This window comes from Pteropus alecto, unplaced genomic scaffold (genome assembly GCF_000325575.1).
Source record: "Pteropus alecto unplaced genomic scaffold, ASM32557v1 scaffold196, whole genome shotgun sequence".
Taxonomy (NCBI): Eukaryota; Metazoa; Chordata; class Mammalia; order Chiroptera; family Pteropodidae; genus Pteropus; species Pteropus alecto.
In genome coordinates, this window is record NW_006439717.1 from 1,987,474 (window position 1) to 2,056,486 (window position 69,013).

General features: G+C 50.4%; 2 protein-coding genes across 3 annotated transcripts; one reads left to right on the forward strand and one right to left on the reverse strand.

Moving 5' to 3' along the window:
• Positions 1–21,394: 21,394 nt before the first annotated feature.
• Positions 21,395–52,715, forward strand: COL2A1 (collagen type II alpha 1 chain). 2 transcript variants are annotated; one of them, XM_006916844.2, is made up of 54 exons: positions 21,395–21,678; positions 25,691–25,897; positions 27,370–27,386; positions 27,579–27,611; positions 27,712–27,744; positions 27,842–27,895; positions 28,052–28,153; positions 29,131–29,208; positions 29,838–29,882; positions 29,982–30,035; positions 30,446–30,499; positions 31,252–31,305; positions 31,690–31,743; positions 31,876–31,929; positions 32,233–32,277; positions 32,818–32,871; positions 35,529–35,573; positions 36,078–36,131; positions 37,629–37,727; positions 38,027–38,071; positions 38,165–38,263; positions 38,436–38,489; positions 38,882–38,989; positions 39,380–39,433; positions 39,523–39,621; positions 39,767–39,820; positions 40,261–40,359; positions 40,749–40,802; positions 41,191–41,244; positions 41,775–41,828; positions 42,047–42,100; positions 42,323–42,367; positions 42,557–42,655; positions 42,870–42,977; positions 43,308–43,361; positions 43,673–43,726; positions 44,068–44,121; positions 44,531–44,584; positions 44,887–44,994; positions 45,594–45,647; positions 46,102–46,155; positions 46,865–47,026; positions 47,267–47,374; positions 47,618–47,725; positions 48,053–48,106; positions 48,274–48,381; positions 48,491–48,544; positions 48,701–48,808; positions 49,081–49,134; positions 49,591–49,698; positions 50,053–50,341; positions 50,803–50,990; positions 51,331–51,573; positions 52,125–52,715. In XM_006916844.2, exons 1-54 carry the CDS (start codon positions 21,594–21,596, stop codon positions 52,269–52,271), a joined length of 4,464 nt encoding a protein of 1,487 aa, XP_006916906.1. In that variant the 5' UTR covers positions 21,395–21,593; the 3' UTR covers positions 52,272–52,715. The 2 variants fall into 2 exon arrangements, with proteins under 2 accessions (XP_006916906.1, XP_024906074.1); XM_025050306.1 differs by lacking the exon at positions 25,691–25,897.
• Positions 52,716–56,009: 3,294 nt separating this feature from the next.
• On the reverse strand, positions 56,010–61,515 carry TMEM106C (transmembrane protein 106C). The gene is made up of 8 exons (XM_006916846.3): positions 61,369–61,515; positions 60,667–60,881; positions 59,527–59,590; positions 58,874–59,033; positions 58,639–58,779; positions 58,141–58,190; positions 57,636–57,689; positions 56,010–56,745 (listed from the first exon to the last, which is right to left on the reverse strand). Exons 2-8 carry the CDS (start codon positions 60,851–60,853, stop codon positions 56,649–56,651), a joined length of 753 nt encoding a protein of 250 aa, XP_006916908.1. The 5' UTR covers positions 60,854–60,881; positions 61,369–61,515; the 3' UTR covers positions 56,010–56,648.
• Between the last annotated feature and the right edge of the window lie 7,498 nt (positions 61,516–69,013).

Below are 69,013 nucleotides of genomic sequence, written 5' to 3' on the forward strand. Positions count from 1 at the left end.
AGATTCCAGCCATTCACACTAATTACCCTGTAGGAGGAGTGAATTTCAACTGCTGCTTCAGCCCCAATCCTCATTCAGCCTTTTCATGACTAACTGTGGAAGGAAGGAATGTGTCCGTGGTTCAGAAGTTCCAAATATCAGTAGGTAGAGTTCTAGTGAGTTCTTGAAGAACCAGAGGAGCCCCAAACAATACATTCTGGTATCTATACTTTCTTATCTTTAAAATGGAGCTAATAATACTTGTGGCATGGCGTTACTGAGAGCTTATAGATAGGCAATGAGTGCTTAGGAAGTCTAAGCTATTGCTGGCTCTCTTCCCTGGGAATAGGCTAAATATTCCTTCATTCATCAAACGCTTGTTGAGCACCTGCCTGCATGTGCTGAGTACATGCTGGGGGCACTGCGGGCTCAGTCTCCTGAGGCCTATCCTCTATTTTCCAGGAATTCCATCATGGAGGCTGGTCAAAGCTCACCTCTGGGGCTCCCAGGTCAGGTCACAAGAGCTGGCAGCCCTTCCAGGTCCCAGGGCCTTCCCTTCCTGGCTTGAGCACGGGGCATCCCCTTTGAACTCCCCAGTTCACTTCCCACCCCTCTCCCAAGTCGCAATTTATTATTTTCAGTCTACCAGGGACTGACCTCAGTATGCTTTAATGGCCTTTTCCTCCTGCGGCCCCTCTCAACTGACACCTGGAATGCTGCTCTGAGCTGCCTCATGCCTTTCTGTCTCTGCTAATGAGGTTTTCTAACAAAGCCATGTGTCACTGGAGTCTGCTCACAGAGGGACTGCTGGACTGCAGCCTGGGGACCCGAGGTCTGGGAGGAAGGGGATGTGGCAGTGGGGAGGGCCAAGGGAACACAACATCTCTTTCAGAGAAGGCTGAGGGCTGAGCTGGGGAGGGAGGGCTAGCTCCAGGCTTGCTCCAAGGTGGCCACAGGCTGGTCACCGGGGAACCCATTCTAACTCCCAGGCACTGGAGCTGTCTCTATAGCCAAGGCCAAACGTGAAGAGAGAAGAGGTAACTCCGCAAAGGTCCCTGGAAACCAAAGATTACTCAGCCCAGAGAAGAGAAGGCCATGAGATGGCCCAGGAATAGATGCTCTTCAAGGCTGCAAAGGGGATGCTGCCCTTTAGACCGAGGAACGGGGATGCTACCCTTAGGCTTCGTGGAGCCTCCGATCAAGAGAAGCATGTAGAAAACACACCACGGGACAGCCACGAGCAATCAACAAATGTCTATTAAACTTCTCTTCCCTGGAAACTGAGTGCCAAAAGGCTGCTCCTGGCAAGAACCAAAGACATTCAAGGAAGGTGCAGCCATAGCACTTTACTTGTTCCTCTGTATCTGGTGCTGTGCCAAGAGCATCATCTCATTCAGGTCTCCCAACAAACCTGGGAGGAGGAAGATGTTGCTGTCATTGCCCCCTCCTTACAGATGAGGCAATTGGGTCACAGCGAAGGTAGATAATTGGTTCAAGAACACACAGCTGGCAAGCAGTAGAGCTGGAATCAGAACTCAGAGCCTGACCTTGAGTATCATGCTGTACTAACTGTCCAGCCTGCAGGGAGGAGGGGGCTTGGGGGCCTGGGAGGAGGTTGAGGAGGAGCAAGACAGGTTGGAGGTGGGTGGGTGGTTCACAGTGCAGAAGTGCGAGCAGAAGAGAGACCAGATGTCTGGGCAGTGAGCACACTGGGCTCTAGGGCAGATGGGAAAGATGGATTGAGAAGGGCCTTGAGCTGGCCTCTATCCTGAAGGCAATGCGGAGTTATAGAGGGCTTCTGAGCAGCTTGAGTGAGACATGATGAGAGTAGTGCTTGAGGACAGCAAGTTGGGCCAGGTGCAAACCGCAGGGGACAGACAGAACCACGACTGAGGGAGCTGCGACCTGGCACTGGAGCTCTTTGGACATAGAGCAACCCCTCTCTCTGGACCACCCTGTTTAGATCAAAATCATGTCCATCTGACTGCCATGTCCAGGAAGATGTAGGTGAGGGTTGAGATCGAGTGTGTAGTATTTCCAGATCTCTGTCAGATCTGAGGGCCACCTAGACCAGTATTGATTTAATAGTTGCCTTAAATCAACTCTCTCATTCTCTTTTGACTTATTCGAGTTTACTTGAACTGAAAACTCTTATTATGGGATTGATATTCTACCTTTTCTTCCAATGTGCATTACGATAAATACATTACAAAAATAAACATGTAACTATTAAAATAAAAAGCGTTTATCCATTTTCCACATAAAATCACCCCAAGGATGTCTGCACTTAAAAAATATTGGTGACCCTCCCCAGGCTCCCCCAGTCGAAGTGACTTCATTCAAAGATTTCACATTTGGAAAAAGCAAGTCAGAAATTACTCAGAGCCAGGGTTGGGGAGGAGGCCAGGCATTGGGGGATGGGGTGGGGGGTGGAGCTCTGTAAACCAAGCCCAGAGAGTGTAGCTAGTGGACGTGGGAATGGGGTCTGGGGGCAGCCGAGGGAGCTGCCTGAGGAAGTGAATGAGGCCTTGTTGAGAGCCAGGCAGCTAGGCAGTGTGCAGAGACCGTGCTGCAAATGTAGAGTTCCCAATAACTTTTATGGGTGGTTTCTTAACAAACATCTGAGCCGCCTTTCTGCACTGAGGTGTGTTGTCCCAGGCAATCGGGCATGGGGCTGGGTGAGGGGCTGCTGTCTGCTGTGTCAGGCCTCTGCACCCCTCCCATGGTGTCCCATGTCCCCAGCCTTGACTTGCCCCTTGTTCTTTCTTTTTTTGCCATAATTGGAATAGCTTCCATTTGTTGAGGACTGACGGTGAGTCAGGATCGTACTTAGTTCCTTCTACATTTTATCTCATTCCGTTCTCACAATCACTTTATAAGGCAGATGCTAGCATTGTGCCACTTTACATGTCAGGACACAAGTAAGTGAGTCAGGTTGCACCGCGGTTATGTGGCAGAACCTGGCTAGCCCTCAGGGCCAAGATCTCTGTGACCCCAAAGCCCATGTTCTGAGCCACCCGCACCCTGATAACTTCTACTCCTTCACTCTCCCTCACCCTCATCGGCACATCCCCATCCCTTTCCTCCTCCACGTCTCCTCTCAGAGCCAACCTCAGCCAGCGCCTCTCCTCTCAAACGTCAGTGGGGAAATGCCTCCTCCCCAGGTTCCCTGTCAGAACTGGCACCACTCGTGAATACAGCAGGCCAGTCTGCAGCTCAGCTGACCTTTCCATGAGGAGACTGATTAATGCTGAGAAACTTTTTAGCCATCGAAAGCCATTTGGATTATTGGCTCTGGCTTCAGATAACAGAATAAATAAACTTCAGCCAAAAAGGAAATGGTTTCTGGGGTCTTTCTCTGAATTTGATACATCAAAGCCAAGTTCCAGTTGGAAGCATGAACTTCTCACAAGCCCCTTCCAATGGTGTCCTTTGCTTTGTTTAGCTGACTTTCACTGGGGCTATATGAACTAATAATACTTTTTTTTTTTTTTTAAATTGTAGATGCTCCATGGCCTTGTTGGGTCTATCTAAAGATAGAATGTTATAGAAGAGGAGAACATCTTGAGAAGAAAGGTTCTCAGATGTCAAGAGACAGAATGGTGGCCTTGAAGCACTCTACCCATTATGGCCCTAGTAAACACTCAATGCATCACTCAAAACAAGTCAATCGGCATGTTGTATTAGCCCTGCTAGAACTGGCCAAATTGTCTTTACCCCTTTATTTCTTGGGTCTAATGCTTTTGTAGGGCCCATTTGATCTGTAAATATAAAATTTTCAAAAGCTCCCAACCAGCTGGCAGTCATAACCCATGAACAAGAGGTACTGTGATCCTCTGTGCAGAAGAAAGTCCATTAATTCAGATTATTCAGAACCCTGGATTGACCAACGCATATATGTGTGCACTCAAACACTGCCTCTGCCCGCTCTCATTCTGTGTTTGTGCATAGATTATAAGGCCCCTGAGGACAGAGATCATAGGTCAGAGGAGGGCAGAGAGGCCGGCAGGTTGTAGGCCTCAGGATCCACAGGATGCCATGTTTGCACCTTGTCCTCTGATTCAGTGTCTGGCTCCCAGTGCTGTGGCCCTCTGGGGTGGGAGCATCCAAGTTTGTTCTATTCTAACACAATCAAGAAAGATAAAATATAGATACAACATTAGCTAAGGAATCTCGAAAGCTGATGATCTGAATCACTGGCCGTCATAGGATGAGAGCAAAGTCCTGGCTGGGAGTTGGGCTTGAGAACCGGTCCAGTTCCTCCCTTCACCTCATCTGCAAAGGCTGCTCAGGGGGAAAGAATGTGGACCCAGGCTCTAGTGGCTTCACCGAAGGACAGAGAGCGCTTGTTATAAGCAGTTCCTTTGGGGTTGAAATTCCACTTCAGGTTTCGGCACCTAAAGTCATTTTTCTCCCTTATTTATGTTTCCTGAGGAAAGTCTGAAGAAAAACTTCTGGAGCATCTTTCGAGTTTGCGTTTGGAAGGGAGAAAATATGCTCCTTCTCTTCTGGGCAAACATTGCAAACATTGGTGCGTTCACAACCCAAACAAACTGATTTCAAAGCCTCCCGCTTGGCCCCATGCAGCTTGTCTGAGGGGAGGAGAGGCATGTAGCCACCTGGGCTGAGGAGGTTTGCTTTGGGACCAGACCTTGGAATTTGTGAATTTTCTACTCCAAGCACATCCAAACGGTATAGCCATAGTCCCTTTCTGCACACGGTCGCTCAGGCCACTAGGGCTCCATCTGCCTGGGGTGGGGATGGAGAGCCAAGGTCCTCAGATGACCAGCTCCTTGCCCCCATGAAACCCATGGTGGGGGTGTAGGAGACTTAGCAGAAGGATAAAGATGCACAAAGATGGCCTCAAGGACTCTGGTCCCTCTCTCTGGATGATGCTGAGGATAGAGGTTGGAAGTGAGAGTGTAAGGGAGATGCTTCTGCACCCATAAAACTGTTCAGGCTTCCAAACACGAATCAGGGAAACCACTGGGCAAAGCTGCTTCTGTAGAGTTAGGACTGTGAGATGGCAGCCGCCTACTGTGGGCTGTCTGGATCTCTCACTGTAGTCTGTAGCAAAGGTTCCCTTCCCTTCCCTTCCCTTCCCTTCCCTTCCCTTCCCTTCCCTCCCCTTCCCTTCCCTTCCTGTTGAAATCAGGGTCTAAATAAGATCCACGGTGCAATTGATTATGAATTGTAAATCTCTTTTATTCATTTTCTTGCAATTTATTGATAAAAGGAGCTGGATCATTTATCCTATAGTGTTTCTAACTTCCCTTCCCTTCCCTTCCCTTTCTTTCCCCCTCCTCTCTTCCTCCCTCCCTCCCTCTCTCCCTTCGCATCATGACCAAATAATTTAATAAACCCTAAGCACCCTCTAAATTTAACAGTTATCAACTCAAGTCCCCCCACTCCCTGCCCTCCTCCTGGAGTGTTTGGAAGCAAATTCCAGACATCAAATTATTTCATCCATAGATTTTTTTTTTCCTTTAGTATGGACTTTGATGAACACTAAGGACCCTCCTCCTCACCCCTTAGAAGAAAATGCTCCCCCCAAGCTTACATGTAAATTTTGCAAATCACTGTAAGAGTTTCAGGAAACCTCTGAAAGGCATCTAAAAACCTCCGGAATATAGGACAGTCTCTACCTCCAAAAGAAAACATCCCTTTTGATAGCTGGGAGCTATTAGCTGTTCCATCTAAGGAGATTTATTTTCTTGTTTTATTTGCAATAGTTATTTATTGAGTGTGTGGGGACTGTGGGCAGGGCGGCTGCCCTCCAGGCGGTTCCAGTCCAGCGGGCATGGGGGAAGAGGGGTGGGGGCGAGCGGTGGGAAAAAGCCCGCTGCAGAGGAAACAGGAACTCAGAGGCCACCCTGAGGGAAGAAGGACTCTTCTGCATAATCTCTCCTGCAGGTTTATTTATTGGGCGACTTTAGTTAGGTCTCTTAGTGGCTGTTAATGTGTTTGTTTAGGGTCTGTTGTACTGTCTTTAAGATAAGGACCAGCTCAGTTTACACTGGACCATCACGTCCTGGGCTTAGAGGGTAGGAAGCCTATGGGGGAAGCAACTCAGTGATCAAAGCCACTGCTCCAAGGCCTTCTGGGCTCCTGAAATTGGAAGGGAAGGCATGAGAGAGAGAGAGAGAAAGGGAGAGAGAGAACCTGCAGAGCACAGAGCAAAGGGGGTTCTTTCAGGGCTGGACAAACAAATAGTCAGATTTTTAAATGAGGAAATGAACTTCTTTGTTCTTTCTCTCTTTCTCTTTTTTTTGAAGGGAGTTATGAGAGCAAAGCCATTTTTAATGTGGGATTCTTCGAAGAGAGCTTAGAAGTTTTCTGATGTTAAGATCCAACCCTTTTGCTATTTCCCCACCCCTGTCTTGTCCCACCCCCAGTGTCTGTAAATCCAGTGACCTATATAGTCAAGTCCAAGTAGCACTTAAAGAAAAAGAGACAGTGAAGTGCTGGTGCATGGGTACGTTGGCCAGGGGGGCACCGGAGGAAGAGCTGAGATAGGCAGAAACTCTGGAATTTACATTACTAAAGGTGGCATTTCAACTAGTGCTGAAAGAGACTTCTCAATAAATGTTCTGGAACGACTGGGGAGACAGACATTCAGGGAGGAAAAGTAAAGTGAGTTTCATATCTCACACCTTAAAATGAAATAAATTGCACATGGATCAAAAGTTTAAATGTAAAAATTAAACCATAAAAGAGCTCAAAGAAAACATAGAATTTTTTGAAAGTCTGTGAATGAAATCAGAAACCATAAAATAAAATTATGATAAATTTAACTACAAAAATAAAAGTTTTTTACATGACAGACAGACAAACAAAATCCCTATAGGCAAAGTCAAAAGACAAAATATCAAACCATGAAGAAGTATTTGCAACTCTTATCAGAGCCAGGTCTGACGTTCTGTACAAAGAGCACATACAAATCAAATAAAGTACAAAACAAAACATACAATAGAAGAGCGAACCCAGCACACCACTTCTTAGAAAACAAAACAAAGACTTCTTAGAAAACAAAACAAAACTCAGCCTTACTTAAGAGAAATACAAATCAAAACAACACCGAGACACCATTTTTTTACTTTGCAGATTGACAAAGACCGGAAGGGTTAGTTGCTTACAGGGAGTGGATGTGGTGGTGAGATTTCACTAGTGGTTGGCAAAGGCTTGGTTATACTGGCATTCTCGTGCATTGACGAAGACTTCTTAGAAAACAAAACAAAACTCAGCCTTACTTAAGAGAAATACAAATCAAAACAACACCGAGACACCATTTTTTTACTTTGCAGATTGACAAAGACGGGAAGGGTTAGTTGCTTACAGGGAGCGGATGTGGTGGTGAGATTTCACTAGTGGTTGGCAAAGGCTTGGTTATACTGGCATTCTCGTGCATTGCTGGTGGGAATGGCATACTCAGCGTGGCGGGGAATTTAGCGATATCAGCCAAATGCTTAATGCATATTGATTTTGACCCAGCAAGTCTGCTTCCAATAAATTATCCTACAGATAAAAATACGCATGTGTAAAATGACATATATACAAATATTATTGCAGCATTATTTCAGAAAAAGACTAGGAATAGCCCAAATGTCCATCAAAAGAGAACTAGTTAAATAAATTTTGTTGTATCTATACAATGGAATACTAAACAGTCATTAAAATAACAAGAACATTTTTCTGTGTTAATGTGGAATCATCTCCAAGATACAAAACATGTGTGTGGAGTATGTTATCTTTTGTGCTAAGTGAGGGGAGGGACAATATTTACCATTTGTAATGGAAGGGGTAGATTTATATACAGTTCCTTGGTTATGCTTGGTATCTTTCTGGAAGGATACGTGAGAATTAGTTACATTGGTTCCCTCTTGGAGAGGAAAATAGGTGGCTGGGAGGGAGACTTCATTTTCTGTACCTTAGGAATTTTGAATCATGTGAATGTATTTCCCATGTAAAATAATATTATTAAAGTTATAATTTTTTTTCTTAAAAAAAAAAAAAGAGAGAGAGATGAGGTGGGAGAATGACAATAAAGGAAGAGGAGAAAGACCAAGTGAACTTTCCTTTCTTATTAGCCGATGTGAAGCTGACCCAGCTTGGCTCATGGAAAAGGCAGGACCTCACCACGCCCTCCGCCCTCCTTCTCCTTCTTCATGGGCTCCCCCAGCAGCCATATTCGCGGAGAGTTTTAGGGAATAAGTTGTCTGGAAAAGCTCACCACCAAACGATGATTTCCATAAATATGGGTTTTAAAGCCTCTCCTTTGAGTGAGGCATAGTTGATCCCATAGACACAGGACCTGAATTGCAAGCAACACTGATTCTGGGCTGGGAACACGAGCTCTCTCTGAAAACACCGTGCAATTACGTGACTCTGCAATGGAGAAGCCTAGAGAAAAAAAAACGGGGGAGCTTATCACTAGCCAAAAAGCTAGGAGGAAAGAGAAGAGGGACTGGGGTGGGATAAAGACAGAACAAAAAGAAGCAATTGAATGTCCATCAACAAGCAGCTGTTGCATCTGTACAGTGGAATGCCATGTCCTGAAGCCGTGACCTAGAAACAAGAGTGATCTTCACGCTCAGTTGTTGAATGTTGTTCACCTTCTCTGTACCTAAGACTGTGCTCTATGCCATGAGCTTGGGGTGAGTTAAAGAATCACAGTAAGGTAAAGTTTGACCAAAGAAACAAAACTCCTTGGAAGAACATCAGCTGGGGTTTGGGAGGGGCGTCCTCACTTCCAAAATAGTGCCAGTGAGAAAGGGCTGGGCTGAGGAACGGACTGGCCCACATTTTGGCATGTGTCCCTACCTCTCTTGTTATCTCACTGCAGTATCCTATTTTGATACTATCATCAACAGCAATCCCTGATTTATGGAATAATTTGATCATTTCTCCCGTTTCTTGGATTTTTGAATGTTGCTCGCTGGCTGGGCAATTATCATGTATGGGCGTTGTTATTCTAAAAGTTCATCACCCTGCCTGCTGGAGCTTTCCTTTTATTTGGAGAAATAGGACTTGAACTTGAAGCTGACAAAGAAATTTGACACAGTGGGAAGACCCAAGTGCTCCTTTTGTCTCTGGTAAAAACTAGTGCTGCCACGGGCAAGTCTCTACACGTACCTGCTAGGGCCGGACCTGGGGTGATGCAAGTAAGGTACTTGCTTTGGATGCAAACAGTAAGGGAGCCCCAAAAAACAAAACAGAACAAAACAAAACTCAGGAATCAAGATAAAGAGTATTTTAAGACAATATTTTAAAAATAAAAATTAATGCAAAAAGTCCATGATGAACAAAATATCAACATTTTAAATAAAGTTGAGATCAGTATTACTGATGCTTCCTTTACCTTTAGGCTCCGATATAGCTCACTGCTCTTCTTCCTGGGCCTCATTTCCTCATCCCTAAATCAGGAGGGTTGGACCATTGGGCCTCCAAGTAGCCTGCTGTGCCCTAATGCTTTAAGGTGTGCTAATCAAGAGCCATTGAAGAATTAGGGGGCATTTTGTAAAGTGCTAATTGTACAGCCCAGACAACAGTGCACGTGGGTGACAGAGAGTCTTCACTGACTCTCTGAATGGGACAACAGTTGAGTTGAGGCAGCTGGAGGAGATAACAACATTGACCAGCTTTCTCTGGTTCCACTGGGCACAACCTTGTTTATGCAACCATGGAGGAAAACAATCTTCTCTTTACTTCTTTCCTGATTCTTCCCTGGAAATGGGCTCATGTCTGGTTGGAGCACAGAGAGAGACTCATTCATATGTGGCTTGTGGCCCAGGGGCATGCTGGCTAATAAAGCTTTCTAAGGTCAACTGGACATCTGCAGGATGCTGGATAACCTGCAGGTAGATGTGAACATGGAGGGCACTTGTTCTGGCTGTCCTGGGACACTCCCAGTGCTGGCCTTTGCTTCTCCCAAGCCCCACGATGGGCAAAGCATAATAGCTTTCCCTCTTGTAAATTTCCTGATGGCAGCCTTGTCTTCATCCAGTCTTCTAAAGTTAGCTTGGATTGCATGAGAATAACTGTGGACAAAGAGCTTAAGAATTCTATGGACATGTCAAGATAAATGAGCTAATGATTATGTAGTTGGGATCCCATTTCCAAAGTGAATTGCTTGCATCTCCATCTCTCCCAAGTCAAGGATGACATTCCTGGTGTGACTCTGGAAAGCCGTGCTCCATGTAGATTGCAGCTCCACCCCTTGGGAAAGCCTTGCTGCTCATAGGACCTGATTTCCTCAGAGCTTGATTTCAGACATGCTTTTTTTGAACCTTCACCAACTGGGAGATGAGGACTCATCTCTGCAAATGTTATCTCCATCTCCATCTTTCCCAAGTCAAGGATGACATTCCTGGTGTGACTCTGGAAAGCCGTGCTCCATGTAGATTGCAGCTCCACCCCTTGGGAAAGCCTTGCTGCTCATAGGACCTGATTTCCTCAGAGCTTGATTTCAGACATGCTTTTTTTGAACCTTCACCAACTGGGAGATGAGGACTCATCTCTGCAAATGTCATGTATCACTAGAAAGTGGCTTAGGCCTCTCAAGTCCTGTTCAGATCAACAGGATTAGAGAGTCTGGCTCTTCAGGAAAACCCACCTTGTCTCTTTGGCCCCAGTGGCCCTTGGATACTTTCTGAGCTGCAGGGAGGGGCGGCCAAAAACAAGTGGCATTGGAAAAACCAGCCGCCTCCACTCTGGATAGGAAGAATACCTCCCTTCATGGGGCTGCTCTGGGATGGCAGGGTGATCCAGGTCCCAGAGCGAGGAAGTGAATCAGCCCTTCCCGGCCTTCAGTCATCCAGCCTGTTCAATATTCTCTGGTGGTATGGCATTTGGATGTGTTTTGTCAAAAACTAATGAACATCTCACTTAGGCATTGGAAACAAACATAAGCCCCAGCCAGTTCTCACACTTGCTGAGGATGAATAACTCCTTTTGGTTTCCCAGCCAGCCAGGCCCAACAAGTGAATGTAGAGGATGAGAAGTGATTCTCTGGTCCTCACATGGACTCATCCACCAGTGCGACCAAGGCTGGGCATATGGCCTGACAGCAGCCAGCCATTCTCAGACTTGGATGTACTTTGGGATCACCTGGGAGCTTAAAAAGCACTGGTGCCTGGGTTCCACCCTCCCAGAAATTCTGGTTTAATTTGTCTTAGGTATAGTTACAATATGGGGAGTTTTAAAATCTCCCCAATATGCAAGTGATTCTAACATGCAGTCAAGTTGGGAAGCACTGCCCTAAACTAGTGCTTCTCAACCTTAATGTACAAACAGATGACCACAGAATCTTGCTAAAATGAAGTTTCTGATTCAGTAGATTTGGGATGGGGCCTGAAATTCTGTATTTCGAACAGTCTCCCAGGTGATGTGATGTTGCTGGTCTGCTGAGCACACTTTAAGTAGCAAGAACATGCTGTATGGCCCAGTATGGTAGCTACCGGCCACAGTTGACCATTTAATGAAAACTAAAACCAATTAAAATTAAATAAACTTAAAAATTTAGTTTTTCAATTGCATTAGCCACCTTCCGAGGGCCCAATGGCCACATGAGATGAGTGGCTACCATAGAGAATACTTCCATCACCACAGGAAGTTCTATCAGGCAGCTCTGTCTTAGAGCATCTCTGAGTCTGAAGCCCTATTACAATGGCTGTGTCTTGAAATGTGATAGAAGCTTTCTTGGTGGCAGGAACTACAAAACATTTCTTTTGTATTCTTCACATAGTGTCTGTGTGCTGGACTTATAATAGGTGCCTGGTTAATGCTTGTTCCAGTTAGAGCACTCAAGCTTTTGTCCACAGACAACTGCCATATAAACACAGGCTGATTAACTGATGCCTACTTGGGCATCAATTAGCATTCTTGTAGAAGTTGTATCCAGGATAGCTCGATGAGTATGTCAGCTTGGCAGAGATTAACACCAGACTGCACTGGGAATGCCTCTTCCTACCCCTGGCTGGCCCATGATTGGGGCAAGAAAATGCAGGGCTCTGGGTGGTCTCTGTCACAGCATCTGTCATTATTAGTCATTACAGCCCAGAACAACAGATAGCATCTTCCAAGCCCAAGTCAGAGGAGACAAATCTGAACATGTTCTCTCTCTCAAGGCATTTTTCCTGGGCCTTGGTGAAAGAGAAGTGCCTGGAGAGGGCCTGCTTTCTGTTCGGGGGTAACTGCTCTGACTCTCAGGCAACTGACACAGACCCAGGAGACAGGTGGAGCCGGGAGAGGGGAGCTGAGTCCCAGAGGCAGAGGAAGTGCCGCACTGGGTGGGAACGTTAAACTTTCAGCCAGCTGATCTCTCGTTTTAGCTTAACGGTGGTTGATTTTCAGATTCAATAGATGGGTCATTGATAGTAAAACTAAATTTTGCTAGGATTCGGGTAAAGTAGTAGAGGAAAAGAAACTGGAGCTGGTGCCTCTCGTCACAAAACCACACGCAGCTACTTCACCTTACAGGTGAAGCATCTGAGGCTCACAGAACAAAGCAATTTGATCAGGATCACATGGCAACTTAGATACATAGGTAGGTGTAAAATTTAGGTTTCCTGACTCCAAGGCCAGAGTTTTTTTTACCCCCACTGCTTCATGCCCTGAGAGATTCACAGGAATGTATAAGCTGTTCAAGAAAAGAAATAGAATAGTAATAAATATGCATCTGTAGTATAATGCACAATATATGTGCTCTTTAAGTGTTTGTTTGAAAGGATGATGATGAAGTTGCTTTTTTCTTGTCTTCTTACTCCTACCCACCACTTCCTACTGCTAGATTCATCTTGCACACAATCTTTCTGGGATAACTAAACCTCCCCTCATCCTACACACATATCTCAGCAATAAAGCAACATCTTTAATGAGTAAGTCACCATGAGTAAAGACAAGTGAAGTGATGAGCACTGTAACCACAAGGAAATTTTCCGAGGTGATAAAGAAGAGAACGGTAGCTCTTTTTGTGCTTCCAGACACACCACCCTGCACATTTGCAAACTGTGCAGCCCAAGGCACCAAAGTGGTGATCAGTCTGCTCTGAGCAAATGCATTAACTTACGACAGCCAACATTTATCGAAATCTCCTTACCTCTTTCCCACCTCAGCCCTGATCATGGTACTCATCAGTTCTCAGGCTAGAAAACTATCTGATAGTTACCACCATTCAGTGTTCTCTCCATTGAGAATCGGTGCTAAACAAAAGTAATTGCTGCCCTTTGGTTTAAGGACCAGCAAACACACCAAAATGGACAGACACTCACAAGGCATTAATGTTGGGGAATCTAACATTTGCTAAGTGCTCTCATTTAATAAACGTCAGTGGGTGTAATCTTACCAAGAGTAACATATTAACTAAATTCACAGATAGGATGTTAGGTATCTATGACTCTCTAGGAGAGATGATATGACGTTTGCTGTTAGGTTGCATTTACACTCTTCAGGCCATTTGCTCTTGGGCGCTTTGCCAGCAATTGTAACCCTCTACCACCAGATGGAGGTTCTGAATAACTTGGTGCATGCAGTTTTCTATTCCATATAACTTCCCTGACAAACTAGAACCCTTTGTTAATACAGTTAAGAATAAAGATCACAGAGAGTCAGGGTAAGTAATTTGTAAACAAAGTTACACAAGTCCAAGGAAGAGATAAAAACACAGAAACACTTAGATACAATCAGGCATCATTTTCACTTATTTTGAACTGTACTCATTAACTGGGAAATACCACATTGGTGCTACCCTGACCTCCTTGTCATGTCTTTGAGTTAGATCCTCTGGAAAGCCTCATCAAACCAGATCGAAAAGCCTCGATTCTTGATCTTTTCCGTTATATCAAACTTATCTTTTTGTTGAAGCTGATAGTTGTTGAGAAGATCAGTCTCTATCCTAGTCTTCTTAGCTTTCGTGATAACCTTGGAAGAAAGTATTTATTCTCCTTTTTAGGGAAAAGTTGTGCCCAGGTATTGGGTCCATGTATCCCCAGTGCCAAGTTTCCCTTTTTAGGTAATATTGAAAGTTTGCAAATGCCGAGTTTGTGTTACTGATTTTAAAACATCTTCAACTCTACACCTCAAATTCCAGGATATTCACCAATCAACCTAGAGGCTATCAATTGTAATCCAAACTCATGAAAACATAACTGGTAAAACAAAAATGTTAACGGAACTCAACTAAGTTAAAAACCAAGAAATGAAGTTGTTTCTTTCTGGTAATGTAGGTGGGGGAGGGGGAGGGAGGGCAAGGGCAAATTCATGGGGTGGAGACCTTGAGCTCTGTAAAGCTCTCTGCAGAAGCTCCACTTCTGTTACTTCATTCATCCTCCCTATGAGCCCCTGAGCAAATTGCTATATTACCTATTGTATGCATGAGGTTCAGAGAAGCTTAGTAACTCGCTCAAGAGGACGGAGCTGGGAAGTGCAGTCGCCATGTCTAACTGGGCAAGGTGAAGGGCAGCCTGCGTTTCTTTTTGTATCTATCCAGGAAAACATTAAGCATATTGTGCATTTCTAGGCATTTTTAGGATTAAACTAGACAGGCTCTCGACAGGCTGGTATAAGAGGAACTGGGTCCAAGCAGGATTCTTTATTCTTGTTTCCATGAGAATGGAGTCCTTGTACAACCAGTGGAGGATTCCAGGTCAAGGTCCCCACATGACACGGAGCAAAACCATTGTGGGGCCTCGCTGGTATCTTAGTTGGGCTGCCAGAAGAAGAAACTCACAATTGGGGATGGAGAGGGTGGAAGAAGGCAGATTGCTGCAGATTCTAACGATTAGTAACACTATGAGACAGAAGTGACCAAGCTGCCTTCACTGCCCAACTCTGTGTCAAGAAGAGCTATTCTTAGCCAAAGGCCAGAACAGAGTGCTTCAACAAATGGCATTACACTGTGCTGTGTCACACCACATTATAGTATATTATATTATAACTCGTTTACCTTGTAGTTTGGCTCGTTATGTGGATATCTCTCCTGAGGTGGTAATCTCCTTGAGGACAGTATCCACGTCAAATAGACCTTTCTCAGTGTCTCCCACACCAACTAGCAAGTGCCTGAGGTGCAACCTACTGCAGCTGTGGGAATACTGGTTGAGGACTGGGAGGAGAAAGGGGACACAGGAAAGAAGACAGAGCGAGGACTCCCAGGGTTCGAGGCCAGGAATCTGGGAGAGAGGGGTATCAAGGGCAGTGGGTGGTGTCAGCCAGGGCGATGGCCTTCTGGCTGGAGTGGGCTGGAGGCCTGCAGAGCCAGGTGCCCTGGCTGGCCCTGGACAGGTGCCTTGAGCAGGGCAGACAAACTTGCTCTCACTGGGTTTGTGGCATGGGCAAGGACGGCTCGCACTGTCCTTCTGCTCCTTCCAAGGTTGTTCTTGGCACAAGAGCCCACTAGAAGCTGACCACACATTCCCTTGAGCTTTTCAAGGACTTCCTGGAGGGCAGAATAAACTTTGTTTCCAGGTGCCTGGGCTTTTCCGAGGGGCGTACATACCCTGCTAGGCCCAGAAGAGGCATCCCACTCTAGCTCCTTGCTCCTCATGATACTTCTCACCCAGGAAGGGTTCAGAAGGCAGGGCTAAGGGACTGTTGGGAAAGAGGTAAGCTGTCAACCTCCACTCTGTTCCCAGATCCCACTGTTTCCACGGAATTCAAGACTGAGCTGTGGAATGGATCAGTCTCTTTCTAATACTGATCCCATTTCCTGTTGGAGAAATGGTACATGGGAAAAGTGACCTCCCATTTACTTCAGAAGACAGCCTTTGAGAATTAACACACTCACACCCCAGCAGCAGGCTCTTCAAAATCGTGTGTCTGTCGCCTCCTGTTTAGCCCTCTGTCAATCATCTTCCCTCAGCTCACTTTTCCTTTCTGCCACCTCTCGACTTGGGCCCCCTCCTTGCTGTGCATGCAAATGCAGGGCAGGTAAGATCCTTGTGGTCTGGAATTACGGACCACACTGCTCTATTAGCCAGGGCCACACATCACTATCCGTCAACCAATATTTAGATCAGCACTTCTCTGACCTTAATGGGCACGTGAGTTTTCTGGAGATCTTGGTAAAACGCCAATCCTGATTTAGTAGATTCTGTTTTTCTAACAAGCTCCCAGGTAGGTTAAAGCTGCTGACTCATGAACTACACTCTAGTAGCACTTTAGAACACTTACTATGTGACAGCACAGTGACAGCAGGGTGCTAGATAGATTCTGTGGTGAATACTTTAAATGAACGAGTTATAGCCCCTGCTCTCAAGGAGGTATGTGAATAGACTTGCATAGAATTTCTCTTCAAGTTTGAGTGAGTGAATGAATGAATGAGGACAAAACTCCATGGTACTAGCCATATATAAGTTCAAGGAGTTCGAGGGTGGGAGAGAGATGAGAGATAGAAGCCACCCACTTTCGCATATCTGGCAGGTCGTTGGCCCCTCAAAGGGTGTCCCCTGGAGCCACTGCACTGTGCCGTTGCTTGATGAATGCCCAGAGCAAATGCTCTATGGCTGAACGACTACCTGATGTGGAATTGATAATGTCACATGTAACCTCTGTTGGGAGTGCTTTGGACATCCTGCATTGAGGCATTTATGTTTTTCCCTTCACAACAGCACCCTTGAGAGCTGATGAGATGGGCATATGTTCTTTAAAGCCAGAAAGCCATGCACTTCAAGAAAGTGCAAGATTTGACATGAAAAGGTTTTGTTTTTTAAAAAAAGTTTTAAAAAGGATCGTTTCTGTATAAAAGTACAGCCATTTCTTCCAAAAGTAGTCTTAAAAAAACTCAGACATCTTTCTCTCTTTTCCTAAAGTCCTTTCTTATAAGAGATAAGTAGAAGAGGGAAAAATGAGAAGTGAGAAAGGCAAGTCTGAGCCAGGCTCAGTGACAACTAGTGGCATTCATGCAGCCCTCTGAGTCTGGCCTCGATTTCATCGCTAGTGACATGTCTTATTCCCAGTGGCCCCCTTGGCTGACTATATACTGTTCTGGACCCCCTGCTTTGTCTTCTGGTTCATCCGCCTTTCTTTGCTTTCCTACCTGAGCCATTCCGCCTTCTCACTATAGCTCTGCATTTCAAAACCCCACCCATCCTTGGAGACTTACTTCCTCTGAGAACCTTCCCCAGTAGTTTCCAGAATGTTTTTCCTTCCTTCCTTCCTTCCTTCCTTCCTTCCTTCCTTCCTTCCTTCCTTCCTTCCTTCCTTCCTTCTTCCTTTCTTTTCCTTTTTCCTTCTTTCCTTTCTTCCTTTCCTTTGTATATATTTTAGGAGGAAGGAGGGTAACTTCTTTGCAGCATTTTTCACAGTCATTTTTTTCTGGTTTCCTCTGCAGATTCAAAGATAGTCTCTTAATCCTCTCTGTCTCCCCATTCATACAGGGGCGAGTGTTCGGTATGAGTGCTCAACTGAATTCTCATGGTGCTGGGCAGGACTGAGGAGACTGGGTGGGATTCTTAATGTTATTTGCATTTGAGAATACAGAGCAACACATTCATGCTCCTATGGAATGGACTGGACACCGTAAACCTGGAAGCCCTACCCTGGACAGTCCTGACCTTGTTACTCTGCCCCCAAAATGCCAAAGCAAAACATAAACACATCTTAAAAGGATGTCTGAACTGAGCTCAGCCAACAGAAGTGGAATGTGACTGAGTGAGCTGGACCCACTCTCCTCCACCCGACTGTCTGTGTGAAGTGTGGCGGGAGGCTGAGTGAAGGGTGTGCATTCACCACCTGCCATATTTGGGGTGGACTTACCTCTTTGGAATGTGAATCCTTCCTCACTTTTATCACTATTTTTAAATGGGATTTGTGTCAAGGGAGAGAAAGATCTTTTCTATACAGTTCTCCTACAAATATCTTTCCCAATAAGGCTGTGTTTACATAAGTCCAAATTTAAGGTCCCCATACAAGAGAGAAAAATAGTGAAACAGTTATTTTGCCTACACAAAACAAAATGACTACAAAGTTCAATTCATTTGTCTCATTGAGTGGTCTGATTTGGAGTAGACACTGTTTGTGTCTGTTATTTTTAACCGTCCTACCTTGTGTTAGGCATGCTGTACTAAATGGTGCATGTGAACGATGGAGGAGGGACCTTCATCCTCAGACACCAATGCCCTGCTTCCACTGAGTGGGGAAAACAGCAGCTCTGATTCCAGTTCTACAGTTCTAGAAATTACAGTGCTTCTGTGTGTATCTAACTCTGCTAAGACATAAGATTTTTCACATTAAGTGAATGAACATTTGTTTTCATTATGTCTAATGGAAACCTTTCTGAAATGGAATGCATATTTCTCTGTCTCTTTGAAGACACCATATTACAATTAAAATAACATTTTATTGGACATTTAAGTTCATCATTATAAACCACAGGGACTGCTATAAACCAGGATACTCCCTAGAGCCACTGAGGACCCTACCGTATTGGCCCTAGGCTACCATGTTTTTTATACATTGTGTCAACACATCTTGCTTTTCTGTCTCTTTTCTTATTGTCCCTCCTAGCTGTTCTTACTGTGTTTTTATCCAACAACTGCTTTCCTATCTTACTTCTCTTTTTCTGCAGCTAAATGGTGAGGTCAGACGACACTACCTGTCAATATCTAAACTATGGATAGACACAGAGTAAGAGGGACTCTACCATGCACAAAAAGCACAAGCTTTAGAACATAAATTCTGGCTGCTCAGAATTCTGAGTGGTGTTGCTCTCCTAGCTCTCAGATTTATCCACCCTTCTTTTCAGTTCTTGGCTATGTTCTGGATAGTGAGATTGCTGGATAAGTAATCCCCAAATCAGAGATTTTTTTTATTTTTTATTTTTTATTTTTATTTTTTTGCCACATAGAGGTTCAATTCCAGCCAGAGTCACAAATTAGAGGTTTTTAAATTTCAGTTGTTTAGATCCACGGGTGGGTAAAATATTAATATTTGTGGTTAGTTGACTTTAGAGTTTAAATAATTTTCATAGTTTATTTTGACGTTGCCAATTTGTTTTATTTTGCTTTTATCAATTCTCATCTGTGATTTAAAAAAAAACTCCCCCTAACCCCATAGGGAGTAGAGAACTAAACTTCGTATACACAGGTGAACCATGATTACTAGAAAAATCCAGAGATCTACATGTAGATACAGTTCACTGGCAAAGATGAATCACAGAGTTAGAGGATGAAATGGAGAGCAACTTAGCGATAGAAGTATGTATCACTTTGCTAACCACTAAACTAGATCACTTTAAAATGGCCTTCAATTTTTTCATGTATCTTAGTGTTTTCACCAAAATTCTCTTTTTACTTGAATTTTTATGACTGCTTGTATGAATGCCTAGCTTTATAGCTGCTTGCGTATTGCTTGTATCATAAGTCATAGTTTACATCTAAATGCATTAGTCCACAGGGGTTTAACTGAATCTTTCTATGTGTTAAAATTGTGCTGGGCACTGTTCTTGTCCCCAAGGAGCTTCCAGGCTCATTGATAAGATAAAGGGGAAAAATGAGAACTACACACAAAGGTATGTAGCTTAGAGTATAACGGTGTATGCAGGCTATAAATACCAGAGGGATGCAGAGAGGCAGAGAGACACTGTGTTTAGAGATATCAGGGAACATTTCTCTGATGGGTTTAAACCTAGAAAGTCTTGAGAAATGTGTGAGATTTGGTCTTCTGTCTTGTAGGTGGAAAAGATAGGACCTTTTCCACCTAGGAGGGCACGGGACACTGTAGCTATGAGAACAGCTTTCTCTTGGCAGAGGCTGGAACTGAGGAGTGTCAGGGCTCAACGCAAGGCTTAGAACAAGAGAATGGTAAAAAGCCAAGGAAGGGCCAGGCAGGAGAGGAGAAGCTGGAACCAGTGGTTTAATCCTTCACCCATCTCCATTTAGCCTGGACAAAAAACATGGCAGCTTCTCTTCAGACAAACTTCCTTCCTTTTCCAGCCAGCACACTTTCATAGAAGTTAAGTTCTGCACACTTGGAACTCAGAGACTTCAAATCAGAAGGAGGTGGGGAGGGGGAGGGGAGGGAAGCCCGGAACCCCCTGTGGAAGGTTGAGACCTGGGTGGTAGACGTAGCTTTTTCCAAGTGCCCTCAGCTTCAAGGCAAAAAGTGCTGCAGAAACCCCACTGCTGGGGTGGAAAGCTCTGGTTAAGTCAGACCCCAATTCCGAGTTTCCCGAAGGTTTGCATTTGCCTAAAGTTCTTTGGGGGGAATCTTATAATCCTCGAGGACAGAAATCTATCTGCTCAAGAGGAAGAAGGTCCGTTTGGAGGTGTTTCTTCCCTGGTATCAAAGGAGGCACCACAAGCAAAGTGATGATTGCGGCTGAGCCCTGGGGAGAAGGCAGAGCTTGGAACAAAGTGCCAGAGAGCCCTCACCGGGGAAGGTGAGGCGAGGTGGAAAGCGGAGGGCCAACTAAGGAATTCTGGCTTCTCCTCTGGCTCAGAGAGCTCTGTCCAGCTGGAGCTGTCTCCTCGCTCCCTGGACAGGGCTGCAGCAGTGACCAACCGTCTCTGGCCAAAGCTGCTCAACGCGGGGGGGCACCTCCCACTTCCCCCGGGACTCCCGGAGCCAGGCCAGGAAGAGCAGACACCACGTCTGAACCTGGAACTAGACGGTCCCCCACCTGGGCAGCGTGCACAATTTAGTCTCGGCTCCCTCCGTCCTCTCTGGCTCCTCGAGTCCCTTTCCCAGGACCTGCCCCCGCCCCCCACACCTTCACACAGGTCTCCCTCTGTGCTGTAACACGCCGGCCCCTTTCCTGGCGATCAGCTCCGACCAATGTCTGCCCAGGCTCCAGAGGAGGCTCTTTCATTGCATAGCTGGATGGGGGAAGGGTTGGGGGCTGTCGCTCTGAACTTCCAGGTGGGAGCCCGGGAGGCAGGTACCCCGGGGAAGGGCCCCCAAACTTGGCACTGTTTGCCAGTCTCCAAGGTTTAGGACCCCAGATACCTTCCAGGGCTCCACCGCCCGCTGCCGCCCAAGGTCCCAATGTGGGGACCCCCTCTTCCTCCCCCGCTGGTCCTTTCTACCGCTTTTCCCTCCTCTCTCCCAAGTCTTTTCCGTCCTGGTCTAGGGCTCTTGGCCTGAGGCTGTGCAAACACCCTCAGCTCCCGCCCCCCGCCCCTCCAATCCGGCCAGAACTCCGAGGGGAGGGGCCGGAGGTCCCCCTTCTCGCTGGTGGTCGGAGGGGGCAGTGCCACAGTCCCGGGTGGGGGAGGACAAGGGCCATCTCTGCGCCCCGCCCGATCAGGCCACTCGGAACACTAGGGGTGGGGGGCGGGAAGCCGGGCTAGCAGAGAGGGGAGTCCGGCCCAGGCAGGTGCGGGCTCTGGCTGGGCCTGGGCGGGCTCCGGGGGCGGGGTCTCAGGTTACAGCCCCGCGGGGGGCCCGGGGCGGCCCGCGGTTTGGGCCAGTTCACCAGCTTCAAGTGGGGCCGGGCGCATATAACCAGCGCCGCCGAGGGGACAAGACGCAGAGCGCTGCTGGGCTGCCGGGTCTCCTGCCTCCTCCTCCTGCTCCAAGGGCCTCCTGCATGAGGGCGCGGTAGAGACCCGGACCCACACCGTGCTCCTGCCGCCTCGCCGCGCTCCGCTCGGGCCCGGCTCCGCCAGGCCCCGCGGTGAGCCATGATCCGCTTGGGGGCTTCCCAGACGCTGGTGCTGCTGACGCTACTCGTCGCCGCTGTCCTTCGGTGTCACGGCCAGGATGTCCGTAAGTCGCCCATCGCCCCTGCTTGCCACCCTTCTATGCCGTCCCTCCGCATCCTCCTCCTCGGCCCTCTGCCGCTCTGGAGCCCGCGGCTCCGGATTAGAAAGGCTCTCGGGGTCATAGAACGCCGAGACTCGGTGCAGGATGAGCAGGAGCTTCGCGAGCGGAGTTTTGCAAGGCGGCGGCGACTCTGTCCAAACGTCCTCTGTGCGGGCCGCGGTCAGAGGCTTTTGCAGGTCCCTCCGCTTCTAGGAATATTAAACGTGCACAGCGTCGGGTCGGAGAGGTTTGCGCACAGATTTAAGCGCGCTCTTTTCTACTAGCTTTGATAATTAAGCGCGCAGGCACACGACTCGCCTCGCTGAAGCACTCGGAGTTCAGGAAAACAGGTCGTGACCCATCGATCTAGAAGTAGGAGAGAAAAAGCACGAGCAAAGGAGGAAGCACGCGCCAAGGGATAGACTTCGCAGTCGTGTCCAGCGGTTGGTGGCCGGGGGTTCAAAAGGGAGTCAGACAAAGGAGATGTTCTGGAAGTGGTGGGCTGAAATCCAAAGCCACAAAAAAAGACTTAGGAGGGGCACTCTGAGACTTCAGTGCCTCTGTGGGCTCCCTCCCGGTCCCGGCTGGCCCTGGAGCAAGGTGCAGCCCCCGTTCGCATCTCCGCTCCCTGCTCCCCCCCCAAACTTCCCTTAGGGAAGGCCATCTGAAGGGGGATAACATTCCAACCAGACCGTGCTTTTCAAACGCCCTGGAAAATAGCGCCCCCTCCCCATGGTCTCTCTCCCAAACCCCCGAGGAACTACAATGAATTACTTTTCTGAGTTTCTGAAACTCTCTGAGCTAGGCTGCGGGTGTGTGTGTGCGTGTGTGTGTGTGTGTGTGTGTGCGCGCGCGCGCCCGTGCGTACGTGTGTGTAGCAGGGGAGGGGGCACAGTTAGTCAATTGTTATAACTATTTCAAAGGAATATAGTTAGAGATGGCAGTTTTACAATCCGGTCCAAAGGCCATTAGGACCCCATCGTTCCATCGCCTCCTTTGGTTAAGTCCCACTGTCTGGGATTATATTTAGGACAAACGAAGCCTGGAAAGTGTATTAGGTACAGAGATTTTTTTCCACGTGTTTGGGCACGTTTCCGACGGCTGGGATTCCAGCCTTCTCTTTGCATGTTACAGATTGTAAATCAATCGGAGGGAAAACTTTTTTTGGGGGGGGGGCGGGGGAGGAGGGGAAAATCAAAGTCCCTCTGCCGATGAGGCTCTATGAGGTCTCCTCTGCCACCAGGCTGTCTCCAGAGACGGTTTGGAAGGCTGCGGGCCAGGAGGACTTTCGGCTCATTAGAGCGGCTGATGGGGGCGGGAGCAAGATTGGAGCCCGTGGCGCAGCCCCAAAGAGATCCTGGCCGGGTGGTCGCGTGGTGCGCTAAATTGGCGGAGCAGGCCCGGGCACCTGTTGAAATATGATGTGTCTATAAGTGGCCCTAGCTCAGACTGACTATATTTTTGTCTTAAAATTAAATGTACACACTAGCAAAGCCGTCTTCTCGACTGACCTCTGCTTTAGTGCGCAACGGAATTAGCTAAGTGACTCTAAAATAATTCCTAAATTCTCCATCTGGTATTTGGAGGCGCTCAGTTAAGTGGCAGAGCGCTTTCGCTGCCGCCGCTTTCCCGGGAGGGAGTGAATTCCTGCTTCTTAGGCCCAGCTCTTCCAGTCGCTTCTCCTCCTCCCCAGGGGGAGTGCATCGGAGCCGCTGATTTTGCGCCCTGGCTCATCCCAGCTCCGTAACCCCCTCCCCCGGGCCAGCAGACCCAAAAATGTGACGTGGGGAAAGGCTCAGTCTGCGTGGACTTCAGGAATGTCAGAAACCTGGAGCTCCGGCGCGCCCCTCCTCCCCGTCTTTCCATGAGTTTGAGAAACTTACTGGCGGCGGCGTCTTTGACCCACATCTGCATTTCACAGCCCTCGCCTCCGAAAGTACCCCTCAGCCGGGGGAGAGACCTCAATCCTCCTTTGTAAGGCTTGTTTGCGTTGGGAGATTGGCAGCGATGGCTTCCAGATGGGGCTGAAACGCTGCCCGTATTTATTTAAACTGGTTCCTTGCGGAGACCTGTGAATCGGCCTCTGTGTGCACTCGAGAAAAGCCCCATTCATGAGCAGCGAGGTCCGGTGGGTTCCCCTGGATTCCCCGACCCCCCTCTCCCACAATGCCCCCCTGTGCCCGCCTGCCGCCACCTCCCGGGCTCCAGCTCTGCGCAAAGCGGCGGCGGAGCGAAACAGTTCCCCGAAAGAGGTAACTTTTTAATTGGCCTGCTACAAAGAATCACTTATATGGGGCTGCGGTAATGAGCGGAACCCGATCGGGCGCGCGGGGATGCTATCGGCAGCCGTTTGGAACAGCAGTTATGGTGGTGCTGGGCTCCTCTGTCCACACCTAGGGGATCCGGTTACGGTGCTGGCTCCTTTCTGGGGCAGTCATTTAATCCCACTTTTCACCCTCCCAGTGTCTCTGGCTGAGCCACGTCCAGAGCCGCGGCCACAAAGAGTCACACAACGGCTCTCACGCCCAGCGCCTCCTGGCCCCGCCCCTGCGCCCGCGCATCCCCGTCGCCTTGCCTAGCGAAATCCGATCCACATTCAGGGTGCACACCCCTCTCTCAGCATTTCCCTCTTTCCGTCCTGGAACCTCTTAGGTGAAGGTGGGCTCTTCCTTAATCCGGATGGGTGACCATTAACCTTCTACATATCCCCTGGGATCCCCTACCCCCGCTCCCCGCGATTGTCTTGCCTAAAGGCTGAGTGGATTTCTTCTAGTGTAAAAGAGAAAAAGAAAGGTGTATCTAGGTTTTCAGGCTCTCCTTAAAGAGCAAGAGGCAGGCTCGTTTCTGTCTCCGCCCACCTGGTTTGTAGCTCTTTCCTATTATTCATCCCTGCAGTTAGTTGCCATTGCTTTGGAGATTTTGATGAGAAAAACAGCGCTGGGCGCTCCCTAGCACGTGGTGCGGGCTCTTTAGCCCTTGGCGCTCTCCGGAGCGCTCTTGTCAGCATATGTTTCATTTGCAGGGTGAATTCCAGACGGCAGGGCACTTGTGGAAGGGACGCGTCGCTGCCAGTCTTGGTCTGCACTCTTGGTGGAGGCCAGGCCCGGACGGGCTAATCTTAGCCCAGGCCCAGCATTCAAAGCCCCCTGCCCCACAAATTGGGGTGTTGTCTTCAGATGGAGGCAGGGTCTCTCCAGGGAGGTCAGCGATGAGGGCTCTTTGGCCCTGTTTGCCTCCCAAGGCATTTTATTAGCCTGCTTGGGTCCCAAATGTATTGTTTGAATGGGCCTATCCTCCTCCCCCAACTGGCCCTGATCCTAATGTGGTTTAAAGAACGAGACAAGATTCTAATTCTAATAGTTCCTGCTTTCAGCTCCCCACTTCCGTATTCACTGTTGGAACCTAACTGTTTATAGATTCTAATTTTTGTGGGTAGAATTTTCTTCATGTCTTCTGAATTTTAGCTGTCAGTTGTATTTAGCAAGTCCCATAATTCCTAGAGGAAGGCAGAATAAAGAAGGCTTCTGTTCTTGTGCTGGGGTGGGGGGAGGTCATAGCTCCGTTTTCCCCTCTCCTCTATCTTTACAGTCCCTGAGTTCTCATTCAGAGTCTCCTCTTCTTCTGCTCCTGCTCTAACTTGCTCCTGCTGTTCCCCACATGATGTCTCCCTCATGCTACACCTGTGAAGTGAGAACAGTATCGTACCTGCCCCCCCTCACTGCTGGGTCAGGAGTTTCACTGGTGAATAGACGGCATAGTGCAAGGCACACAATAAATATTTGCTGAATACATGGAAGAATGAATGATATCTTAGAAAAATAATCTTCAAGTTCTCTGTGTTTGGGTTGCCCGAGTCCACATTCTTCAGCATTTGAATGATGTCAAGTTGACTGCAACCTCTTTCTCTTTTTCTCTTCCGGCTCCCGCCCCCTCCTTCCCTTTGCTCTCTGCTTCCCTTGCTCCACCCTTGGTGCAGAGAAGGCTGGCAGCTGTGTGCAGGATGGGCAGAGGTATAATGATAAGGATGTGTGGAAGCCCGAGCCCTGCCGGATCTGTGTCTGTGACACTGGGACTGTCCTCTGCGACGACATAATCTGTGAAGACATGAAAGACTGCCTCAGCCCCGAGACCCCCTTCGGAGAGTGCTGCCCCATCTGCTCAACTGACCTCGCCACTGCCAGTGGTCGTAATTTATTTATTTCCTGTTCCACATAAATAAATTACTTGCAGGTGCAGCAAATGCCCTCTCATGGATGCTGGTCATCTCTGCAAAGCAGAGGGGCTGGTTATCCATGAGACCCCAGCAGCTGAGGCTGAAAGGAAAGGCCACTTCTAGCTTGCAGGTTGAAACTGAGAGAGCCCGAGACACTAGCGGGGTCCTTCCTCACCTAACACCACCAAAATATGTGCTTCTTAAAGTGTCCTCTCTGGAATCAGCCCTGCAAATTACTAGAGCCACAGTGGAGATTGAATGCTCCGTCCGGTCAAACCACAGATTCATTCCTCCTCTATGACCCAGATCTTGTCTTCTCCTTAGAAGACCCTCAAATATATGTTCTTCAGGGAGAAGAAACCCTCTGCTGGCTACTGGGAGACAGTGGGCAGGCTCCCTCTTTGAGATGGGGAACATTGGTGGCAGTTTCCTTTTGTTTTTACCTTTCTCGGAGTTGACTGCCAGTTAAGAAGCACATTAATAAGAGAAGGAGCTGGGCTCTGGGACTCCCAGAGCTGAAGGATGTAGATGGTGCTGGGACTGAGCTCCTTGTGCCTGCACTCTGGTGGGCAGTTACAAACTCCCAGCTAGAACCAGTGCTGGTGGATGATGTGTGCAGGTGACCTCCCCAGCACTCAAATACTTGCACTGTCTCCCTGGGGCGGCGGGGGGGTGGGGGGCGGTGTGAGGGTCTAGGCCTCATGGGTGGCCCTCACTGTTCCCTTTCCGCTTAAGCAGATAAAAAGTTGAAAGGGAAGGGAGAAGTTGCCTTTCCTTATCACTTCATCAACACTGGGAAGTTGCTTGGGGAAGCTGCTTTTATGGTCCAGATTCTCAGGTCATTTCTGAGGGGGTCTCTGTGAGTGAAGTGTTGGTTGCCTTTACTGTTGATGCTGCAAAGGGCAAGGGGTTACTGATTTGGGGTGGCACTGACTCCAATGCCCTATATAACTCTTGTGCCTGCTGTTTTTTTTTTTTTTCTTTTTCCTTCTTGTGCTTGCTTCAAGGAGACTCAGCTCGAATGTAAGGCATTTTTAACTACCTAACTTTCTCTGGGAGGGCTTGGGGGCTGCGGGAAGGCCTTCCTACCCTATGGGGGAAAGAAGAGACTGAACCTAACACCAGCTTCTGGTGCTTTCCTTTCTGGTGGCTGATTAGAATTTGAGCTCCTCTTATTGCCCCTGCTCCATTCTTTTGCATGCTGACTGCTCTTTGAATAACAAAGTCTGGGTCATCTCTGTTCTTCATGGGACCTCAGCAACCCCAGGACCCCAGTAACCCTAAGACCCCAACAGAAGGTTCAGTGGAGTAATTGAAAGCCGCCTCCTTCCTTGGTTGTGTCCTTTTTCTTTGATCCCTTAAAGAGCATTTGAGTGACAAGAACGTGTACTGCTCCATCTCATCAATCTTACATTTTTCTTCTCTATTTTTTCCACTTGCAGGGCAACCAGGACCAAAGGTGAGGATTTTTTCTTTTTTGCTTTTCTTTTGCTTTTCTAGTTCCTTCTTCACAAGCCATGCTATGCTCCTTCAGGCTGTCATTTTTTAGATGTCAGACGAGGTCTGTTTCAGAGGGCACCTCGATGCAGGATTTTGTGCGCAGGGCTGGTGGGCTTGCTTGACTCAATCTTATGAATGTGTCATGTTTCAGGGACAGAAAGGAGAACCTGGAGACATCAAGGATGTAAGTAAAAATTATTCTCCCACCATGTTGCTTACACTGCTCTGAGTCATTTCCTTGTGGTCCGCTCTAACTTGCCATCCTGTGGGCCTCTCTCTCACAGATTGTAGGACCCAAAGGACCCCCTGGGCCTCAGGTAAAAAAGGGAGAAAGCCTTTCCTCCACCCCTCCTTCGAGTTACGGATCTGTAGGCCCCTGGCCTTGCTGTCATATCAACATTTCTTCACCTTCAGGGACCTGCAGGTGAACAAGGACCCAGAGGTGATCGTGGTGACAAAGGTGAAAAAGTGAGTAGAGAAACAACACTGCCCGACCTTTGTGGACTTCTCTAGTCTTCTAAGGCCCCCCTACGTGCCTGGCCACCACCTGAAGGGCAGCCCGTGGACTGGTGGTCCTTGCATAAACACTGCTGCACATTGGTGCCTTTTTCTCTTTCTGCCAAGGGTGCCCCTGGACCTCGTGGCAGAGATGGAGAGCCTGGGACCCCTGGAAATCCTGGCCCCCCTGGCCCTCCTGGCCCCCCTGGGCCCCCTGGCCTTGGTGGAGTAAGTATCCTTATATCCCCTTTCTTCAGACTGTCCCTCCAGAAATGTGGCTTCTAAATTGCTACTCACACTTACCTGGCTGGCTCCCAGGGCTGCCAGCAGTGTGTACACAGCCTGTCCCTGGGCTTCTCCCCTAGACCTATAATTTAGTGGAATCACATATTAGGCATGAGACTATGGCACTAAGGGTTGACTTTTTTCTCTCATTGGGTTTCTGCAAAGAGAGTCTTCAGTTACCTGGCTCCCTGGCGTCTGTACTGTGTGGTTGATTCTTGGGAGAGGGCATGGGGGTTAGGGGAGAGGATGACTGGGTGCTTGTAATTCCCTGGAAGAAGAGTGACCACTGTCCTTGGAAGACATTTATTCTTGGCCCTTGCCAAGTACATTCCAAATAACTATTCATTCTCATGAAAGAGTCCCACTGAGTGAAGGTGTGTGGCTAAAGTCATTTTTGGAATCAAACCAATCAACAAATTATATTATTGCCCAGTTTTTGCAGGTTTGCCATTTTGATGTTTTCTATCTTTTAAAATTTTTAAATTTTAAACTCACAGATGCCTACTTGCTAAAATTTTTCAAGACTGTCAATTTTAATTTTTTGCTGGGCTTTAAAGTTTTGAAGGAAAAACCCGCTTTTAAAAGTGAAGTTTTAGTTGTAGTCCTCAATTCATGTTCAGGAATGTATTTACTATTTTAGAATTTTTAAAAAAGTCATTTTATAAAACGAATGCAAATAACTGGTACTCCTCCAAATAACACTTTATCTTCCAGGAAAATGATTATGCCACTGTCATCTGATAACACATTTCCAAAATGATTTTCTAGGAATCATTGGTAATTCTGGTCAATGCTAGTTAATCTCCAACAATTAGAGTTTGTCTAAATAGAGTTTTTTTCTATCCAGATATAGCTTACCCCGCCAAGTAGGAAAAACCTAGAGACTCTCAAGTTCCTAATGATGTCGGGTTTATTTGCAGAACTTTGCTGCCCAGATGGCTGGAGGATTTGATGAAAAGGCCGGTGGCGCCCAGATGGGAGTAATGCAAGGACCAATGGTAAGAAAAGACAACCAGCTCTTTCAGCCAAAATGGCAGGAGGTGGCGCTTAGCAGAGCCAGAGACTCTGACAACCTCACTTCACAGATAACTGCTTAGAGCAGCTCTTCTCTATCAGTTATGTGACCTCCTATTTAGTTATCCCAAAGCATTTGGTTTTTAATGGCGATGGATGCCAGTTTTAATGATGCGCTGGAGTGACTAAGAAGAATGAGGATGGAGAGATGCATATAGGCCGATCTGTTAGAAGGCCAGTTGCTATTGCTCTTGGAATGAGAACTGAAGAATGCAGACAGCAGCCACTGTTCTCCAGCATCCACAAGACTTCTAGCAGGAAATCTCAGCCCTGTAGCTCTGACTTGGCACATGCTAAATGAAACTCAGACTTTAGTAAACATGGCTGCCGTCCAGGAGAAAGCAAGGCCAGCTCCTCTGTCCAAGTGGTGCCTATAAATAAAAATAGATTGTTGCGTGGGGAGTGGGAAATGAGAGGGAGCAGCCACTGTAGGCCCCCTGCCCACAGAATGGCTCCTTGTCCTTTGTCTGGGCTGCTTGCTGAGAGGAGGTGGCACACTAGAGGCTGCTGCTGGAGCATTTCCAGTAAATTCGCATTCTCTGTTCTAACGCAGGGCCCCATGGGACCGCGAGGACCTCCAGGCCCTGCTGGTGCTCCCGTAAGTACTGAGTCTTTTCTTCTCAGTGACAGTACAGATGGTTTCAAACTGCACGTCAGTTTGTGGGGGTCAACTTTGTGTCCTCACTTTACCTTTCAGGGCCCTCAAGGATTTCAAGGCAACCCTGGTGAACCAGGGGAACCTGGCGTCTCCGTGAGTACCAGCGCGGGCCCTGCCCTCCTCCTGGGGAGCCTCCGAGACGTACCACTCAGATTCCAGTCCTGCCACTCCCCGCTCCCATCTGCCCTGTGCTTTTCCACAGTGGAGGGGCCCAATGGAGATCCAGATGGGGGAGCTCTGACAGAGAACCAAAGGCACCAAGGACCACCAAGAACTCTGTCATGACCGTCCCTTTTCTGGGCCGCCGCTGGCCTGTGTTGTCTGCTGCCTCCCGCTATGATCTGCTCAGGACCTTTGCTCTCTCTCAGCACAAAGTGGGGTTTTCCCATTTTTCTTCCTTAGAGAGGAACTAGCTTCTAAAAGCCACAATCCCAAAGCTTTGTCCACTGATTCAGTGCCTTCCCCCTCCAACCATCTCTTAAACTCTCTTACTTTGTTCGTAGGGTCCCATGGGTCCCCGTGGTCCTCCTGGGCCCCCTGGAAAACCTGGTGATGATGTGAGTATACCTGAGTAGTCACACAAGTGGCTGCCTCTATGAAAGGGCCTGGAGAGCGTGTGTGCTGGAGTGGAGATTGGCTTAGCCCCGGGGGAGGTATCGTAAAGGGCAAGACTGGTCAGTCAGACTCGAACTCTGTCTACTGTCTAATTCCCACTTGCAACTCAGCTTGCAAGTGCCCTGGGGACTGCCATGGACACATTGAGAAGGGAAATAATTAAAACATCATTACCTTCAGGAAGGGAAATTGAGACATGAGAGAAGGGAGAGGGAGAACACCATGGGAAAAGGTGTGGAGAAGAAAAAACAAAAGACAGGAACGTTCAACAACCCGGCATTATCTCAATTGTAAATGAGTTAGGAAAGCTCGGCCTGAGTCAAGATGTCTACAGAGGATGCGACAAAGAGACAAGAGTTGGCACTTGAGCCGTTCTTATGAATCACATTAGACAAAGTCTCCTGAGGTTAGGGAGCACGAGCGCAGTCAGCAGAGTCCAGGAGAGCAGAGAGAGAGAGAGCCCACCAGGGGAAGTGGAAGCTGGTGGGGACAAGGCACTTGCCTACCCAATGGGCAGCCGTCCCAAAGAATACATCGTGACCCAGGAAAGATATTCAGGGAAGTCTAGAATATGAAGGAGGTGAGTCAGCAGGAGATCAAAGGCATGGAGGGCTGAGAGAAGAGATGCTGTTTGGAGTATGCTAACTATGCTAACGTGTCTTCCGAGGAAACTGAGGTGCATGTCTTCCTACAGGGTGAAGCTGGAAAGCCTGGAAAATCTGGCGAAAGAGGCCCTCCTGGCCCTCAGGTAAAGCCCACCTTTCCCAGCCTCAAACATCCTTCCTTGCAGTCAAGGCAGTGGCCTCACACCCAGCTCATCCAGTTCAGTTTGCTCACTTCTAAAATGAAATTCCAGCAGTCCCCACATGTATCACGCCTTCATGCTGCTGGTCTTGTTTATGATCCTAATGCAGGCTCGCGGGGGAGGCTGGGCAGTTGTTGTTTCTACCCACTTTGCATAAGATGGGCGAAGCACAGTGAAGGAGAGTCTGGGATTTACTGAAAGAGCTGTCCTAGCCTTGCCCTGCTCCCTGACAGCCCTAGGGAGCTGGCTCTGAGGGCCGACTAGCAGCTCTGGGTAGCCTTTACCTGGTTCTGCTGTGTGTCCTGACGTCTCCTCTTGGGATTGCAGGGTGCTCGGGGCTTCCCAGGAACCCCAGGCCTTCCTGGTGTCAAAGGTCACAGAGTAAGTATCGTGGGCGAGGGTGTTAGAAGGAAGGGATTGCCTGGGAGGAAAGAAAAGCATTTGGGGGCATGTGTATTTCTTCCTATCCAGGTTCCCCAGAAGTGTGATTGAATGTTTTCTATTGTCCTCTAGGGTTACCCAGGCCTGGATGGTGCTAAGGGCGAAGCTGGTGCTCCAGGTGTGAAGGTAAGAACCAGGAAGCACAAGGGAGGGACGGGAGATGGAGGGAGATGATGGGGAGCCTTTCTTCTTAGTCAAGGAGATGCCATTGAGCTCAGTAGAGCCAGGACATCAGAACAGCTTCGGTTGGGAACACCCAGTCCTATCTCCTGATGGACAAAGAGAGCTTGAGAGGTCATTCCACACAGAACTGATATTTGGGGGTGTCAGTGACAGCTGAGATGACCAGAGCTTTCATTCTCTTCCTTGGGACTTTTCTGGGGCTGGCAGAAGGGTCCCAGTCACTGACGCTGTGCATCTTTTTTCCAGGGCGAGAGTGGTTCCCCTGGTGAGAATGGTTCTCCGGGCCCAATGGTGAGTATGAGCATCACCCCTGGAGGGCTTCCAGATACCCTTCTGGCACCTCCTGCAGCCCAGCGGATGGCTCCTCCCTAAACGCCAGTGCTTCCTTTATGCAAAGTAGTTATTCAGTTTTATATACTGATCCGATTATGAGCAAAAAGCAAAGTGTATTAAACAGATGATTTGTTCAAGGTTTCACCAACATTTCCTTGAAATACAGCCTTAATACAATTTAAGTGTGCTTGAATTTTTAAAAATTCTGTTTATTCTCAACACGTCGGGGAGCTCATCTATTACGAGAGGCAAGTGAGCCTGTAACCAGGCCCCCACTCAGTCACAATGGGAGGATCTGTGTGTTCGGCCTGGGCAGAAAGGCCTCTGCTGTGCCACGAGGAGTCCTGCATGAGTCAGGAGGGCACCTGCACCTTTGCCTCCTGGGTGCATGCACATTTCCTCCCCGTCGGGTGTCTGGGAAGGGCCTGCAGGTAGAAGTGATAGCATAGCGTGTTGTTAAGTCAACTCATGCTCTTGCTGTCCCGGTGTGTATTCCAGGGTCCCCGTGGTCTGCCTGGTGAGAGAGGACGGACTGGCCCTGCTGGTGCCGCAGTGAGTAACTGACAAGGCCGAAGGCCACCATTTGCCCAGCACTTTAGAGTTTCCAAGGCAGTTTCACATGGAACTCTCAGAACAATGCTGTGAGGTGTAGAGAGTATCGTTACCCCACAGGGTTCACTCTGAGTGTGCCCTCACAAATTCCCAGACGGGGCCTGTTCAGTCAAAGGAGGGCGTAGGTTGTGGGGAGCTTGGTGGGGAGGGCAGGACTCTCTCTTGACTAGTCTGGATTATTCAGGTAACCCCCTCAACAGTGCACGCTCGTTCCTCAGTCAACCTAGTGTGAATTTATAGACAGACTTACAGTGGCTATAGTACGGTGCTACTTTCTATTCTTTTAGTTGCTCAGATGAAGCCCTATAAAATATAACAATCTAGCATCATCTGCCAGGGCCTTTATACATGACGCTGCTGCTGCCCGTGGTGTTATGATATGATACCAGCAGCCACCGTTACATGGGCACTTCCTGTGTGTAATGCCTTACGTGCTTCGTCTTATCTAATCTTCCCTCAGATCCTATGAGATAGATTCTACTATGCTCCCCATTTCAGAGAAGAAGAAATGGAGGCAGAGAAAGGTTAAATAGCTTACGATGAATAAAGCTTGGCAGGCTCAGACTTTGGTGCCCTCTTGTTAATGTGGGAAATTAAGAGCCAGGGGATTTACAGCCGATGGAGGGTGCAGGTGCTTAGCTCTGATCCCTTAGCAGTAGAGAGAGCCCTTGTAGGCGCTTTGTCAGGCGAGTGATGCGAGGAAAACCGTGTATGAGAAAGATTATTCTGTTGATTTTATACCCCAACCACCCAAGCCCCGAGGCCCCTCCTCATGGTCCTCGCAGGGCTGGCCAGAGTAAATCAGTTTCATTCACTCGTGCTGCTTTGCAGATATTGTATCTGTTTGGCAGAAATGTTCCTCAAAAGCAGATCAGTGAAGTAATAAGCAGCCTCTACCCGCATTTGTCAGCCAGAGCTGCTGAAGTATCTTGTCTCGGGGTCACTTTGTATGAAGGGATTAGAGAGCACTGGGCCTGCCAAGAAACACTACTCTTTCTTCAGATTAACAGGACCTGGGTTGTGGCTTTTTGGCCTGGCCTAGAGCCACGGTGGCTGCCCCCATGAGGGACGAAGATGAGCTACATCCCCTGACCTGTTCGCCCTCCTTCCTAGGCACAATGGGCCCTGCTTTGTGATCTGCCTTGCTGGTTCCTGTCCCCATGGTAGTCAAGCTGGCAGGGCATGCCTAGGATTTGGCGTAGAAGGTTGACAATGTAACATAGTTCCAAGTATGGGCCTGATGTCCAAGCTAGGCCAGGGACTGGGCTGGGTTGGCTTCTGCCTACTGTAGTCACGTGCCCCCCTCCCCCTGCCCCCGCTTTGGGCCCGACTCTGTCCTCCCTCCGGCTTGTTGCAGGGAGAGCCTCTGATGCCACCCCAGCTCTGGCCTCTCGGAGCAGCAACACAGCTCCCTTTTGCTCACGTCTGGCCTAGGCCTCTCCTCTGGCCAAGCCCTGGAGGGAGGGTGCGCCAAAGCAGCCAGGCCAGCCCAGAGGGCTCTGGCCAATTCGAAGGCTTTATGTTCCCTGACATTTTTTTTGTTAAGTCTTCTCTTGCTTTTTTTTCCTGTTTAATGCCAACCTGGAGAGTGTCAGTTGGGAGAAATGGACCATAGCCAGGAAGAAGATTTGAGTCTTATTTAAAACATGAGCTCCCCCTAAAGCATCCTTCTTCAGCTTCTGAGGAGAGGCAAAGGCAGGCAGGTGGGGCTCAGCTAGGGAAAGGTCACCTTCTGGCCTGCTCCGGTCTTCTGCCATGGATCAGGTGCCGGCCCCAGCCTAGCCTAGCCTAATGGTTCCCGGAGTTTGGATAAAAGTTCCCTGGGCCCCGAGAGTGAAACTGAGGGGTTCTAACCACAAACCTGGGGAAAAAACTCTCAGAGTGCAAGTTCTATAGAGAAAGAGCCAGCAGCCTTGCTTTTCAGTGTGAAGGAGTCTCAGGGGCATGAGCTCAGATGTGGTCCATGGGCTGTGCTGGGTGCCCTGTCCCCATCACAGGGCATCTTCTTGGCCTGGCGGCAGACGTCCTGTGAGCATCTTTGTTTTCCTTAGGAGCAGGTTGTCAGGGAGGGGCCAGAGTACAGAGGCAGTCTGGAGTTTACCAAGAGGAGGCCTTAACCAAGCCTTCACCAAGGAGGCTAACCAAGCCTTGGAGGCCTTAACCAAGCCCCGAAGTGCTTCCTGCCATGAGCAGGCGGGAGGCAGCACCGCAGGGTGCTGGTTGGCTATTTCATTTTCCTTCCGCCCAGTTCTCTGAGTCTTTAAATGATTACTTGGTCTTGGAGTTGGGGATATTTGAGGTCTACAGAAAACTAAGATATGATGGAATAGCTGGGTAATTACTCAAGCTTTATTTAAGCTGAGACCAAACCCTCTGCTGGCCCCTGAGCACCCATTTAAGCAGCCACCATGGAGTTGCTGTGGGCCGCTCCTTCCCACATGGTGTCCCATCACTCACACCTCACCAGCCTCATGCTCAGCCCTGGAAGACCGGGAGCACAGCGTCATCGTGTTTCCTGTGTAGGTGGGCTGTGGGTAAGGAGGAACTGGACATGTGGGCACTTTTCACAATGGCTGCTTCCTTCTGCTTGCTCACAGGGTGCCCGGGGCAACGATGGTCAGCCTGGCCCTGCAGGACCTCCAGTAAGTCTATTTCCTTCCCGGCAGGTTTATTCCCGAGGCCCAGTGGAGTCTGCTGTGTTTGCTCAGTGTAAGCGTAGCAGTGCTTGGACCTCTATTGGAAAGGAGGAAGAATGATTTTTTCAATATACTTGAGCTTGTTGATAAGCTTTGAAACAGTGGTTCAATTTTCAGAGGTTCGATGTTTCAACTTTACCTTCCGGCAGTTTTTTTGTTTTTTGGGGGTTTTTTGTTTGTTTGTTTGAGGAGGGATAGGTAGAGAGGTGGAAAAATCGTCTGCTTCTCACCACGTATATAGTCAGAATGTTGCTTTACCTTCTGAAGCCAGGCCTGGGGACACTGGCATAGGGAACAATTTTCATCCAGGGACTTAAGCCACAAAAGATGTACAGGCAAATCAGTACAAAGGTGGGATGGAGTGTGAGGTGTGGGGGTGGTTTACTCCGGGGTCTGCAGAGATTCTGCCCAGAAATGGCATTCACCTCTGTATCCTCTTCCTTCCTCCAGGGTCCCGTGGGTCCTGCCGGTGGTCCTGGCTTCCCTGGGGCTCCTGGTGCCAAGGTGCGTGCCCTGGTGGTCGAGTCAGGAACCCCTTTCCTCCATAACCTGAGCTGATTGCCCCCCTGGACTATGCCCCTTCCCTTCTGAGGAGTGTCTTCCACCCCCATCCACCGTTGCTCTCCTTGGAGCTACGGAAAAGAGCCAGACATTTTGCAGAGTCCCCAGCTGGAAGGGAAAGTGAGATGGAATGATAAAGAGCTGGAGGTACTATAGTTACAGCTTCAGAGAGGGGAAAGGCCGAGAAAGATGGGAGACACCGGAGACCTGGGAGGGAGCAGAAAGGCCAGGCATGGAAGGGAAGAAGGCAAAGCTCAGCCGACTCTGGGCTCGGAAGAGAGTTGGAGGGAAATGGGCAGGGGCGTGGAGAAGGCTCCATGCGTCCTTCCTTCTCCTCTCCTTCATCTGCGGGGCTTGGCTCTTCCAAGCTCTGTTAATTGAGTTCTTCTGAGGATTAATGAGGCCAGTGGGAGGCCAGCCAGGGCAGGGAAAGGCCCGTGTGGCCCAGGAGGGATTCCAGTGCACACATCCCTGGGAATTCTCTCCTGTCACCACCCGGAGATGAATAAGGAGCCTCCGTGTGGTCACTGGCATCAGGTTGCTTTTCCCCTCCTGGGTGTTTCCATGGTAACCAGACAGTGTCTGAGGCCCTGGGAGCCAGTGAAGGAGACCCATTGTGAAGAGGGACAGCGGAAGGTGAGGGGGCCTGACCTTTAGAAAATAATAATTACAAGAGAGAAGCAAGAATGTTCTGAGAAGAAACCTGAGTAGGCTCTGCCTTCCCTCCAGGTCAGCCGTCCTCCCCAGAGACTCTGCCGTCCAGAGCCCAGATATCAGCTAGTTGTAATTTTCAGGGTAAAATGAAAGTAAAAGCAGAGGCCATTTTGGAGGGCGGGGGTAGGGGGCTGCCAGAAGCCCCTGAGAATTGGACTTCAGTCAGAGCAGGGAAAAGTAGAGTGGGGCACTTGTCCCAGCTTACGATTGCCCTGGCTTTCCGGCTCACTTCAAACGGGCCTGGCCCGGAGCCTGGGGCGGCAGTGTTCACACATCAGCCAGATACCAGCAGAGTGGCGCCCTGAGCTGAGGTATCTGAGGGGCTCCACTTCCTCAACAAAGGAGAAAAATAGGTGAAGAGGGGGAGATAGAGATGCTTGCCCCCTTCGGCTCTCCATCTACCACCTCCTGATACTAGGATGGCAGGACGCCCCAGCACAGGCTGTCCGGTGGGTGCTGATGGGACCGACATGTTGCCCATCACTATAGCGTGTAACTGCACTTGCTCACGGTAGTTCACAGTGTTGAGGGGAGGTGGAGGGTAGAGAGGCAATGCGGGGAAGTCATCAGGTTGGTGAGCTTGGTCAGGCGGTCCCTGTGGGAACACGTGTGCTCATCGGCAGGGTGGGTGTCCGCCCATGACTCAGCTTTTTGATGCGTGCAGAAGCAGACCCTCGAGAGATCTGTGTCACCGTCTTTTCTTCATTCCCAACCTGTCTCTTCCAGGGCGAAGCTGGTCCCACCGGTGCTCGTGGTCCCGAAGGCGCTCAAGGTCCTCGTGGTGAACCTGGCACTCCTGGGTCCCCTGGGCCTGCTGGTGCCTCTGTAAGTGCAGCTTTTCTTTGGCCTGAAGGGCCTGGGGTCTGTGGCCCTGGCACTCTTGACTCTGTGCTTAGCTGTGAAGGAAGCGGAACCTTATCCAAAACTTCATTCTGACCCAGCGCTTGCCCCCTATCTCTACAGACGTGTCTTCCTCTGTCCCCTGTCCGCCCCTTGAAGCATCCAGCAGGATGATGCCTGGAATGGGCAGGGTCTATCCCCCTGACCTGTGGCCTGGAAGGGCTGGGAGGGCTGGGGTTTATTTTTTGCTGCTTATTTTATAATGACATTGTCTCCTTTTTCAGGGTAACCCTGGAACAGATGGAATTCCTGGAGCCAAAGGATCTGCTGTGAGTGTTGCCTTTGGACTTGGCTCATCCAGGTGGGGTCATTCCTTCCACACACCCTCTCCTGATGCCGCTCTCTTCTACTCATGCTGACAGGGCGCTCCTGGCATTGCTGGTGCTCCCGGCTTTCCTGGGCCCCGTGGTCCACCCGGTCCCCAAGGTGCAACTGGGCCTCTGGGCCCGAAAGGTCAGACGGTAAGAACCTGGAGTGAACCCAAGTCCCGCTGACACCCTGGAGTCAAAACTCCATCCCTCCGTCACATGTTCACGTTGGTGTCCTTTGGTGGGCACTTTTAGGGTTTCTGGAAGTGGGGCAAGGTCCTAGGAGAGAACCCAGTGTGAGAACCTTCCTCTCTCTTTTGTCAAGGGTGAGCCTGGTATTGCTGGCTTCAAAGGTGAACAAGGCCCGAAGGGAGAACCTGTGAGTATTTGTCTTCCAGCCCTTGTTTCTCCATGCTGCAGCCATGCCCCAGGCATCCCCCCAGCATCCCCCAGCCCACTGCCCATGTCTTCTGTAGCTGTAGCCCTCACACGGGACCTCAGGTTGTGCCCGGAGAAGCGGATGTAACAGCGTAGAGAAGATTCAGCTTCAGCTTCCATCTTTGGCTTGACCAGTTTGAACAGTTTGAACTTTACACCCTCTGTCTTTCTGCTGGGCCACTTCTGCTCTTCCACCATTAATCCATCATGGCCTCCCTGCCTCAGGTCCCCAGCCCTGGAACAATTGCCAGGGCTACGTCCTCCACGTGCAGGCCAGAGCTTGCCCAGGGCCAGGTGGAGACTCGCCTGTTTCTCTTTTGTGTTGGTTCTTAGGGCCCTGCAGGCCCCCAAGGAGCCCCTGGTCCTGCTGGTGAAGAAGGCAAAAGAGGTGCCCGTGGAGAGCCCGGTGGTGCTGGGCCCTTCGGTCCCCCTGGAGAAAGAGTAAGTGGGATAGGAGTTCCTACCTCCACTGGTGTGTGACCTTGAGATGGAAGTCAAGTCCTTGTGGCTCTGCGTTCCTGCCAAGTCCTGTGCCCTTCCGGATATCATACTCCTCTTTTCTGTACTCACCACCGAGGGGATAGGTCTCCCTTTTCTTTATTTGTGACCCCACCCCCAGGATGACATGAAACAATTTGAGCTCCCTTCCAGAAAGGTGGAGACAGGCCCAAGAAGTTAATCTCTCAGAATCTTGCAAGCCGTGGCTACTGCTCCACAGAAACTGTGGTTGATGGGTTGGAGGATAGACCCCCTGGAGCCTGGCTAGGTTCTCTGCAGCCGCATTGAGTCAGGGGCCATTTTAACTCATTGCTTCTCCTCTCCACTTCTTAGGGTGCTCCTGGCAACCGTGGTTTCCCAGGTCAAGATGGTCTGGCAGGTCCCAAGGTGAGGTGTGGGGAAGAGGGGCTGGGGTCCCTTCCTACATCTCTCTGGTCTAATGGCCTCTCGCTGACTCCCTGCCTCCTCTGGTATAGGGAGCCCCTGGAGAGCGAGGGCCCAGTGGCCTTGCTGGCCCCAAGGGAGCCAATGGTGACCCAGGCCGTCCCGGAGAGCCTGGCCTTCCTGGAGCCCGGGTAAGTCCAGAGCTGCTTTTGTCCTTGGCTTCTGAGCAGACCCCTCGTATCTTTTTCCTCCTGTTCCCTGCAACCCTCTGCTGCCAGGGCTGGGAAGTCCTGGGACCTGCTCTGACACTCATCTTCTTCTCTCTCCTGAACAAAGGGTCTCACTGGCCGCCCTGGTGATGCTGGTCCTCAAGGCAAAGTTGGTCCTTCTGTAAGTTCATCATCTGTTTTTTTTTGGGAGGGCTTTGGGGGTGTCCTTGGGGAGGCAGGTGGGAAGAGGGGCAGGAATTTGGGTGGGAGCATCCTGTGAATTTTGAGAGTTAAGGAGAGGGCAGATGGTAGGTACTGGGATCAGGTATGGACTGTGCAGTAGTTGTGAGCTCTGAAAATGTCACCCCCTTGTGCATTTGGGCCTCCCCTCACGGGAAAACAAAACCTAGTATGCACTCTCAGGGGCAAAACTTCTGGGCTAAGCAGCGCCTTGTCACCACATACCATGTGTGCGGTATGGGTCACAATCTTGGTAAAGCCCACATGCTGTGTCTAGCCAATGCCTAACTCTGTGCCTGCCACACAGTAGGCACTTAGTAGCTGTTGGATGGACAAATGTGATCAGAGTGTCTGTTCTGAGAATGGTGTCTTCTCTTTCAGGGAGCCCCTGGTGAAGACGGTCGCCCTGGACCTCCAGGTCCTCAGGGGGCTCGTGGGCAGCCTGGTGTCATGGGTTTCCCTGGCCCCAAAGGTGCCAATGTAAGTAACGACCTGCCCTTCCATTTCTTCCCATGTGGTGCTACCTACCTCCCTGCCCCGTGGGGAGAGGGCTGGCTTCTAAACAGAGTTAACCAAAGGGCAGTGATGAGCGGGGTCTCTGGTACCACGGGCAGCTAGGGCCTCCATGTCCTGCAGGAGTGCATGCGACTGGGGGAAACCAGGGCTCCTTAGAGCTTTGGGACCTCTCAACCAGGACATTGTTCCATGGGGCAGACCCTCAGTTCATACCTCTGAGCGTGAGAGAAGGTGCTGATACTCAGCTTTAGCCTTTGCTATCTGTCAGACCCGAAGCCCCAGTCTCCCCAGCCTGCTCTACTCCCCACTCCCACCAAACCCTTGACCTCATGGCCCTGCACTCTCTCCCTCAGGGCGAGCCCGGGAAAGCTGGTGAGAAAGGACTTCCTGGCGCTCCTGGTCTGAGAGTAAGTGCCCCACTGCCTGCCTTGGTGTTGGCCGGACACCCACGAGGGAGAGACATTTCTATGGCATGCCCCCTGGGATCCCCGATAGCAGTATGGCTTTCTGTGGCAGAGCCCACCTGCTCTGGGACCTTTGGGAGTCCACACAGGGGCACTTTTGATTGCTGTGAGTCAGCAGCCCAGGGAGATGGGGAGGACCCCTGTGCTGAGAAAGACTGAGGGAGAAGGAGGGGCCTGGGAAGGAAGGGGAGGGAAGGGGTGCACGTGGAGTTCAGCCGGGGATTGTGAAAGAATGGAAGCTCTGGGCCACAGAGTGCACCTCCACAGTCCTGGGGTTCTGCAGAACTGAAGAAAAGCGTGTCATCACATCACTCTTCTCTCTCTTCTCTAGGGTCTTCCTGGCAAAGATGGTGAAACAGGTGCCGCAGGCCCCCCAGGACCCGCTGTAAGTACCTGCCCAGCCTCTCCAGGTGGCCCTGTGGCAGGGTCTTGGTAGGGTGGAGGTGGGTGGCCCTGTGGCAGGGACTTGGTAGGTGAAAGTGGGTGGGCCTCAGGCACACGCAGTAATGGAGCTGACAGATGTGGATCTGGGCCGATCTGGGACACCAGACCCACCCTGAGCCGCGGTGGGGCGTCTCAAGGTGGCCCTGTGGCAGGGACTTGGTAGGTGGAAGTGGGTGGGCCTCAGGCACACTCAGTAATGGAGCTGACAGATGTGGATCTGGGCCGATCCGGGACACCAGACCCACCCTGAGCCGTGGTGGGGTGTCTCACTCTGAGCAAGCATTTTGCCCCCGCCCCCCACCCCGGTTGTCATTGATAGGAGAACAGTGAGGCACACAGGCACACACACCTTGCTTGGGCAGTGCAGGAAGGTGTCTATCCTGCCCTCCTGTGGCCGCCCCCCAGGGCCTCTAACTGAGGCTCTCAGGGGCTCTGGAATGCTGGCTCAGCTCACCTTTGCTTCCTCTGCAGGGACCTGCTGGTGAACGAGGCGAACAGGGTGCTCCTGGGCCATCTGGGTTCCAGGTAGGCAGCTGAACCAGGCTTTCTCTGGAGCCCTTTTCTGCGTCCAGGGCTCAGTGGGGGCAGCAGTAGGCACTGTGGGTGGAGGGTCCACCTCCCCCAAGGGGACCAGGGAAATGAGACTTCCCTGAACCACTGGTCTCCACCCTGTGTTGGCCTCCCTGGAAGGTGGGAGGCAGCAAACTTATTCCTTTGCTAATGCTTGTCACTTTGTCTTCTAGGGACTTCCTGGCCCTCCCGGTCCCCCAGGTGAAGGTGGAAAACCAGGTGACCAGGTGAGCATGAGGTTCTTTGAATCTCCAGCCTAGTTAGATGGGAAGCTGTCTTCTGATGCCCAGGAGACAAGGGCTGGAGGGTATGAGGAGCCCTGTGAGGCCCAGGACGTCCGGGAGCACATCCCAGCTCCCCAAGACGACCATCTGAGCTCAGGGGGAAGGAATGCTCAGCCAGGCTGGGACACCAAAGCCTTCGGTCTCTCACACATTCTTGTTCTCCAGGGTGTTCCCGGTGAAGCTGGAGCCCCCGGCCTCGTGGGTCCCAGAGTGAGTGTCCTGTTGGCCATTCCTGGTGGTCCCTTGAGCCTGCTCTCTCCCTGTGCAGTTCTGCCAGCGCCTCCCAACAGCACAGCTGCCCTGGGTCCTGGGTCCCCACCCCGCTCCCCACCTCCCTGCTTCTCCTCGGGCCTCTACCTCATCTCTCTGGCCTAATCACTCCTTGGTGTCTCTGCACAGGGAGAACGAGGGTTCCCAGGTGAACGCGGCTCTCCTGGTGCCCAGGGCCTCCAGGGTGCCCGTGGCCTCCCCGGCACCCCTGGCACTGATGGTCCCAAAGTAAGTGAGGCTGATCCTGCTGGCAGGGGTCCTCTGGGCTGGCCTAGGAGGCCTGCCGAGGAGGATGAGGAAGGGGAGGAGGGCGGAGTGGAAGATGAGACAGACAGGGGGTCTGGGCATAGGAGGAAGTGAAAGAAAGGGGGGTGCGGTGGGCACTGGGGTCCCACGGGTGGTGCTGCCCACCACAGACTCCCTCTCTCCCCCCACACCCCAGGGTGCATCTGGCCCAGCTGGCCCCCCTGGGGCTCAGGGCCCTCCAGGTCTGCAGGGGATGCCCGGTGAGAGGGGAGCAGCTGGTATCGCTGGGCCGAAGGGAGACAGGGTGAGTACCAGCCTGATGTGCCTCCCCCAGAGCCATGCTTCCCTGCCTCGCCCCCACACTTGCTCCCTCTGCCACAGTCCCTGGGGGCAAGGGTCCTGGCTGCCCCTCTTGAGGACCTTGGAGATTCCCCTCCAAAGTCTCTGTTTGCCTTTTAGTGATATCCTCCTTCCACCCTTCCCTCCATCTCACTCCTCGTCACTCGCCCTGAGACCACAGTAAACCCTCTTGGCTGGGGTCTGAGCTCTGCCTGGAGTGATACTGAGCTGGCAAAGAGGGTCTTGGAGCGACCCCCACCGCCCCCTGAGGTGGCTCGTTCTCTCTGTCCCACAGGGTGATGTTGGTGAGAAAGGCCCCGAGGGAGCCCCTGGGAAGGACGGTGGACGAGTAAGTGAATGGCTCCAGGCTCCTTGGGGACTGGGTGGGGACAGATGCAGTGGACCTCGTGGGTCCTCAGCTCCGCGCTCGGGGAAGAGAGGGGTCATGTGTGAGTGCGCTTCCTGGTCCTATCTCAACTCTCTGGGCTGGGCAGCTGCAGGGACTTCCCTGTCAAAACTGGGGGCCGCAGGGCGAGTTCTGGGGGTCATGGAGGGTACACCAAGGTCCACTGGGCGTGGGGCCCCCAGAGTCCCTGCTGGGCTCCAAGTCCCTGACTGACCCTCCCCACCTCCCTCACCACGCCCCTTCTCTCTTCCCAGGGTCTGACTGGTCCCATTGGACCCCCTGGCCCGGCCGGTGCCAATGGTGAGAAGGTGAGTCCTGGCTCCCTTCTCTTCCTCTGCCTCACCTCCCCCATCTCACATGCTGCCCAAGACTGGTAACTTCTCACTCATCAGCTGTCACCCTCCTGCCCACCAGTGGCTGCAAGGGGTGAAAGGTGGGGTCTTCTTAGAAGCAAAGTCAGTGGCTGTGTGCCCTGGGGGTAAAAATGCATTCGGCAAAGGCCTGGGGATGGCGCAGCTGTGGGCTGAAGCAACAAGGAGGAAGGCTGTGGGTTGGGCGACGCAGAGCCCCTGTCCATCGTCAGAGCTTCCTGGATGCACTTTGTTCTCAAAGGGCTCCACTTTGACCCCCACGCCCTTCCCCACCTTAGGGAGAAGTTGGCCCTCCTGGTCCTGCAGGAACAGCTGGTGCTCGTGGCGCCCCGGTGAGTACCTGCCCCTGAGCTTGGCTCTGTCCCTAGGCCCCTGGGAGTGAGGGAGCCAGCTCTGCCTCTCCGCCTGGCCTTGCAGGCCCTGGCACTGGCTCTCTCCCTGCCATTTGGGTCTGGGGGTGGGAGGAGAGAGGAGAAAGGAAGAGAGAAGGCATGTTGCCCTCATGATATGGACATGGCGGAGGGAGGGCCTTTGGGTCACCAGATCCTCTGACCAAGAGGCTTTCCGACCTGGGTTTCTTTGTTTAGGATTGAGCTTCCTGAAGCTGCTTTCAGATGCCTTCTCTCTGGGAGTTAATGTGCAGGGGGCTGGGCCGGGCCAGAAGGGGCTCTGGGCTTGTAGGAGGGAACAGAGCAGGCAGGCAGCAGGGCCTTACCGCTCCTGGCCCCTCTTTTCTCACAGGGTGAACGTGGAGAGACTGGACCCCCTGGACCTGCTGGATTCGCCGGTCCTCCCGTGAGTGCCTCTGTCCACCCTCCCTCCCCCTCCACTCAGGCTAGCTCCACATCCGGCACCCAAGGGCACCTTGCAGTCTGTGGGGGAGGGAGGGCCAGAATTTAAAGGAGAGAGAAATGGCCTCTTCCCTCCTCTCCTTTTATATCTCCACACTGATGTAACACTTTATCTTAGACCCAACTTTCAGGACCAGGGTGGACACACACACGCACACATACTCACTCAGAGTCTCTGGCCTTTTGGGAAGAACCACAAGTATTTGGCTTGCCCCTCACTCACTTGCTTCCTCCTTCCTGGGTCAGGGTGCTGATGGCCAGCCAGGGGCCAAGGGCGAGCAAGGAGAAGCTGGCCAGAAGGGTGACGCTGGCGCCCCGGGTCCTCAGGGCCCCTCTGGAGCTCCTGGGCCTCAGGTGGGTAGTGCCGAGCTCCCCCAGGAGCTGTTCCCACAGGGCAGGGACCACTGGGTGCAGGGTGAGGGGTGGACCAGCAGAGAATGGCTGGGAGGCCTGGGCTACACTCTACCTGTGTTCAGGGCCCTCCACCCAGCAGACTGTGGAGCCTGCTGCTCTGCTGCCACAGGAAGGAGAGGCTGCCAGGAGGAGGAGTTTGTACTTAGGGATAAAGGCTCAAGTAGCTAAATTGGCTTTCCATTGTCTTGGGTGTGGGGTATGTGGTAGGGGTGCTCTGGGAAGAACAGAGTCAGGCTGTGTCTCCCTGAGGAGTCATAGTCTCGGACAGAGCAGCCAATCTCCTGGGGGTGAGGGGGAAACCTCGCAACTGGCTCTATGGATGCCTGATGGGCTTTTTACCCTTGAGCTCTCCTAGAACAGAAGTCTCTTGGTGGCCAGGATGGCAGGCCCACATGTGACTACTTCTTCAGGCTGGGATTTTTGTGCCAAGAAAGCTGCATCTTTGAAAAACTAGCCCTCAGGAGTCCATTGTTGGGGCTCAGACAACTCTCCCCCGGGGCAACCGGACCTCACTGTCTCTCTCCCTCCTTCCTTCCCAGGGTCCTACTGGTGTGACTGGTCCTAAAGGAGCCAGAGGTGCTCAAGGTCCCCCGGTGAGTGAGGCCCCATCCCCATTCTCACACCCAGGTGGGGAGGAGGGCTGGGGGTGCAGCAGCTTCTTTCATTCCCCCACCCCCGGCCTCATGAAAAAGGTGTGGCCCCAGAGGCTCCACTGCAGTGTTCTGGGATTCACCAACTTCTTTCTTCCTCGTCCTGCTCTTGCCCCTAACCTGAGCCCATCCTGAGAGAAGAAACCCCTCTGCTGATGTACAGCGATCTTGGGAGGGCCGGTCCTAGGAGCTAAGTGCCTGGCTGAGTGCTCCCTGCAGGAGCCAGAGACAGAGAAGCTACAGCTGCCCAATCCTGTGGCCAGACCCCAAAGGCCCTTTTTCCCTCTCTGGTTCCCCTCGTCCTTTTCCACACTGGCCTCTGAGACCTCCCCCCACATTAGATTCTTGGACCTCCTGAGGGCCTGATGGATTCAGGGCCTCTCCTCTCCTCACACAGGGAGCCACCGGATTCCCCGGAGCTGCTGGCCGTGTTGGACCCCCAGGCTCCAATGTAAGTGCTGCTGCTGCCTGGTTCCTTACTCGGGCATGGGAGGCACAGGCAGGGGCCGCAGTCTGGCCCAGTCCCCCTGACAGGGCCCTGGAGAGCCCAGGCTCACGCCTTTGTGCCCATTCCCACACCTGGGAGGAGAAGCTAATCAGCCACAGGACGCATTCCCCTTGTAGACAGCTGGGAGCAGTGGGGCTCCCAATCTTCCCGGCTGGCTGGAGCTCAAACCCTCAGACTTTTGGATCAGTTGGCAGAATGGGGCTGGCACGATTGCCTTCATCACAGACATACATTTCTTGAGCACAATTTGTGCACTGGTCTCTGTACAAGTCATACATCTTGCCCTTAGGGAGTTTGCAGTGGAGGGAGGAGAGATGAGGAAAAGTCACCGAGCTCACGGTGCACAGGCTTAGCGGGCAGAGAAGCAGGGATTGAGCTGTTTTTTTGAGGAACTGAGAGTGGGCTAAGGTAGAGGAATTGAAGCTGAAGGGGAGGTAGGAGGGAGGGACTCTAAGTAGATCAGAAAAAGCTAAGCGTGCAGGGGCCGGAGAAGTCAGGGCTGGCTGCCCAGACCAATAGTGTAGGAGAGAAGATCAAAGAGGGAGGGAAACTGGTGGAGGGGAAAGTGCTGTCCCTGGGGCCACAGTAGCTTTGGCAGCCCAGGTGGAAAAGGGTGAATTGACTTTTCACTTCCTGCATTTGCTCCTTCTAGGGCAACCCTGGACCCCCTGGTCCCCCTGGTCCTTCTGGAAAAGATGGTCCCAAAGGTGCTCGAGGAGACAGTGGCCCCCCTGGTCGAGCTGGTGACCCTGGCCTCCAAGGTCCTGCAGGAGCCCCTGGCGAGAAGGGAGAGCCTGGAGATGATGGCCCCTCAGTAAGTGCCTCATCAGGCCCAGCCCAGCCCGGGGCCAAGGGTATGAGAAGCTTCTGAGCTCACAGAGCACAGAGTCAGGGGAGCAGGGGCTGTGGGTTTGCGGGGAAGTAGTGCAGAGGGAAGTATACCGCGAGGGCAGGAGGAATGCTGCTCCCTGCAGAGCTGGCAGCCAGGCTGGCGTGGGTGGGTGGGCCGCTTTGTGTCATTTCTCAAGTTCTCATCTCCTCCCTCTCCTCTTAGGGTCCCGATGGTCCTCCAGGTCCCCAGGGTCTGGCTGGTCAGAGGGGCATCGTTGGTCTTCCTGGGCAGCGTGGTGAGAGAGGATTCCCTGGCCTGCCCGGCCCATCGGTGAGTGAGGGGCACTCCTTCCTTTGGGTGAGCTGGGCCCAGCCTGGCTTAGGTCTGAAGCTCTTCACTTAGTGCTCTAGGTCGTGGTGGCCTGACCTCTGCAGAAGCGATGCCATCCTGAGGCTTCCACTCTCTCTGCCCTCAGAACTGTGCCTTTGATAGCCCTTTCCCCAGAAAGGCTCAGTGGGGTCCTGGGCAGGGACTTAGAGAGCACATTCATCATCCTTGTCATTGTCTTTTCAGGGTGAGCCCGGCAAGCAGGGAGCTCCTGGCGCATCTGGAGACCGAGGTCCCCCTGGCCCTGTGGGTCCTCCTGGCCTGACTGGTCCTGCTGGTGAACCTGGACGAGAGGTGAGCAGTGGGACTCACTGTGGAGAGACCCTTACTAAGGAGAGGAGCCTCGTGCATCTCCATGCCAGGCCAGCCCAGCCAAGTCCTAGTGCCCTGGAGAAGGGATTGACAGGATGGGCCATTAGGCCTGAGGTCCCGGGTGCCATGGAAGGTTGTTTTGGGAGGGAGAAGGGAACAGAGACAAAGCTTGGTGAGAAAGCAAGCTTTGGCTCCAAAGCTTTGGTTGGATAGCGGGAACAAGCCTGGGGCTTCTGAGGGGAGGACAGGGGAGCAGAGTGGGAGATGAGCAGGGCCAGCTCTGATGGCATCTTGTTTTCCGTTGCCCAGGGAAGCCCTGGTGCTGATGGCCCCCCTGGCAGAGATGGTGCAGCTGGAGTCAAGGTGAATATCTGGGGGGTCTCTCTGTGCCATGGGACCAGGAGGATGTTCTGTTGGATCAGCCTGGGGTAGCAGCTTGGGGTCAGAGTCTCATGTCACTCTGGAAGGACCTTCTTTCTTTGCCTCTTCTGGAGCATTGTTCTCTGAGTCTGAAACCTCTCTCCTGACAGGGTGATCGTGGTGAGACTGGTCCCCTGGGTGCTCCTGGAGCCCCTGGGCCCCCTGGCTCTCCTGGCCCAGCTGGCCCAACTGGCAAGCAGGGAGACCGAGGAGAAGCTGTAAGTACTGTGGGAGCAGCCGTCTCAGTGCTCCGCCCAAGGGCAGATAAAGAAGAAGGCCATGCTGTCCTGACCTTGACCTGATGCTGTTCCCACTCTCTTCTCACAGGGCGCACAAGGTCCCATGGGACCCGCAGGACCAGCTGGAGCCCGGGGAATCCCAGTGAGTGAGCGTCTTGTGCTGGGTCTCTGACAGAGGCAGGCTGGGAGGGCAACAGGGGCCCTGAGGACCCTGGACTCCTTGGCTTGGACGAGGCCAACAGAGGGCTCCTGCCCGGCTCGACCTGACCCAGCCTGTGTCTGTTGGTCTTGTTCCCAGGGCCCTCAAGGCCCCCGAGGTGATAAAGGAGAAGCTGGAGAGGCTGGCGAGAGGGGACTGAAGGGACACCGTGGCTTCACCGGTCTGCAGGGTCTGCCCGGCCCTCCTGTGAGTGTTGCTGTCTGTGCTCAGCACCCCAAGGCCACCTCTGCTCAGAGCGCACTTGAGTTTCCCATGCTGCTAAGACAACTGGGATCATCCTAAGAAATTTCTTGGGCTCTCTCAGGGTTGGAGGGAGGAGTAAGTAGAAAGGGAATGGGGATGGGACATGTATCTTCTTTCCCAACTTCATATATAAATATATTCAGAAGGCTCCCCATCCTGGAAGAGGGGGCCCTGTCTTTGCTGACCTCTGACCTTTGCCTCTTCCTTCTGCCCAGGGTCCTTCTGGAGACCAAGGTGCTTCTGGTCCTGCTGGTCCTTCTGGCCCTAGAGTAAGTGAGATGGAGTGAGCTCTTCCTCAGGGGTGGGGCCAGGGCACTGGCCAGGTGTCTGATGGGGAGGGAAATGTTGCTGCTTCTTGGGAAGCCTTGGGCTCAGGAGGCCTCACTCAGCAGTGGAAGTAGGTCTGGCTCAACGTGACTATGGCCAGAAAAGCACCTGAGATCATAGGTAGGATGAACTTGAGAGCAGCTCTCGGCTGTCAGACAGACCCCTGGGAACAGGACTTTACAAAGAGGAGCCTCGGAGGGCAGGAGAGCCATGACACTATCCTCTGGCTCTTGGGTGAATAGAGAGCTATTTGGGGTTCTGTGACTGAGAAATGTGAAGAATTGGGAGCAGAGTGGCTAGTGCTATCAGGATGGCCGCCTAATCACCTCCAGCTACTCCCCGACTTTCCCTTTGCTGATGGCTCTTCTCTTACTGCCTTTTTCTCTCTTGACTTGCAGGGTCCTCCTGGCCCCGTGGGTCCTTCTGGCAAAGATGGGGCTAATGGAATCCCTGGCCCCATTGGACCTCCCGGTCCCCGTGGACGTTCAGGCGAAACAGGCCCTGCTGTAAGTGTCCTGACTCCTTCACTGATGTCTGGAGTGTCCCAGCATCCAGGAAGCTTGAGGTCTCTGGTGCTAAGGGGCCTCTTTTGGGGCATCAGCCTGCAGTTAACGATGATGGCACCCTTTATACTAGGGTCTCTCTAGAGGTTCAAAAGGCCCATGACTTGTGCTGGGATGAGAGGGGCTAATGAAGAAATAAGGAAGATGTTATGGTTTTCTTGGTCCTGGCCTGCTGTACCCCTTCCCAACTCATGGGACTGGGAAGAAAACACTCCAGTACATTCTAATAGGTGGGGAATGGACACAGGAGGGACAACTCCCCAGAATTCCTGATTGATTTCTCTGTTTCCTCTACAGGGTCCTCCTGGAAATCCTGGACCCCCTGGCCCTCCAGGTCCCCCTGGTCCTGGCATCGACATGTCGGCCTTTGCTGGCCTGGGTGCGAGAGAGAAAGGCCCTGACCCCCTGCAGTATATGCGGGCAGACCAGGCAGCTGGCAACCTGAGACAGCATGACGCCGAGGTGGATGCCACACTCAAGTCCCTCAACAACCAGATTGAGAGCATCCGCAGCCCTGAAGGCTCCCGCAAGAACCCTGCTCGCACCTGCCGGGACCTGAAACTCTGCCACCCTGAATGGAAGGGCGGTGAGCCAGGAGAGCAGGACTCCCTGTCTCAGAGAGTAGGAAGTCAGCCCACTGGGCGTGGCCCCTTCAGAAGGAGGGAGGAGACACCCGTTAGTGCAGGGCAGAGGCAGGCCTGGGAGCGTCTGGCAGGTGGTTGCTCCCCAGACAACAGCAGAGACACTGCAGCCCTGGCTCCTGTCTTGCCAGGCTACATGGCAGAAGTGACGTCAGGGCAGAGTTCTGTCCGCCAGGCGGGCACTGCTCCTATGCTATTGCTTGCTCTGCCATTTAGCGCTGGACTGTCCCATTCAGGTCTCCTTGTCCCTGATCCCTTCATCTCCTCTCCCTTGGGCCATAATGGCCCTCACACCCTGCTCCTCTTCCTCTGGTGCCCCCGTAGCCCTTCCTGTCTCTGGCCCTTCGGGGAGGGTGTGTCAGTGCCGGCCTGAGCTCTGACAGGGTGTTGCCTCCTCCCCCTGCAGGAGACTACTGGATTGACCCCAACCAGGGCTGCACCTTAGACGCCATGAAGGTTTTCTGCAACATGGAGACTGGTGAGACCTGCGTCTACCCCAACCCAGCCAATGTTCCCAAGAAGAACTGGTGGAGCAGCAAGAGCAAGGACAAGAAGCATATCTGGTTTGGAGAAACCATCAACGGTGGCTTCCACGTGAGTGCCTCGTTGCTCTCTAGGCCAGAGATGGCTCCTCAAATCCTTTTCTTTTTTCCCTGGAAGTTTTTAGCACCTTGCCCACATTCTTACCAGTTTTCTTTGGGGCTGAAGAGGAAGGAAAGAGGAGAAATAGTAGTTTCTCCCATTTAGAAGTGCAGGAAGAGGTCCTCGGAGGCTTGCTCTACTCTCTGGAAGCAAACACGTCCTCCCAGTGACCCACTCTCCCAGTCCCCTTTAGTTCCTCTGAACCCTGGACACTTAGCAGCCCCTGAAGCTCATGGTCCCACTGAATGCCACTCACTCCCGGGCCTCATACCACCACTGTCTGCCCTAACAGTTCAGCTATGGAGATGACAACCTGGCTCCCAACACTGCCAACGTTCAGATGACCTTCCTGCGCCTGCTGTCCACCGAGGGCTCCCAGAACATCACCTACCATTGCAAGAACAGCATCGCCTACCTGGATGAAGCAGCTGGCAACCTCAAGAAGGCCTTGCTCATCCAGGGCTCCAACGACGTGGAGATCCGGGCTGAGGGCAACAGCAGGTTCACGTATACTGTCCTGAAGGATGGCTGCACGGTGAGTGGAGCTGGCTAGAGCTTCCAGAGAGAAAAGTTGCCTATGGCTGGGGGCTTGGGCTGGAGCAGGTGGAGGGTTGGTCCCCAGTAGTGCCATGGTCCTAAAGTGACAAGCTCATTAGAGGCGTGAGTGTGAGGGGTTATACAGAGAAAACATGCAGAGTGACAGGTAAGGGAGAGGAGCAAGTTGTTCTGTCTCCCTCACTCCCTTGGCTCAAGGGAAATAAGACCTTAGCCAGTGTTTCCAGTGACTCTTGTAAGAGGATTTGTATAACGTGTAAGGGCTGCCTGTGAGATGGAGTGACAAGGGGTTCACAGGTGGGGAGCTTACTGTGGGGAGTGGGAAGGAGGAGAAGGGCGGAGTAAAGGAGGCCCTGCTACTAAGGACAGGGGTGGAGGTGGAGAGGGCTCTGGCCAGCCAAGAAGAGGTCTAAGGAGCCCCGAGTGTGGTTTGCACTTTGTGTTCTATGATGCTCAGTTTTGTGGTCCTGGGCAGCTGGTATTGGATTGCAAGGCACCCACTGAGTAATGTCTCCTCTCTTTCTCCCCTAGAAACACACCGGTAAGTGGGGCAAGACTATGATCGAGTACCGGTCACAGAAGACCTCGCGCCTGCCCATCATTGACATTGCACCCATGGACATAGGAGGGCCCGAGCAGGAATTTGGTGTGGACATAGGGCCTGTCTGCTTCTTGTAAAAACCTGAACCCAGAAACAACACAATCCATTGCAAACCCAAAGGACCCAAGTATTTCCCAATCCCAGTCACTCTAGGACTCTGCACTGAATGGCTGACCTGACCTGATGTCCATTCATCCCACCCTTTCACAGTTTGGACATTTCTCCCCTCTCTTTCTAAGAGACCTGAACTGGGCAGACTGCAAAATAAAATCTCGGTGTTCTATTTATTTATTGTCTTCCTGTAAGACCTTTGGGTCAAGGCAGAAGCAGGAAACTAACTGGTGTGAGTCAAACGCCCCCTGAGTGACTGCCCCCCCAGCCCAGGCAAGAAGAACCCCCTTCAGGTGCCGGGCGCAGGAACTGTGTGTGTCCTACACGATGGTGCTATTCTGTGTCAAACACCTCTGTATTTTTTAAAACATCAATTGATATTAAAAACAAAAAAAATTATTGGAAAGAAACATTGACTTGGGCTTTGTTCTTTATTTTCCATTAGTGCTTGATTCTGTAGGCATGACCAAATGGCCACTCTAAGGCCTATTTCTGTTGACTTTTCAGCCAAAAGGGAGGACACTGAAGCCACACTAACTGGTTTAGTGATTTTACACAAAAACAAACTTACCTCTTTTTGTAAACCTTGGCACTGTGCAGAACCCAGGGGTAAACTGGGACCAGAGATCAAGATTTGGGAAGGGAGGCACAAAAGAGAGATGGCCTTATTCTTGAGAATAAACACAGAACACGACTCCAGGGCAAATTAGTGCAAGACAAGTGATAGCTCTGAGCTCAGGGGATGGGACATCGTGTGGGCCACATCTTGCTGGGTGGGAGAGATTGGAGTCCCTCCTGAGGGAGGAGGGGTCTTGGGATGGGAAGAGGAGAGGAGGGGAGTGAACTGCAGGGGCCTGTGCTGAGTGTACACAATCAGACAAACTTGGTGATCTACTTTTTTGTATCTTTCTCTAAGACTTTTAGGTCAAGAGAGGTGGGAGTGTTAAACGCTTACTGTACCCCTTATTCCTCTTTCCTGCCCCTGTCCTTCTGGTTCCTATTCTACACTTCCTGGGCTTGCACTTAAAACTTCCATGGACTTCCTCTCAACACCAGGCTTATGAATGGACAGCCTCTCATTTCTCCCTACCATCGGGCATCCCTTCCTTTCCAATGCCTTATGTATGCGTGGCAGAAACGAGGAAGCGGTCACCTTCTCCACTGGAAGAGGGCTAGTTCATGACGAACTAAAAGTAAAAATGAAAACGTAAGAATGCATAATTAGAGCAGCTATCTCATAATTTAAAACAACACGTCCATCTACCAAGAGAGCTGATGGGGGCCGGGGGAGAACAGTGCAGGTGCTTGTGAAAGCGTTTCCTTAGACAATAGGTGGAGCTGAAGAGTTGAGTTCTAATCTGTCAACCACACTCCAAGAGCCCATCCTGCTTCCAATCTCGCTTCACGTCACACTCTGGCGTCGGAGCTACTTTTTCTTACTAAAGCAGTTCAGTAGATTGTGGCCAGCAGCTTAGATCTTTGTAAGAGAAGTCCCATTTGCACCAGGATATCAAGGTGATCCCTTGCAGGCTACCCACTTCTTGGGTTCCTGGTAAAACCTAGAAATTATAGCAACCGCAGCTTAGTAATCATGTGAACCAGAGGTAGAGCTCAAAGGAAGAGAAACAAGTGGAACAGAAGGCCCTGCCTCTGTGGTCAAATCGAAATGCACACCCTGGCTGGCAGTGCTGTGCTACTTATTGCTACTTCCTTGTCTCAACCTGGCCCAGAGGGGAAGGTGAGAGTAACTAGGTTCATTACGAATTCCTGTGATCCCTGATGTCCCAGGAAAGGTAGGTCTCTCCAGTCAGAATAACCTCTCAGATAAATTCCTGATCCCAGCAGGATGGAGCAGACAGAACTAGCTTAATTGTAAGGGCTCTCTTGAGCGTCTTCAGCTCTATGAAAACGTCCAAAGGCTTTTAACTAAGAGTCAGGAGTCTGAGCTCCAGCTAAGACTTACTCAAGTTTCCTGTTTCCTGGTAAATCACAGAACAACTTCTGAAATCGTTTCCCCTTCTAAACAAGTGAAGGAACACACAGCGCTCTTGAGGTGAAGAATCTTACTTATAAGGGCAAAGAACAGAGATTATTTTTGCCCAGAAGAAATACTTAGGAATAGGCTGATTCTATTAGTTGTTTCACATTTGGGGCTAGAATCCCTAGACAGTTGACCCAGAGATTGCAGGGATCCCGCTTTAGGATAACGAGAGTTGCAGAAGAGACAGTGGAGGTAAATTGTGGCCTGGACGGAACCTGGTGAGTATGTCTTGTGATGGTGTTTTAAACTTCAAGCTATGACTCTGGACAAAACGCATCAGAAAATGCAATTTTTAGCACACAGCAGTTGCTCAATATGGAATGAGAAAATGGAAAAATGGAGATTTCAACCAGGTGACCCAGGGTAAGCAGTTTGAGAGCAAGAAAAGGTCACTGTAGAGGCCAAGGCAGAAGCTTGAGAGAAAAGATCTCTGGTGAAGCCTCGTCTCAAAGAAACACATTCTTTCCAAATCTCAATCCACTAGAAATACAATGATGATGGCAATGACACCTGGGCTGGCCACTTCCCCTATTTGAGTGTTGCTGAGAGCAGTTCTATGCATCTCTTCAAGAACTGATAGACGGCATGACATAACTATGCAGAGCATCTTAAGGTGCAGTTTGGGATGCTAAGGATATAAATAGGTATGAGAATTCATAGCATTATGAGGTCAGATTTGTTGCTCTATGTTTAAAACAAGTACTTTGAGTATCATGGCTAGATTTAAAGGTAATATTGAGAAGTAGGAAATGCCATTGGGGCAGAGTCATGAAATTATTAAAACTTAATTTTAAAATTACTAAAATTATTAAAAATAGCTAGAGGCTATTGGGAAAACGGGATAGCTAAAGAGAAGAGGTAGCAATGTGGACAACTTCATGTATTTAGGGCATGCTGTGTTTAGGGTGATGTTCTGAGAAATGGTGTACCTTTGCTTCTATACAAGTCGCGTTCCATTATCAATATACAGTCATCACTATCCTGTTCCTACAGAGCATTAAAGGACCCAGTGCAACGCTGAAACTCAGCTTTTAGCCCTCAGCTTTTAGGTTACTCAATCATGGTCAGTATCAGCCAAATGAGTCATGAAATTTAGACTTCAATAAAGATTCAGTGTCAAAATTATTAATATTTAAGATTGAGCTATGGGAATGACTACTATAGACCCCCCACTCCCATCTGTTGCTGTTAGGGTTTCCCAAGGCTACCTCAGCCAAGTTCTGAAACCCGACTACTCAAGCTTCTCAATTAGATTCTCTGCCATTGCGGGGCTGTAGCCTGCTTTTTGGTGACTGAGAGCGTGGAGACATTTGAAGCAACTTTCAACGTCAAACCAGGCCCTCTTAATCAGCGCTACAGCCAGTTGGTTGGGGTAAGTTAATCCTCAGGAAGCAGCTTCTCACTCCTCAGGCGCCCCTGGCTCTACCTCTTCCAACCTCCAGGGGGCATTAAACGCTCTGTTCTGGAAGAGCAATGGGGCAGCCTGTCACCATCGGAGGCAGATGGTGAAAAGTGAGGTTGCTTTCTGTGACAGGAGCTTCTGGGAACAGTACAATCAGTGCTCTTTCTCTTCCCTTCCCACCCTGTGCTGACCTCAGGCAACTATCCTATGGTCCCCCACGGGTGCCTACTAAGACCTCCGGGCAAGCAAAGGAGACACATATGAATTAAAAGCAGGGTTTATTATTCTATCAAATCCCTAATCCATGTTCTAGCCAACGGATGAAGGGTAAATCAAGCCTCACACAGACTCTTGGTAAAAACAATTATAACTTTATACAGGAAAAACAGTTTTGTTTTTAAAAAAAGTTCCTAGGCATTTAGGAGCAGATGAAAAATTTTCACGTATTGAATAGTCTGTGCTTTCTTCTATGTGTTTGAATGTTCTCTCTCTGCTGCCTCTTCTGTGCAGATGAGGCCCTGGTAATAGCTGTGCAGCTCCACTAATAGTTCTATCTTTAAGTCGCTTGCTCTATGGTTTGACAACCTCAAACCATGGTATGCTTTCAATTTATAATGCTCCAAAACAGCTGAAAAGATCTGAATTAAATTCTTCAAACCTTTGAGTGCCTACTATTTGCTGGGCATAGGCTGGGCATTGGGCAGTGATTCTGCTGTTTGAAGAAACATAAATGGTGCCACAGAAAGGAGTTTTCCTCCCAAGTGGCAGGAGGAAGTTTGCGGGGATTAAGAGAACCAGTTTCTTCTCTACTTCTACCACCTGGGGCAGGTATGGAATTCCTGGGAACAGATGCTGTGTCTCTTCTGACAGCTGCTGTCATGGAAGAATCAAGAGAAGTTTCTAAACAGCTGTGGAATTTGCTCCACAATCCACATAGTGATGTGTCTCCAAGGAGCTCTGAGTCACATGGCCAATGTATGAAATCTTCACTGAAGTTCTAGGAAAAAGAAACCAAGAATTATTTCTGTTTTTGAGATGAAATAAGAAAAACTGTCCACATAATTTCTTGCAAGCTCAGGCAACAATATCCATGGGTCCCAGAAGAATATCTTCATGGTTACATAACCAAGAGGCCAGAGGATCTTTCTATATCCACAAAGATGCTGTGCTATGAGATGACGTTCTAAAGAAGTGGTTCTCAAATGGGGATGATTTTTTTCCCCACAGGAGACTTGGGCAATGTCTGGAGACATTCTGGGTTGTTACGACCGAGCGGGGAGGAGGTGGTGAGTATTACTGGCATCTAGTGGGTAGAGGCCAGGGATACTGTTAAACATCCTACAATGCACAGGACAGCCCCCTACAACAAATAACTGTCTGGCCCAAAATGTCAATAGTGCTGAAGCTGGGAAACCTTGCTCTAAACACACTTATTTCGAATGTCTGCAGCAGACCTGCACATTTAACAGTCCTGGTTCAAGGAATACCCCCAAAGGTCCGTGACATGTGGTAATGTGTGTGACTAGAGAGTAAGTTTGTCTAAATGTCCAGTACTTTACACATTGAGAAGCCTTTTCTGTTCTTTACTAGTCTCATTAGGATTCTAAAGGGATCACAAAACTAGACACCATTTCATAAAGAAAATTATATATATGTCTAACTGTTCACTGTGAGTCTGGTGATTTGTGAAGGGGCTTTGGACAGTGCATCTGGAGGACACCAAGAGTTCACTGTATCTGTGCCTGTAAGGCATCGGGGTGTCCCCTCTTTGGCTGGGCACCTCTGCCTGTGGGTCACACAGGATCTCCCAAGCACAGGTGGTGAGCTGGCACAGCCTGACGGTCCATGCTCAAAAACAAAGGCCATGGAACAGGGAACGTGACGTACCTCATGAAGATCACTATGTTGTGAACCTGGATATCGGGCAATGTGCAGAGGAAGCTACCGAAGAGCAAATATGGAAATGGTCAGTTTGGCTCAAAAAAGGAGAATCAGCAGAGTGCCAAAAACTGTTAAACTGAGGTGCAGTCGGCCCTGTTTGGGGCGCCTCCCCTTCCCCACACCCACCCTCCTGACCTCAGCGCGGCCATGGCTCACCAGTTCAGAGTCCCTGCAATGTCCTTTCTCCTCTCACATCATGATACTTTTTGTTTTTTCAAACCCATCATATAAATGCTGAGGCTTGGAACTGTTTCTAGTGGCTTAATGTTCTCTTTTAAAAACTGTAGCACTTTGGTCAAATATCAAAAAACACGTCCTCCAAATAAACCTCAAGATGGCCAAGGCTAGCGAACCTACAGGTCAAAGGCAGGACCAGCCCCAGTTTACTGAGTATAACTCTGCATTCCTTTTATCTAGTAGAGAGCACACAAAGAGAGAACACCATCCTTACTACACATAGGAAAATGGTCCTCCCATCTCGGCCTGCTCCATAAAATTCACCTGAAAAGAAGACACCAGAGTCAGTCTCTGTCCAAGCAGTACTGACACAGAACAATGCCATTATTAATGTCTAAAGACATGGGAGCGTCTTTCCATCACATACAAAATATCCCCCCAAGATCGTCCCTCATACAGACTATGAGCCTCTAACAAATGCTTCCGACTGCTTCTCTTTTGAGAGGCCAGTGGACCTCAGACTATCATTCTGCCTCTTCTTGATTTGTAGCAAATTGCTTTCTTTTACAAATTCTTTTGCTCCCCTAATACTTAAATGCTAGCTGATATTTTCCTTAATTTTTCATAATTACAGAACCCATCAGCTCTTTTTCATCAACCAGTTCCTACAAGCGGAAAGGAGAGGAAAAGGAAAGCAATGTGGCTATGGCATTTTCCTACACCCTCTCTTCTCTCAGGCCTGTGGGGCAAGGATCCCAAAAGAACAGCATACCAGCTGCTCGCTCCGGGGTGGAATGAGGGAGACGTTAGCTGTCGTATACGACCCAACCACTGTGTTCATGTACTGAACCTGGCTGGACAGGCTGGTCACTGCCACAGGGTAGAAGTTGGAGTTCCTGATTTTCAGGGTGGCCTGCATCCGTTAGGGCAAGGAAGGAAACGAGTGTAAGTGTCCTGGGTCCAAGACTTGCAGGTGCACAACCCAGAAGGGAGGGCCTAAGTCTTACCTTGATGGCGAGAATTACAAGGGAGTCCTGCTTATTAAATGTGACTTTCACCACTCTGATGCCACCATCATCCACAAGGACTGAATGTGGAAACAGGAAGAAAACCACCAAACCAGATGCCAGGAGACAGAGCAGAACAGACAGGAGGACATACTGCTTACTGCAAATGACACAACATGTGACCGACTTAGGCAGTCAGATATCAAGGTCTATTGCTTAAGATTAAATGCAAAACCTGGAATGAGGTGGGAGGGACAAGAAAGTAAAAAGGGCTAGGAACCACAAACCAGGCAAGAATGAGTGGAGTGGGAGAAGCTTTTTAAATCCATCAGAATGCTGTTTGCAATCTGGGAAGAGAAGCTGAACAGAGGAGCTGTGTGGACAGAAATATTTCCTAACTTCCCAAGACACCCCTCTTCTCCAATTCCTTCTAATTCAGTTCCTTCACTTGGCCCTGAGAATGTTTTTAGCTTCACGTTTCCTACCCCAGATGGTGACGGGGGCAGTGCATTTTGCTGGAGCAAACAGTATTAAAGGAAATAGAGGAATTTATAAGAACAGATAAGTTTTCAGAAAGTTAACTGGCATTCATACATATAAAAAGAGACTAGGGATAGAAGCGGGTATTAACAGGAGAAAGACAAGTAACTCACGTTCTCTGAGGGCGCAATCTCTGATCGCTGTGTGGGATCAAAGCCACCAACTCATTTACTTGCTCTAGAAAAGACCAAACAATAATTTGGTAAAATAAGTCCCATGTGTTGGCAGTACTTTCCTTCACATCACACATCAGCCTGCCACAACATATACTAGTCTGGAATTAGACATTTCTAAGATACTAGTTTCATATTTTGGGTCTAATGAGCAAAAAACAAGTAAATCTAGAGAGTACCACAAATTACAAAACATCTACCAGTGCTGCCAGGGCAGTGATATGGAAGTTGAGAAATCTAGGATCTTGTTCTGGCTTTCCTGCATGAACTCGGGGAAGTCATTACCTCTCTAGGACACTGTCTTCTCATTTCTAATATGAAGGCTTCAGAGTGAATAGTTATCACTAGCTCTAAACCTTTGTGACTATTTAAACTGTTACAACTTTCTGAGGGTCGACTTCGTGATAGACAATCCTGCATCTAATCTAGGCTCCACTCCTGAGGATTTGTTTTTCCTCCCTACTTGACATATTTTTCAGACCTTAGGTTAATGAGTCACGATCTGCTTCCTTGAACAGAAGCTTCCAAGTTGTCTTTACCCTGATCCTCCGGTTCACTCACTGCCAAGCAAAGCCAAGCCAGGCCTTATGAGTGAGACCAATAAAGAAACGTACCTGTCAACAAATCCCACAATGTACAGCAAACTGTTAAGGAGGAAACCACAGGTTTCAAATGGAGTCACTTGTGCCAAAGCCCATGACAGTGAATCTAGGCTTAATACTTGACCTAACTGCAGTTTCTCCAGGAATATAATCTTAATCAGTCTAGAGTCAATTAGATCTTCAAATGTAGTAGACTGAATTTTTGTTCTTTAACAAAACCAAATGTTCAAAACCAAGGAAACATAGAACAAAAGTAAAAGTGAGGAAAAGAAAGGCTTTCAAATATAAGGAAACCAAGAGAAGTTGTGAGACCTGCCCAAGTTTATCAAGTCAGCTGTGCTGGCTCCTGTTCAGGGCACGGTTTATAATTGATATTACTGACTAGAATAAAAGCTCTATATGGGAGACAGGAGAAGCTCTGTGGGTATCGCGGGATTCTTATTGGGGAATCATCCTTGCCATGATCAAAGATTCTCACCTGTTGGAATGTAGCCTGTCCCTTGGCATGTGAGACAAGTGATGCTGTCCCGCCCAGTGAACTCCACATATGGGAATTGGGCAATGGCTTCCTCCTGCTCCCGTTCATCCAGCAAATCCTCCCTGTCATCTTCTTTCTTCCGCTTGTAGGAAGAGAGATGAGCAGAGGTGGAATGCTGGGATCCCATGGCCGGGATGTGCCACCAGTGTCATGTCCTAGAATGCAGAGCCAAGTTAGTGCATGTTAGTGGCCACACTGCGCCAGGAGAGAAGAAATGGTATCAGTGAGAAAAGTGAAAACACAAAAACGACCAAATTGCCATCCTGAGTGTGATCTTAAACACCTACACAATTTCTACCAGGTCTTCATTTTGTAGCACTGCTCCCCCCACCTCCCATACAGCCGGAGGAACGGAGTCCGCTTCCGCCAACCTGCCCAGCTCCTAACAGCCCTGGGACTCGGGCACCCCAGCTCCCACCTGGTCCCATCTCGCCCTTCCCGTCCACTATTTGCAAACTCTGCGCCCTCCTCAAGAAAAGCTTCCTGAACAAATAACACACACCAAATTAATAACAGGCCTTAAAGACCCTCCCACCCCGACTCCCGGGCCGGGGAGGCAGATTCAGGTCACGCCCCCTGACAAAAATGGGACGCTGCGAGCCCACCAGAGTCAGAAGCAAAAGCCGGAATCGACGGACCTACCTGCAAGGCGCGAACTCCCAGCAGCTCCTTTCCGGACCGTTCCTCAAGCCACCCGCCGGCTTCAGCTTGTTTACCTGTCGGGTCGTCAGAGCTGCACACACTCGATGCGCACGCGCCGAATGGCAAGCGAGCCAGAGACGGCCGCGTGCGCACGCGCTTGCGCTCTTTGGGGGGCCCAGCAGTCGGCGCCGCTAGAGGGCGGCAGAGTGCGAGGGAAAGCCGCGCCTACGCGGCCTAGGGAGGGTGGACTTGGAGAGAGGGTGATGCCCAGCCATTCCCCAGAAATGCTGGGAAAGGCTCGAGTGAGGCTTCCTGAGCAGAATGTTTCTCTGCGGCGGGAGGAGGAAGAAGCCCCTGGCGGCCAAAACCATTGTCATCTATTCTTTGAGCACAGGGGCTGTGTAGACGCTGAAAATACAAAGATGCAGAAGACACTGAACCCGCCTTCATCCTGCTTTAGGATCTCCCCTTCCCCAGCCCGCCACACCACACAAAAGGCAAGCACGTAAAGGATTAGATGACATTTTAAAGGGTGCGTTTCTCTGTGGGTACTGCCACGTTGAGCTTAGCCCGCAGCGGAAGGAAGTGGGGGTGAACATTAAGCAGGTGAAATCACTAAAAATGATGCTGGGGGAGAGGAGAGATTCTGAACTGAGTGAATGAGGGGCCTGCTTGGCAATGGAGAGTGAGGTCTCTGCCCCCTCCGTCTCTTTCCTTATTCTCCTGTGGGGAAGGCTGATGCTCCAGAATCTGTCTAGCCACCTGCCTAACTGCTGGTCATGAGCATCCCCATGAGTTTTTAGAGTAAGAAGTGCTAAAGAAAAAAAATATTGAATGACAGTTGAAGACAGAAAGGCAAACCTTATTCAAGAGGGCCATGGTGATAGGGGTAGGGACTGCTGCAGTGGGGTTTTGCAGTGGGAGAGAGAGATTGGGCCCAGCTCTGAATATAACATGGGCAAGTAGGAATTTATAGAAACAGGGCAGAGTAAGGGTCAGATGGAAAATTACTAAGAGAAAACATTAGGAATAAGGGGAATTCTGGCTAAACCGACCTAACAGAATTTTTGCTGAAGACAGGCCAAAGTGATCAGATATCACTTGGGGGATAGTGGAGGATGAAGAACCTATCAGATTTGAGGGTGATCAGATATTGAGGGTTGGGGGTTCTTGCTAAGCTGACTTAGCAGTGTTCTTGCTAAAACTGGATTTTATAAAAAGTATACAGAGGGGCCTAGGAGAAGGTTCAGGAGCCTGACTAAAGTTTGGTCAAGCAAGAAACCTTTGTTAGAACCAACAAGGATCCATTGCAACTCTTTTTCCACTTCTGCCCACACTTCCTTCCTAAAATCTAGTCTTCACCTTTCTCCTTGCAAGCACTATACCAGTTTATATTCCTTATTTATCTAAATCTGATTTTGTTGGAGGTGGCAATATGCTCACATAAAAATGTATTTCCCAGACTTTCTTGCCATGTGACAATTCGAGCCAATGAGATATAAGCAGAGGTTGTGTGGGACTTCCAGGAAAGCTTGTTAAAAGGAATTGAGACTCAATTGGTACTTTGACCTTCTACTTCCTGTTTAAAATTTGGACTTGTTGGAGGTGGGGCAGCCATATTGTGACCATGAAGCAAAAAGTTCATGCTAAGAAAGGCTGGGTAGAAGGGTAAAAGGAACCTGGGACTCTGATAACCTTTGGAGCTACATTCAGGCCCTGGTAACTATCTTCTGATTTCTCATTACATGAGAAAATAACAACTCCTCAAAACTGTGGGGTTTTGGTTGTCTCTCACAGTGGGATGCTATCTTAAAAGATACAGATACAGAGCTAGTAAAGGGGAAAGCCTGGATTTTAACGCAAGCAATCTGACTGCTTTAACCACACACCGTGTAGACCACACTTAGGCTTCTATCCTCTTCTAAAGTCTGCCCTTGGGCACATGCCCTTGGAGATGGGGAGGCCCCTTATCTGTCTGAGATCTGTCTCTCAAGTTCAAGTTCTTGTCTGAGGACTCAGTTCTGGCAGGGAATTCACCTGGGGAAAATGGGGAATGAGCCCATCCTTTAGTCGCATGGGTATCACCTCACTTTGTGGCCTCTGCTGGAACACTGCCAGGGACAGGGTACAATAAACCTAATGTCCGTACTACAGATGGACATTACAGAGGGTTGTCCAGGCTGTCCCAGAAGCAGAGAAGGTGAGCAGGCAGCAGCCTGATTCATACCAGCTTAAGAGGAAGAGGCCAGAGGGCTGTGAATACTTTGAAAAGAAGGGAAAGAAGCTAAGGGCTGGGGCTTGTGGGGAGGAAAAGGCAGGGTTTGGGTTGGTGAGGATGGTAAAGGGGGCTGGGAGCTTAACAAGCAGAACCCTTGGGCTTTCTGACAATCTGTGTTTGAAAGTGTGTCTGGGACAGATGGACTGTACTCTCTAGTGTGGCTCTTATACCTCCTTGTCTCCCCAGCACCTGACTTGATGCCTGGCGCATAGTAGGCCTTCAAGAAATGCTTGCAGGATGACTCAGCCTGGAGGCTGGCCAGTGCTGCCCGAGGAAGTAGTCCCAGCATCCTCCTGAGCCATCTGGGAGGCAGTTTTAATTGGGCAGCACATTCCTGAGCAGACAGCCATCACTTCTCACCTGTGCCTGGCTTCCAGGTTTGTCTCATCATCATGATTATGAGCAGCGAGGTTACTGCAGACGTGAGCTCACTGGGGCTCTCCAGGTGGGCTGGGACAGAGTAGGGCCAACTGGGCATCCCTACACCCCTAGCCTCTTCAGTTTCTCCATATACCTTATGTCCCCTGGGCCCCACAGGCTGAGAGGAATAGAGGCCTCGAAGGGCTCTCTGAAAGACTCCGAGGGGCAGGTAAGGTCAGACGCTAGCTCTACTCAGCTCTGCAACGCCCCCTCCCATGCAGGGGTGGGGGGGCTGTCAGGACTATGTTAACCTCCCTCTGTACTGGCAGGGAAACTGAGGCCTCAGAGTTGGAAGCTCTCTTCATGTTCTTCATTTTGACCCCTTTATTCCACAGTTGGGAAAAACTTTGCCTGAGGTTAAATGACACCCAGTAAGTGAAAGAATCAGGACCAGAAACAAATCTGCTGTTTTCTTGTTCAGTATACTTTCAAAAGAGATGGAGTGACTTGCTAGAACTTGGAGAGTTAGGGCAGAGCCAAGTCTTAACCCCGTTGCTGCATTCACCGTGGTATACATGTGGAATTAAGGGCCACACAACCCTTTTTATGTAATGGATTCTGTGTTTAGTCTAATGTGAATCAGAGATCTCAGTATGCAAAGCTCTGGCCCTTGTGTTGTCCAGATAAAGAGAGAAAACAGTCACATACTCTGAAGTTCCAGGTTTGGATCTCTAAAGGAAGGTCTTAGGGGAGAAGGGGGAAACGAGGTCTCTTGCATTTAAGAACCTCTTATAGCAGTAAAGCATTTTGCCACTTACCTGGCACTTCCTTTGCTGGGAAACAGCTCTTATTTCCATTTTACACTGAGATACCACCAGCGAAGCAGATTGCCTCAGCTCTAGTAGGAAAGTCATGAGTTTTCTGCTCTCAATTCCTGTCTCTTTTTAGTATGCTATTTCCTATGAAGAATGGTCATGGGAAGAAAGTTTTCAGACCAGTTCTAGGAAGAGGAGTGGCACAGAGGGTGCTTATATACAAAAGGGGTCTAGGCAGGGGCTGCACCAGTGTGCCACTCCCAGAGCAGTCGGAAGCGGGGGCTCTGCTCAGAGAAATCACCTGTGATGGGGAATCACAGTGGGGTTGCTGGGGCTTGTGTGTTCAAGGAACTGACAATCCACCACAACCTGGTAAAGAGGACCGCTAAAACCAGAGTCAATCAAGGTGGTCTCCTCAGCTTTTTCCATGAGGGGCATAAAGGAAGTCGATTGTAGGGCTCACATTTACCTGGCTCACATTTACCTGGCTCACATTTACCTGGCTCAGGATGCATTCTGGAACAGCCAATGCAGTGTTCCGGAGGTAGGAATCTTCCTCCACAAACCCAGGTAGACAAAAGATGTCCTGTTTTTGAAAAATGGAAACCAGTCTAAATCCAACTCAGAGCCCTGTCCTGACCAGCTGGCAGAGAATTTAATCTCCTTGGTTATTGAGGCTGCCTTCCATTCCCCAAGGTCACTCAAGAGCCCCAGAGACTTGCTTCTTAGAGCTCAGGAAACAAGGAAAGGCAGCATCTCTCATACTTAGCCCACCTGTCACACTTTCTCTTCCTTGTCCAATGCCTCACAGGCCTCCGATTTGAATGTTATTACTTCTACCTCAAGGCCCACGAATCTTTGCCCAGGCTGGCAGAACTAGTGCCCAGGGTTGGGCATGCCCAGTGCACAGTGCAGCCACTACCCCCTGGCAGTGCCAGGGAGGGGGTCTCAATTCCCACAGCTCAGGCAGCAGTCCCCCAATCAGAGGTCCCGTCCCACCTGGCACAGGCTCCATCTCTCTTTGCCGTCCCTATGTTTTCCCTTTTCTCTTCAGTGGCAGTTGAGGAATACCTGATATTATCTCTTTGAGCCGTGGATGAAAGACAGTTCAAGGGGTTGTCTTAAAGCATTCTTTTAAGAAATATTTCTCCCTCACAGAAATCAAAGAAATCCGAAGGGCCCTTATCTCTTTGGAACAAAGGACAGAGAAGTACAGGGAAAACCAAAACACAAGCTGACATCTTAAAGGAGCACCTAAACCAGGCTCTTGTAGGGAGACTTGCAGGCTGAGGAGACTAATATCTGGCTCCTAAACACTATAACAACCGTCTCTGGGCTGTAGGGGACCTTGGTCCTTAATCATTTCTAAGAGTCCGTCAATTGCTGGCAACCTCAGATGAACACACACTCTAAGTCACATCAGTGTGTATGTTGTACACACCTAAACTGTGTGGCCCTCCCTCCCCTCTAGGAATTGCCACCCCTAAGCACCCCTGCCTAGAAATTCTGAGCCACCTCCTGAGTAGGAATTGTGTTAGGAGCTGGCACTCCCGGGGCAGGTGTGGCAGGAAAGCTGCCTGGGCTGGAGGATTTGAGAAGCTGTGCCTGAAGGGAAGGCCGGGGGAGGGCTTGCTGGATTTTAACTCCACAGTAAGTGATGAACCCCACGCGATGGTCTGCCAGTCTTTGTGGTTGACCTTCTTCTAGCGCTGCCTTTCTTACCACCTGTGCCAGCTTCAGGGACAAACCTGGTGGTCAAACAGATCTACATGTATCTTCAGAAACTGCTGTTAAACTCCTGTCTGTGTCTGCTGTGGTGCTGGGTGTTGTTCCTGAGGCCTCAGCCAGCAGAGCCTCTGCCTTTCTCCAAGCGGCGTCCACCTGAGGCCCAGCCAGACGAGCACTGAACAAGCAAACGCCCTGTCCAAAGCAGGCAGTGAAAAATGTGGGAGGATGATAGGAATGCGGGAGCCACAGGGCCGAGCCTTAGGACAGAAAGCAGAGATGAACTCCAAGAAGTTTTTTTTAAAAAAAACCCAAAAAACAAAAAACAAAATTTATACCCAGCCCTATCCCAAAAGTCAATAGTCTGAAATAACTTTTGGTATCTCATCTCTTGCATAGTCATAATTGAATTCAGGCCCTCCATCTTCTGCTTAGGCAATCAGTGGCAGTAGCTTTTTGGCTTAAAAAGTTATAATTTCCTGAGTATCTATTATGTGTCAGATACTGTAGTAGGTACTTCCTGCGCATTATCTCATTTAGTCCTCTCAACAACTCTGCAGGCTGGGTATCAACACTTCTTTCACAGATGCAGTGTCTGTGGCTCGGGGAAGTTAAGTGGCTTGACCAATGTCACACAGCTGGGATACAAGTGCTATATCATCTCCAGCCATGTGCCCTTTGTCCACACTCCGTTGGTCTAGTGGTCTAGTCTCATAGTCCTATCCTAAAATGCAAATGCGGTCATATCATTCTGTTTCTTAAAACCTTTGGTGGCTCCTCACAGGCTGTAGGACCCAACCCCCTTCCACAGCTTGCAAGGCCCTTTCCACTCTCCTGCTGCCTTCTTCCCACTAACCACACACTCCTACCACAGAAGACTATTTGTAGCTCCCTAAACATGCCGGTACTTTATGTGCTCGCTTGCTCTGTCCTCTCTGCAGAGGGTATTCTTTTCTCCTCGCCCCACCCCACTCCACAACCCATTTCCTGCACCCAGAGAGATCCAGTACAGCCATAAAAGCCAATCCCAGATGGCACTCGGAAATCTTTCCTGCAAACGCAACTCCTGCTACCACTGCACGCACACACACTGCCAACGTCAGTGCAGCTGTCCTGACACCTGTCTGTCTCCTCCACTGGACTCTTCTCTAGCACCTGTGCTTTCCCCACTCTATTGTAATTGTCTGTGAACTGTTACATGGTAACCTCCTGAGGGCAGGAATGGTGTCCCTGGAACCTAGAGGAGAGCCTGGCAGAGAGTAGGAGCTCCATAAATATTTTATTGATTGAGTGAGGGAGCTGAGTGAATGAATGGGGAGCACCTCGAGACAGGAACAGTGTCATAGTCACAGGACACAGTATGTGTCCCCATCTCGTGGAATGTACCTGGCACCCAGTGGATGCGCAGTCAGGGTGAATGAATAGAGGTGAGAAGAGGAGAGGATGGAGAGGAGGCGAGGGGAGGGAAGGGTGAACTCAAAGGGCTGTGCAGCCTGGGCACAGCTCTGTTCATCCGCCAGGGGGCGTGGGAGGCCTGGGAGTTGGGGCCTCCAGGCGAGTAGCTCTCTTTGCCCTGAGGTTTGGCCTTACCTGCAGAAGCATGGGTTAGTTTTTTCCCTCCATAGAAGGGTTCAGGAGGCAGCCAGGATCCGAGGGAAGGAGCCCACCCAAAGCTGGGTTCCTCCAGCAGCAGGCCTGGGATCAGCCTGGCCTGCCCTTGCCTGGTGGGATAGAAAGGAGCTAGTTCCCTGTCTGGGGATCTGGATGCACCCAGGTAAGGCCCACCTTGGGACAGGTAGGTGCTTGCAGCTGGAGGCTGTGGCTAGAGTCAAGTAGGTCTGGAGCAGGGAAAGAACTCAAAGCCATTCATGTCATGGGCCTGGGGGGAGGAAGTTTGCACAAATTCCTGGACACTGGCAATTTGTTAGAACCCACAGCTTTGCTTTGTCTCTCCACTCTACCCCGTGCTAGTTATGGCCAACCCAATCTTCCGGGAAGTCAGGGCCCTGCAGTGAGGCACAGGATACATTCCTTGCCCTCCAAGAGCTCCCCACTGATGGAAGCCCTGAACCTGCTCCTTCCAGGGGCTGCTGGAGCCAGGCCACCTGGGTGGGAATCCTGGCTCAACCCCTCACTAGCTGTGTGACCTTGGGTACCATCCTTAATCCCATCTGTGCCCCAGTTTTCTCATTTGAAATGTTAAAATGATGAAATAAGTTGTCGCATGAGAGCCTCTTAGAGTAGTGCCCATCAGGTAATACACATTCAATAAATGGCAGCTACTATCATGATGATGATTCTTTAGCAGCAGGTCCTTAGAAGCTTGCAGGTGAAGGCCCACGAGAGACCAGGTGGACCTGTGTCCTGGCAGCATTGCCACCACCTTTGGATTATCCTTGAGCATCCACCCAGCTGATCATTCCATGGCAAAGTCCTTAGCTGTAGAGAAGAGGATAGAGTACTCTGA

Coding starts and splice junctions, on each gene's coding strand:
- TMEM106C (XM_006916846.3), bottom strand. CDS start 60,853: ATGGGATCCCAGCATTCCACCTCTGCTCATCTCTCTTCCTACAAGCGG. Junction 59,034..59,526: donor AGATTGCGCCCTCAGAGAAC/GTGAGTTACTTG, acceptor TGTCATTTGCAG/TAAGCAGTATGTCCTCCTGT. Junction 58,191..58,638: donor CACCCCGGAGCGAGCAGCTG/GTATGCTGTTCT, acceptor TCTTCTTTTCAG/GTGAATTTTATGGAGCAGGC.
- COL2A1 (XM_006916844.2), top strand. CDS start 21,594: ATGATCCGCTTGGGGGCTTCCCAGACGCTGGTGCTGCTGACGCTACTC. Junction 36,132..37,628: donor CTGGGGCTCCTGGTGCCAAG/GTGCGTGCCCTG, acceptor TGTCTCTTCCAG/GGCGAAGCTGGTCCCACCGG. Junction 46,156..46,864: donor TTGGACCCCCAGGCTCCAAT/GTAAGTGCTGCT, acceptor TGCTCCTTCTAG/GGCAACCCTGGACCCCCTGG.